The 58,178-nt window shown below is 36.8% G+C and overlaps 1 protein-coding gene, 1 non-coding gene and 2 pseudogenes across 4 annotated transcripts; 1 reads left to right on the top strand and 3 right to left on the bottom strand.

Moving 5' to 3' along the window:
- The first annotated feature begins 285 nt into the window (after positions 1-285).
- Positions 286-57,779, top strand: SEC23A (SEC23 homolog A, COPII coat complex component). 3 transcript variants are annotated; one of them, XM_059659614.1, is made up of 19 exons: positions 286-506; positions 3,207-3,264; positions 3,477-3,563; positions 4,482-4,718; positions 8,619-8,698; positions 9,611-9,755; positions 11,963-12,121; positions 14,842-14,957; positions 20,075-20,198; positions 21,508-21,588; positions 22,876-22,965; positions 25,655-25,764; positions 31,197-31,350; positions 40,001-40,078; positions 43,559-43,720; positions 46,557-46,643; positions 48,243-48,398; positions 50,324-50,389; positions 56,404-57,779. In XM_059659614.1, the coding sequence occupies exons 1-19, from the start codon at positions 286-288 to the stop codon at positions 56,491-56,493; spliced, it is 2,301 nt and encodes a 766-aa protein (XP_059515597.1). In that variant the 3' UTR covers positions 56,494-57,779. The 3 variants fall into 3 exon arrangements, with proteins under 3 accessions (XP_059515597.1, XP_059515603.1, XP_059515614.1); XM_059659620.1 differs by having other exon boundaries at positions 25,658-25,764; XM_059659631.1 differs by lacking the exons at positions 8,619-8,698; positions 9,611-9,755.
- On the bottom strand, positions 7,896-8,466 carry LOC132213294 (large ribosomal subunit protein uL22-like; annotated as a pseudogene).
- Positions 24,582-24,687, bottom strand: LOC132224175 (U6 spliceosomal RNA). Its single transcript, XR_009450616.1, has one exon. It is a non-coding gene; the product is annotated as a U6 spliceosomal RNA (small nuclear RNA).
- LOC132228269 (ras-related protein Rab-2B-like) lies at positions 40,792-42,516 on the bottom strand (annotated as a pseudogene).
- Positions 57,780-58,178: the final 399 nt, after the last annotated feature.

Genomic DNA, 58,178 nt, shown 5'->3' on the forward strand with positions numbered 1-58,178 from the left:
TTGATGTTGTCCCCTAACCAGAATGGCATTCTCCTCCCCCTCGTAGTAAATTTACTACTTTTTGGGCCTGATGGGCATTGGGTTCAGTAGAGTCATTTATTATTTTGTTATAAGTGGGATTATTGTTGCTTGCTAATTTTTTCCAAGATAAATGTTTCCTTTGGTCATGATTTCTAATGGGTTAATATTGTTGAAAGTAGGGAAAACATACTTATTTTGAATTTTCTTAAGAGAGTTTGAGAATATTTTTTAATTCTTTTACAGAAATAAAACTCAAGCTCCACAATGACAACCTATTTGGAATTCATACAACAAAATGAAGAACGAGATGGAGTACGATTTAGTTGGAATGTTTGGCCATCAAGTCGGCTAGAAGCTACAAGAATGGTTGTTCCAGTAGCAGCCCTATTTACACCACTAAAGGAGAGACTCGATTTACCACCAATTCAATATGAACCTGTTTTGTGTAGTAGGACCACTTGCCGTGCAGTTTTGAATCCTTTATGGTAATTAATATATATGGAAAAACGAATATGGCAGTATGATTTAGAAATGTAGTTTTTGACTCATTTATATAAAATAGTCTTTCTTTTTGTTTATAGTTATTTTTATTCAAATGAGGATAGTCAAATCCAAAGAGCTATAAGATTTTATTTTTTAAATATATTTTTATTTATTTCAGAGAGGAAGGAACAGGGAGAGAGAGAAATATCAATGATGAGAGAGAATCATTGATCAGCTGCCTCGTGCACGCCTCCTACTGGGGATTGAGCCCGCAACCTGGGCATGTGCCCTTGACCGGAATCGAACCCCGGACCCTTCAGTCCGCAGGCCGACGCTCTATTAACTGAGCCAAACCAGCTAGGGAGATTTTAGGAGTAGTAAGGTAATTAGAGACCAAATGTTAAATTGTTCTTATATAAATCACTAGGTCCTATCAGTATTTTCTAGATACGTGTACTGGCTGTTTATCAACACATCTCATGTCAATTAGAAAAGTCATAATTGAATTGCATGGTGTTTGAAAATGTTATGATTTCTTGTTGTGTAAGCAGAAAATCAGGAATCATTTTTATTCTCCTATCCACTCCCTCTTTCCTACCCAGTCCCCTAGCATATCTGATCAATCCTATCTCCAGAACATTATTGATTCTGTTTCATACTCAGTCTCTGCTAATACACTCTACTTGAAGATATACTATCTTTTTACTGGTCAATTTCATTATCTTCCTAATTGGTCTCTCTATTTTGGTTTGTGCCTTTCAGCAGTCTATTCTCCACCAAAAGCTAGAGTTTTACAAATGGGTATCAGGTTATGAAAATCCTCCAATAGCTTCTTATCATACTTGGAATAAAAAATCCCCATAGGAAGTCCTCTAAAGCCCTATATGATCTACCCTCTATTTAGTTCTGCCCTCATATCATGTTTATCGAATTCTAATCTACTTTATTATTTTTTAAAAAACATATTTTTATTGATTTCAGAGAGGAAGGGAGAGGGGGAGAGGTAGAAACATCAATGATGAGAGAGAATCTTTGATTGGCTGCCTCCTGCATGCCCCACACTTGGGATCGAGCCCACAACCCAGGCATGTGCCCTGACCAGGAATTGAACTGTGACCTCCTGGTTCATAGGTCATCGCTCAACCACAGAGACACACTGGCTGGGCTCATATACCTTACCCCCTTTCTGACTTAAAAAAAATTTATGTATGTATGTGTGTATTTTAGAAAGGAGGAGAGGGAGAGGGAGAGAGAAAAAGAGAGAGATGGATTTGTTGTTCCACTTATTTATGCATTCATTGGTTGATTCTTGTATGTGCTCTGACCAGGACTGAACCCGCAACCTTGGTGTATCAGACGACACTCTAACCAACTGAACTACCTGGCCAGGGCCCCTCTTTCTGATTTTTGAATATACCAAACTTATTTCTACCTTGGAACTTGTGTAATAGTATAGTTATGTATTCTGCCGGGATTGCTCTACCCCCAGATTTTCCTGTGACTGGTTCCTTTTCACTTAGGCTATATTTCAATTGTTTAAGAAGGCCTTCCTTTAAAGTAGTCTTCCCAAACACATTCTCACATCCTGCTTTGTTTTCATTAATTTTTATTATTATTATTTTTTATTTATTTTTTAAATATATTTTATTGATTTTTTACAGAGAGGAAGGGAGAGAGATAGAGAGTTAGAAACATCGATCAGCTGCCTCCTGCACATCTCCTACTGGGGATGTGCCTGCAACCCAGGTACATGCCCTTGACCGGAATCGAACCTGGGACCTTTTAGTCCGCAGGCCGACGCTCTATCCACTGAGCCAAACCGGTTTCGGCAATTTTTATTATTACTATCTAAAAGTATCTTCTGTGTTTAGCCCTGGCCAGTTGGTTGGGTGTCATTCTGTGCACGAAAGGTTGTCCACTCAATTTTCAGTCCGGGCACATGCCTGGGTTGCAGGCTCAATCCCCAGCAGGAGGCGTGGCAGAAGCAGCCTATTGATGTTTCTCTCTCACACTGATGTTTCTCTTTCTCGCTTTCTCTTTCCCCCTTCTTCTTTCTCTCAAAAACCAATTAAATATACATATTTTTAAAAAGTGCCCTGACAGCGTGGCTTAGTGATTGAGCGTTGACCTATGAACCAGGAGGTCAGGTATATGCCAGGTTGCAGCTCGATCCCCAGTGTAAGGCATGCAGGAGGCAGAAGATCAGTGATTCTCTCTCATCATTGATGTTTCTGTCTCTCCCTCTCCCTTTCTGTCCTTCCTCTTTAAAAAGAAACAAACAAACAAAAAGTATCTTCTGTGCTTATGTATCTACTTGTCTATTGTCTGTCTTTTCTAGAATATAAACTCAGTGAGACCAGGGACCTTTACTGTCTTGTTCACTATCACCAGCACTTAGAAAAATAGCTGGTACATGTTAAGCATTCAATAAATACATTTTTGAATTGTCTACATCTGAGTAGTCATCTTCATTTCACTAATATTACTGTACATTAAAAGTTATAATATATTTATTTATAAGTAAACTTGTATATGTCAAAAATATGGATTAGATGGCAGCATTTAAAAATAGATGGCTTTTGAAGATCACTTTGACTATATTTGAATACATTCATATTTTAGAAAGAAATTAATTTTATTGATATTAGGATTCTTGTAAAATAGAACTGAAATATGAGCTGTTGTATCTTTTCTTAAAACAGTCAAGTGGATTATCGAGCAAAACTCTGGGCTTGCAACTTTTGTTATCAAAGAAATCAGGTAAGAAAACCCCCATTTCAGATGTTAATGCTGTAATACTGGTCTAAATATGTATACTTAAAAAGAAAGATGAAATTGTTGTCATATGATAAAAATACTGATTTTTTTCCCTATTATTATATGATCAGGAAATATTTATTTTTAGTTTAAAATTTCATTACCCTTTCTGACAAATAATTTGTTAAATATTTTTGTTTCTTTTCTATCTGTAGTTTCCACCTACTTATGCTGGTATATCTGAACTGAATCAGCCTGCTGAACTGTTACCTCAGTTTTCTAGCATTGAATATGTAGTTCTGGTAAGAACATAAGAGTATATCTTTAATGAAGTTTTAAATATCTAATAATTTATACCAAAATAGTTATTAAATGGAGATGACTTAAAAGGCATCATTCTTGATTTTCACATTTAACTGATGGAGCATTTCAAAGATAAGTCTTCTTAGTCATTTTAAGCAAGGTAATATTCTCTTTTGTAGTTATTTCATGGGTGGCCAGGATATTGGATGGGATGGTGTGATTTGCTATACAGAGTATATCATTAAACACTAAAGTATCACTCCTGCTTTGTAGTTGGAAAGTCAGTTTACAAATACTTAGTCAATCTGATGCTGGAGCCTGATGATATATCCCCAAAGCTAGTTAATGAAATTATTCTTGTATTGGTTCTTCCTAGGAAAATCAGTTTTTCTTCCCTCTCTGAATAGCTTTACTTAGTTGTTTCTATATTTAAGAGTGAAAATGATAATATCCTTTATGAAAGTTATAGAGAAAGCAGAATATGGTTCACTTGAGCCAGTCAGTAATCTGTTCAACCTGGCTAGTGTCCAGTTCTCTCACAATCTAATTCAGATTTAGGCAATTATTTTATAAATTCACTACATGTTTTTAAGCTTTAGAGTTACTATTTTTTTATTTTAAAAGGAGTAAGTACTTTTGTTATAAGATATTAAACCTCATGCAGTTAAATAAAATTGAGAGTGAGAGTGAATGTTTCCTCTATGTAACTGTAAATAATTTTTTTTTACAGTGAATAATTTTTCACTTGATGATATGTCTTGGATGTCTCTCTGTGCATATATAACCTGTTTCATTTTTGAAATGGCTTTATTAGGGTTCCATTGTATGAATGTACTGTTGATTATCCTTATATATTGCACTGAAGTGTTAATACTTTTAAAAGAACTTTTTTTTCTGATGGTAATGTGTTTTAACAGCGTGGCCCTCAGATGCCTTTGATATTCCTCTATGTGGTTGATACTTGCATGGAAGATGAAGATTTACAAGCTCTGAAGGAATCAATGCAGATGTCATTAAGTCTTTTACCACCTACAGCCTTGGTTGGACTTATTACTTTTGGGAGAATGGTGCAAGTTCATGAACTTGGATGTGAGGGCATTTCAAAAAGTTATGTCTTCAGAGGAACAAAAGATCTGACTGCCAAACAATTGCAGGTAAACAGCAGCCTATCTGTGAGCATCATTTTAGATATGTCTGAAAAGCTTCTGGATGTAAGTTTCTAGAAAATATTTTCATTGTAATTGACTAATATAATTGTATTGTAACAAAGGCTTTACATTTGGTGTTGGCATCAGTTTTCTTTTATTTGCCTTACATTTTTATCAGACAGATCAAAGATCTTTCACTTTTAACAGTATCTTTAACATTTAGAGTAAAACAAAGTATTTTACCAGAGATTTGAAGGCCTTGTAGAAGTGACATACTGAAGACAAGCGAAGGCAACTGCAGAATATTAGCTTTTGTTTCTTGACATCTCTCACTTAGGAACTAAACACTTTTATTATGTTTGCAAAAGGAGACATGTTAAGGTGTTAGAATTTTTAATATAAGAACTATAGATATATGTATTTTTTTAAATAATAGGATGACATTTTTATCTTTGGGGCAAAATGAAACTTTCAGATCCAGGGAGTTATGTGTAGCATACTAGGATCATCTGGGATATTTTTCAAAATATATATTTTTTTGCCCAAAGATTTTGATAGACCATGAGAGAGTGAGTGAATATGTGCTTGTATTGGGAAGTGGTTGGAAGGGTAGATTGCTCATGTAAGTATTCAAAAACTTTCTAAGAGGTTCTAATAAAACCCCCAGTTGAGAATAGTTACCCTAGAACAGTGGTTCTCAACCTTCCTAATGCCACGACCCTTTAATACAGTTCCTCATGTTGTGGTGACCCCCAATTTCATGGTTACAAATTGAACATAATTAAAGCATAGTGATTAATCACAAAAACAATATGTAATTATATATGTGTTTTCTGATGGTCTTAGGCGACCCCTAAAGGGGTCGCGACACACAGGTTGAGAACCACTGCCCTAGAAGATAAGCCTGGCCTAAAGTAGACAGACCTGAAATCAGACTTTGGAGGCATCCAGGTAGCCCACAATGAAAAAGAAAATATTTTGAGGATGACTCTTATTTGGAGCTCCGCAGACCCGGGTAGTGGTGCTACAGTTAATTGAGATAGAAAATACTGGAGGAATTTAATTTGCAGCTTTGGATAGGGAGGATAGTGAACAGTGAATAAGGTAGTGAATGAGTAGTGAATAAAATTTGAGGACATGGAGAAAATTAGAGTATGTGTTCTTTCCTGAGGTTTGTTGTTGAAGGTAAGGAAGGTGATAGTGTGGAGGTTTGAGAGAAATGAGCAAAAGTGGTTTTGTATAGGAGGGACAAAGGTTTTGTTTAGGAGAGAGTTGAATGTGTTTATACACAGAAGGGAAAGAGACTAAAGAGGGTGGGTGAAAGCAGGGCGAGATGAGAGAGTGAGGTTTCAGAAGACATGGTAGGGATTCCTTCAGGAGCACAGGGAGTAGAATACCTTACATGAGACAAGAGAGAAAGTGGGCAAGTTATAACCTCTCTGTGCCTTACTTTTTTCAATTGTAAAAGGGAGATAAGAACAGTGATTACCTTATAGGGTGGTCATGAGAATGAAATGGATTGTGCCTTTCTGTATTTGTTGTTATTTTTAAATTGTTAATTTATTTAAAGTGGCTTAATGTTAGTTTTGATTATAGAGTATATTTTACTTAAGTTATATAATACATATGTAACACAAAAAATCTGCCTTTTTGCAACAGGCAGTAAATTCTTATAACATTTTTCTTTTCTCCATTAAAATGTTTTTATCTTCTATCTCTTGATAACCGTCAAGTTGAAAAGAGTCTAATCTTAGCCCTAGCCGCATAGCTCAGTTGGTTAGAGCATCCCATACACCAAGGATGTGGGTTCGATCCCCAGTCAGGGTACATACAAGAATCAACCAATGAATGCATAAATAAGTGGGAACAACAAATCCATGTTTCTTTCTCTCTCTTCCCCTTTCTCCACCCCTCTTCTCTCTCTAAAGTTAATCAATAAAAAATTTTTAAAGGAAGAATCTGGTCTTTGCTCCCCAAATAGTCCTGGATTTAAGCCTTAAACTTATCTAAGTTGTGTGCTATTGGATGGATCTCTTTGCTTTTTCTCATCCTCTATGGAAAGGTATAAACAGTAACCATTTTGCAGAGTTATTATTAGTATTAAATGAAATAATTTGTGAACACTCAGTATAGTATAACTATTATGGGGTTTTGTAGCAAAACCTGGGTTAATATCTTGGTTTGTCACTTACTAGTTGTGGAATCTTATGCGAATTACTTAGTCTTTCTGAGTGTTAGTTTTCATTTGTAAAGCAGGGACTAAGAAATCTACTTCATTATTGTTTTGTGAGGAAATAGTATATACAAAGAGTTTAGCACATAATAAGTCTTCAGTAAAAAGTTGCTGTTTCTGCTAGCAGTATAGGAAACGCTGCAAGATTAGTTTAATCATTTTTCTTTGCAAATCTTTAGATGTTCTGATTTTTTGTTATATGCTTTTACTCTCTTCATGACTAAGCATTTCCATATTCAAGAAAACTTTAGTAAAATAACATTTCCAAATGTTTAGAGAGAAATTGTGCACACTTCTAAAATTCAAAAACCAAACTAGCAGTTTGGTTAGGCATTAAGTCAGAACATTAACAAAGCACATGTACCTTATAACCCCCTTTTTATGATGCTATATATTTCTCCTGCATAACACTTATTACAATTGCAATTTTATAGTTAATGATTTGACTTAACTCTGTTTCTGTCACCAGATTTTAATTTCTGTAAGGTCAGGAACTATATATTTTTTCACCATTAGATGTCTGGCACAGAACAGGGATGAATGAATACAAGTTAAGGAATATAGTCATTCAAGTTACACAGTAACTTAATTTTACTATTAATTAGAAATAAACTATTTCTGAGCTCCCTCTTCTTTGCTCACATAGCACATTGTACTTTGCTCTCTCTTTTTAAAAAATTGATTTGAAAGAGAGAGAGAGGGAGACATCACCTTGTTCCATTTATTTATGCATCCATTGGTTGATTCTGGTATGTGCCTTGACTGGTGATCGAACCCGCAACGTTAGTGTATTGGGACAACGTTCTAACCAACTGACCTACCTGGCCAGGGCTACTTTGCTCTTTTTTGATGGTTATTTCAATGTACTGTTAATGTTTACCTGATAGTCTCCCCAACTAGACATTTTTCTTTTTCTTTTTTTACTTTTTTTAGATTTATTCTATGCTGATTTACTCCAGGGCCATAAGATTTTGTTTCTTCAGTTTCTTCTGGGATATCTTTTTCTTTTGTGCAACCTTCTCTTCTGGTTTAGGAACAATCTGCTCATTTTCTGTAAGAATCATCTCAGTGTGGCAGGGAGAGCTCATGTATGGGTTAATCCACCCATGGGCTCTGTAGGTTCTATGCCGCATCTTGGGAGCTTTGTTCACCTGAATGTGCTCAATGATCAGAGAGTCTACATCTAAACTCTTATATTCAGCATTGCTCTCAGCATTTTTAAGCATGTGCAGCAAAAATTTAGCACTCTTTTTGGGCCACTAACTCTGTGTCCAGTTCCACTGTTTCTCCTGAGCACACTTACCAACTCCATTATTGTAATGACGGAATGCCACACTGCTTCTTTAAGGTGACATCCTTCAGATACTTGGTGACTTTTGGAATATGCTTACCCTTGATGGCCTGGGCAGTTTCATAAGTGTTCTGAAAGTGAGCACGAAGATTTTGTTGATTTGCATGATTTCGTGGGGTTTTCTAGGTATAGTGAATAGCAAACCATTTTCAGAGGTCACCTATGGCCGCTTTGGGCTAGACATTTTGCTTTTTGAGGAAAGAGACTTTTTTTCTTTACTTTTGGGTTCCTAATACCTAACACAGAACCTTGTACATGGTAAATTGTTGAGACATCTTTTAGGAGTAATTATATGGATATCACAGAAGTAATCTCTTTACAGGAAATGCTGGGGCTCTCTAAAGTACCCGTTACTCAAGCAACACGTGGTCCTCAGGTACAGCAGCCACCTCCTTCTAATAGGTAATAATTAAATATGACAAAGAGAATTTGACAATTCATGCAGCTATTTTAAGCATCCCTTACCCTTAACTTGAACATAAACATTCAATGATACTATTAAATATTTTTTGGAATATAAGTAGGTTGCATTAGTATACTTTTCAATGTAAGGATTCACTATAGTTTTGATATATTCCTGAGCTTCTGTTTTTAAGTTCGGAAAAACTGAATTTTGTGGTTGAGGGCGGGCAAAAAAAAAATAGCCTCAAAAGCTTTTCATTTTGCTGTCTTACCCTTAGAGGTTGCTTTCCCCCCTAAACTCACAAATCAGAGGAGGTATTACTAAAATTGAGTTGACATCTCTTCTCATAATTATTTCAATAACCTTAATACTTACTAGATTGGTAAATGAAAGATATAGTCCTGAAGTAATATTTGGTTTGACTGTTTCATTTATAGCAGTTGTACTCAGAAGCGTGGTTCCTGGACCAGTAGTGTCAGCATCACCTGAGAACTTGTTTGAAATGCAGATTCCTGGGCCCACCCCAGATTTTCTGAAACAACTGTGTGTTAAAACAGCAATGTGTGTTAAAACAAGCCCTCCTACTGCTTCTGATGTACATAATAGTTTTGAGAACCATTGGTGTATCCTGTATTCGGATTATTTTTCTGTGTTTTTAAGAAAATGGATGGCCGTGTATGGTGTGGCTCAGTTGGTTGGAGCATTATCCCATATACCGAAAGGTCTTGGGTTTGATTCCCGAGGGCACATGCCTCGGTTGTGAGTTCAGTCCCCCTTTGGGGCACAGAGGCAACCAATAGATGTTTCTCTCTCTCTTCCTCTCTAAAATTAAAAAAGAAAGAAAGTGGATAGTTTGTTTCTTAAACACTCACCCACAAATAAATGGCTTTTTATTTAATTTTGTTTTGCAGATTCTTGCAGCCAGTACAGAAAATAGACATGAATCTCACAGATCTTCTGGGGGAATTGCAGCGAGACCCTTGGCCTGTACCACAGGGAAAGAGACCTTTGCGTTCCTCTGGGGTGGCACTTTCCATAGCTGTAGGACTACTTGAGGTAGTGACAATAGCTTCATTGTGGAATGTAAATGTGTTTGTGTGTGTATGGGATGATATGTACAAGATAATGTTGAGTGAAATAAATGAGGTCATAGTTGAGCGAGTATATGATTTTATTTAAAGTTTGATCTGCAAGGTATCCTTTTGTGTATAAAGAGGCTTCTGGAAGGATGGTCACTAAATGTTAACAGTGGTAGGGCAATTTTACTTTTTTTTTTTAAAATATATTTTATTGATTTTTTACAGAGAGGAAGGGAGAGGGATAGAAAGCTAGAAACATCGATCAGCTGCCTCCTGCACACTCCCCACTGGGGATGTGCCCACAACCAAGGTACATGCCCTTGACTGGATTCGAGCCTGGGACCCTTGAGTCTGCAGGCTGATACTCTATCCACTGAGCCAAACCAGTTCGGGCCAATTTTACTTTTAAGTAGAGTTTGAAATTTTTACGCTACACAGATCTTAAGGAAGAGTTATTTTAAGACGTTTTTTTAAAAAATTGGAAATGCTATCAAATTTATAGAAAAGTTGCAAAGAATTTCCCCCCTGAATTATTTGAGATTAAGTTGCTGATAGGATGTTCCCGATCCATTGAATACTTTGGTTGTGTTTCCTGTAAACCAGGATATTCTCCTATATAAATAACAACAGTACAGCTATTAAAATCAGAATATTAATACTGATACATTACTACCATGTAATTCTCAGACCTCATTCAAGTTTTGCTGATTATTCCAGTAATTTCTTTCATTAAAAGGATTTAGTTCAGAGGCATACATTTAGTGTGAAGTCTGTTTTGTGTCCTTCCATCTGGTACAGTTCCTTAGCTTTTCCTTGACTTTCATGACTTTGACATTTTGGAAGATTCAGACCAGTTAGTCTATGAATGTCTGTCAACTTAGGTTTGTTTTGATGTATCCTCACAATTAGATTCAGATCTTACATATATCACAGAAGTAATGCTTTATTCTTGTTGCATTCTATCAGGTGGCCCATGATTTTTATTTGTCCCATCACTGATGATAATCACTTTGATCACTCATTAAGATTGTATCTCCTAGGTTTGTCCACTATAAAATTATTTCCCTGTCTTTGTAATTAGTAATTATAAGATAGTGGGAAGCTTTGAAACCATGCAAATATTCCCTTACTCAACATACTTTCAATTTATTCATTTGTTTATTAATATCACTATGGAGTCATGGTTTCCTATTTTATATAGTGAGTTATATATTGTTACTATCATTATTCTTTTAACTTTCTACTTTGAGATAATTCTAAACATATGGAAAAGTTATGAGAAAGATTCAAAGATTAATTGAACTTTTATCAGATTCCTCAAATGTAAATATTTTATTACATTTGTTTTACCTTTCTCTCTCGATACTTATACATATGTCTCTCTCTGTATATGTCTATTTATATGTCACACACATGTAAATTTTAGAAAACTATTTGGAAGTCAGTTACAAACATGATGTCCCTTTACTTGTAAATACTTCAGTGTGTATATCTTAATTACAGACATATTTTTTTTATAACTGCAGTTCAGTTAACAAAATCAGGAAATTAACATTGATATAACATAATTTTTTAATTTATAAACTTAATTCAAATTTCACTAGTTACTCCAATAATACCCTTTATAGCAAAAGAAAATTCTGAATCATGCATTACATTCAGTTGATATGTCTCTTTAGTGTCCTTTATTCTGTAATAGTTCTTCAGTTTTTCTTGTGTTTCATGACATTGATATTTTTTAGGAGTATAGACTTATTCTGTAGAAAAAGTCTAAATTTGGGTTTATCTGAGCTTTCCTCATGAATAGATTTAGGTTATACCCCTTTCCAGGAATGTTACAGAACTGATTTGTGTTCTTAGTATAGCACATCAGGAGGCTCATAATGCTGATTTGTTTTACTACTGCTAATGGTAGTTAGCTTTGATCACTTGGTTAAGATGGTTTCTGCCAGGTTTTATTTTAAAATTAGGAAGGCACTATTATTTAGAAGAAGATTTTAAAAGAAAAGTATTCAAACAAACATCTTGTTTTTAAATTTCATTTTAAATATTTGATTATTTTAATTTCTTGAAAAATGTATGGTAGCCTGTTTTCTAGAAAGAGTATATCACAGTTTATTATCAAAAATGTACATTCATATATTTTTCTTTAAACTCTTTTGACGAGTTACTTTTATTTGATAGTGTACTTTTCCCAACACTGGTGCCCGTATCATGATGTTCATTGGTGGTCCAGCCACTCAGGGGCCAGGAATGGTGGTCGGAGATGAATTGAAGACACCTATAAGATCATGGCATGACATTGAAAAAGACAATGCCAAATATGTTAAAAAGGGAACTAAGGTAATTTTGTTTTTTATTCTTTATGACTTATTAGAAAAATGTACGAGATAAAAGAGGAAGAGTATTGGGGGGGATTTGGGGGTAAGGACACATATGTAATACCTTAATAAAAAAAAAACTAAAAAAAAGAGGAAGAGTACAAATATTTTGTGATAAATCTGATATTGTGAAATCTGATACTGTAACTACTGTTCAGAATTGGAGAAATAGTCTTTCTTTCTTGATAACTTATAATTATTCTAGTTTTAAATGTTTAAAAATTTAATAGTATGCACCACTAGGTATCTCTTTAAAGATTACTCTGGAGAGAAACTCTGTGTGTGAGGCTTTTTTTTGTTTTGTGAGAGAGAAACATCAATGTGAAAGCAAGTCATTGATAGGCTGCTTCCTGCGTGCCTCCTACCAGGGATCCAGCTCCTACCTGGGCATGTGTCCTGACCAGGAATCGAACCGGCAACCTTTTGGTGCACAGGATGACACCCAATCGACTGAGCCACACCTATGTGCCTTTTAAAATATTCATGTTAAGGAATGTCTCTCCAGGAAAAATTTCTTGCATTTTAAAATTTTTTATTTCCAAGAGGCTGTACTTTAGATATGTATATTTTTCATTGGTTGAACAGTCTATCATTTTTTTTTTGAGTTATTTTCTGTTCATGTAACTTCAGTTTTACTTGTAAATGTGCCAGTACTTTTTTCACTAATGTTGATTTTTGACTCCCTTGTATTGGTTTTGCTTGTTAATGTTCCCCTTTTATTATTATTAATTTATTTATTTTTGCTAATCCTCATCTAAGGATTTTTTTCCCCATTAATTTGTACAGAGTGTGGAAGGGGGCAGGGAGGAAGAGAGAGAGAAAGAGAGAGAGAGAGAGAGAGAGAGAGAGAGAGAGAGAGAGAGAGAGAGAGAGAGAGAGAGAGAAACATTGATGTGAAAGAGACACATCAGTTGGTTGTCTCCTGATAGGGGCTGGGGATCGAACCTGCAACCCAGGTATGTGTCCTTAATCAGAATTGATCCCTTGACTCTTCTGTGCATGGGCTGACACTCTAACCACTTAGTAACTGGCCAGGGCTAATGTCCTTCCTTTAAAAAAAATTCTCTAGAGTTTGTAATTTTAATTTAAGTTGTACTATATTGTATCATATGTCCTTTTTGGTAGTCATTATTTATCATATATATTTTTTATTACGTTTTTATTGATTTTAGAGTTAGAGGAAGAGAGAGGATAGAGAGATAGAAACATTGATGAGAGAGAAACCTCATCAATTGGCTGCCTTCTGCACCCGCCCCCCCACCCCCCACTGGGGATTAAGCCCGAAACCCAGGCATGTGCCCTCACTGGGAATTGAACCAATGACCTCTTGGTTCATGGGTCGATGCTCAACCACTGACCCACACCCGCCACGCTATTTATCATATAATTTTAAGTGTAACTAATAACAAATATTTTTTGTCACTATAAATGCTTTCCCCCCCTGCCATTTAATTTTCCTTTTGTGCTTGGAATTTTTCTTAGAACTTCAAAAAATGTTTTATGTTTGTTTATCTTACTGCTTTTTTATTGTCTATGTTGATGTTTTTGTTACTTGCGTGTGGATTTAGCCAGGAAAAAGAGTTCTGTGCTGTTCTTCTACCATTTTTATGTATAAAGAGCAAATTGTTTGGTGTGCCTTTCTTTAACTTTAGCCTAATTTAGGAGTTTACAATAGTCCTCCCTTATTCGTGGTTTCACATTCTGCAGCTTCGGTTACCTATGGTCAGCTGCAGTCCGAAAATATTAAATGGAAAATTCCAGAATAAACAATTCATAACTTTTAAATTGCTCACTGTTCTGAATTACTCTGTTGGGACAAAATCCCTGAACATGAATAATCCCTTTTCCCAGATGGTAGATGTTACCTGCCCAGGAGTCACTTAGTAACCATTTCTGTCATGGTATCCTAGTTCTTGTGTTCAAATCTGTCACTATCCTTGTACTTGTGACCTTAATAATGACCTCAAAGCGCAAGAGTAGTGATGATGGCAATTTGAATATGCCAAAGAGAAGCAATAAAATACTTCCTTTAATTGAAAAGGAATGTTTGTATGTATAGGAAAAAACATAGTACATATGAGGTTCAGCACTATCCGTGGTTTCAGGCATCCACTGGAGGTCTTGGAACATGGATAAGCGGAGACCACTGCATTTAGAAAGAATGGCTTTAAAAAATACATATGTTGTTATTGATAGTAGAGGGAGAGGTGGAATTAGGCAGGGAGGGAGGGAGAGAGAGTGTGTGTGTGTGTGTGTGAGAGAGAGAGAGAGAAACATCGATGTGAGAGAAAAACATTGATCAGTTGCTTCCCGTACATACCCTGACCCGGGATGGAATTCCCAGCCTGGGTGTATGCCCTGACCGGGAATTGAACCAGCAACCTTCTGCCCTGACTGGGAATTGAACAGGTGACCTTCTGGTGCATGGGACAGCATTCAACTGACTGAGTCAACTGGGGAGAATGGCTTTTAAAGAAGAATGTGAAAGTAGCATATTTATAGAAGTTATCATACTATTTTATAACACATTATAGAAAATTAAGTTATAACACATCGCATTAAAATTATTGTGGATTTTTCTTTTAGTATTTCTTCGGTTATTTTACTCTATTAATGGGGAAAAGAATTATAGGATGATTAGTTTATACAGTAATGTTATGTGATTAAAAAAATCTTTTGTAGCATTTTGAAGCATTGGCTAATCGAGCTGCCACGACTGGTCACGTTATTGATATTTATGCATGCGCATTAGATCAGACAGGTCTCCTGGAGATGAAATGCTGTCCCAACCTTACTGGGTATGTATTTAAATTTTTATAATTTTTGTAGTTATAAACTAATAATGAGACTTTACAAATATAAACCAGCAATGACAGTTTATGAAAAAATTCAGTCATCATCTTCTTACTCCAGGGCAATAGATGTTAACAGTTTTTGATACTTCTTTTACTTTAAATTTTTTCTAAAATATACTTATAAATGCACATTTTTAAAAATAATTCTTTATTGTTGAAAGTATTACATATGTGTGCCTCCCTTTTTAAAAAATATATTTTTATTGATTTCAGAAAGGGAGGGGGGAGAGAGATAGAAACATCAATGATGAGGGAGAATCATTGGGTGCCTCCCGCACGCCCCCCACTGGGGATCAAGCCTGCCATCCGGGCATGTGCTCTGAAGGGGACTCAAACTGTGACCTGCTGATTCATAGGTTGTTGCTCAACCACTGAACTATGCTTAGATTTTTTGAAATATAATTCACATATCATAAAATTACTCATTTAAGTATACAATTTAATGTTTTGTGTGTGTGTGTTTTTTTTACTATAGTTACACATTGAGCAACCGTTACCATAATTTAATTCTAGAATATCTGCATTACCCCAGAAAGAAACTCTGTACCCATTAGCAGTCACTCCCCATTCTTCCTTTCTTTCCCTCTTCCTTCCCTTCTCAGCCTAGACAATCACTGATTTTTCTGCCTCTTTGTATTTGCCTATTCTTGATCTTAGTGGGAAACCGTGTAATCTTTCACCATTAAGTATGATTTTAGCTATGGGTTTTTGTAAATGCTTGTATCAGGTGAAAACTTTCCCATCTAATCCTGTGTTGAAATTTCTTTTCAGGAAAGGGTGGTGGATTTTATTAAATGCTTTTTCTACATCTACGGAGATGGTCACATGTTTTTTGTTTTTATTCTATTTATATGGTGTATTACAGTGGTTTTATTTTTTTATATTAAACCAACCTTGCATTCCTAGGATAAATCTAAATTGTGAATAATTCTTTTTATGTATTGCCAGATTTGATTTGTTAGTATGTTATTGAGGATTTTTGCATCTGTTTCCATAAGGGATCTATCTTGATTTGTAGTTTCTTTCTTATGATATCTTTGTTGTTGGTATCAGCGTAATACAGGCCTTATTGAATGAGTTAGGAAGTGTTTCTCTTCTGTTTGCAGGCAGCCATTATATGGTTTTGGGATAATTTAATTAGGTGTTAAAAACTGAAGCTTGTCAACTCATTTTTCAGGTTTATTTATTTAATGCATCCATCTAATAAATATTCATGAAAACATAATGTGTGTCAAACTGTTTAAGGCACTGCAGATACAGCAGTGAACCAGACATGAAAATCTGCCCTCATGGAGCTTACCTTCTATTGCAGGACTGTTCAGCGTAATTTTTTATTGGACATATTCTCTGCATTGTTCCATTGACATGTGGCAAGTGTGACTGAGGAACTGAGTTTTTAATTTTAGTTAATTTACATTTTAATTTAATTAGTCACATGTGTGATGCACAGTTCTAGTAAGAGGAGATGAGACAAGTAAAGTAGATAGTATGTCAGATGGTGATAAATGTTAGGGAGAAAAATAAGTCAGGAAATGAGGGTAGGGGTTTGCAGTTCTAAATAGGGAAGAAGGAATGACCTAAATGAAGGTGATGGTTTAGCAAAGACTTAAGGAAGTAAGAAAGTGAGCCATGTGCATATATGAAGGAAGAGTGTTTTAAACATAGGGAATAGGAAGTGCAAAGTTGAAAACATACCTGGGGTGTTTGAGAAATAACAAGGGTAAATGAGGGGGGTCAGATTGTGAGGGTCCTTGACTATTATTAGGACTTTGGATTTTACTTTGAGATAGGAAGTCATTGGAGAGTTTTCAGCAGAGTGATGTGATCTGACTTCAGTTGCCTTCAGTAAGAGTCCAGCAGGTCCTCTGATAACATTTTGTTTCATTAAAACTAGAAATGTGGTGCACAAAATTCGTGCATGGGTAGGGTCCCTAGGCCTGGCTGGCAATCAGGGCCAATCGGGGCCTTCCTTCCCCTGGCTGCTGGCTGCCAGCTGGGGCCTTCCTTGGTTCTTCGCTGCCCCCTGCTGGTCAGCGCACGTCATAGCGAGTGGTCAGACTCCCGGTTGGTTGAACTACCGAGGGGACAATTTGCCTATTAGCCTTTTATTATATAAAGATTGGTGAGGAAAAAAAATTTGATTCCTGGCTGGGATCACTGTGGAGTTTGCATGTTCTCCCCATGTCTGCATGGCTTTTCTCCAGTGACTCCAGTGTCCTCCCATATCCCAAAGATGTTCAGTGAATTGGCATGACTAAATATCCCAGACTGAGTGAGTGTGTGTGTGTGAATGTTTGCTGCAATGGGAGGGCTTCCTGCCTAGGGGGTGTCTGCCTTATACCTTGAGCTGCTATCATATACTCCAGCCACTCTCGACCCTGAACTGGAATAAGTAGGTTGGAAAAAAATGATCTTCCTTGTTTTTATTATATTAATCTTCCTTAAATGTATGTATAACTCACATTTATTTCCATGCTTAACATTATAAGTATTTTGGGTTTTTATTTAGAAGTTTGATGATCTTTTTGTGATCAGAAGTATGCCATAGGAACTTAACTTGTGTTTATATCAATTAGCCTGTGGTAAAATTGGTTTGTTATAGGTTATTTTGCTTAAAATTTCAGTTTCCAAGGATGAGGTCTTACTGTATAGAAATACAGGAATACCAGGTGGTAGCATGACAGGTGGTGAGAAGTGGTTGGATTTTGAATATATTTAGAAGGTAGAGGATTTGCTGATAAATTGCATCTGGGGCTTGAGAAAACCAAAGGAGTTTACTGGAAGGATTGGGTTGCCCTTTATTGAAATGAATAAGACTGTGGGAGGAAGAGTATCTGGGGAAAAGTTTGGTGGTTCATTTTTGAACGTGTTTGGTTTAAGTTGCCAGTAGACATCCATGAGGGAGATGAGATGTCCAGTAGGCACTAAGATATAATGTACAACCTAGAATGCAGGAGATAGGTTTGGGCCGGAAGTTTGAATATGGGAGTTGTCAGAATATTAGTGATTTTTTTTTTAAAACTATAAAAATGGTTGAGATTGTAAAATTGTGAAATATAATACTGTAAAGGTCATGGTAACCTTCCTAAGGGTAGTGAAAGTTGACTTAGAGTGAATTAGAAAAAGAACAGGCAGAGGGGATTGGAGGCAGCTGTTATAGACCAGAACTTCCCAAACTTTCACGTGCACAGATCAGCTGGGTACCTTATTAAAATATAGATTCTGGGGTTAGTATGCCTAGTCTTGAAATTCTACTTTTCAAGCAAGATCCTCGGTGATGCCAATGTTGCTTGAGCAAGAGCCACAGTGAGTAAGTAGTAAGGGGATAGAGAGGTTTGCTGTTAAAGGAAGCAGATAACTGGGGCTGTGTAAATTGTCATTAATCTAGAATGCATTATCAAGTTTAGTGATAACACAGATTGTCATAGATTGCCATGTTTGTAAAACTAGAAAATTTGCAAGAATCTATATACAAACTATGTACAAACTTTTAAAATTAATATGTTAAGTTGTCAAGACTTCTAGGTCAAGGTCAATATACAAAATTCAACTATATTTTTATACTAGAGGCCTGATGCACAAAATTCTTGCAAGAGTAGGCCTTCCTTCCCCCAGCTTCTGGCACCGGCTTTCCTCTGGCACCCGGGACCTGGGCTTCCCTTTGGCCGCCAGCAGGCACCCAGGACCTGGGCTTCCCTTGCAGCCTCGGTTTCGTCCAGAAGGTCGTCTGGAAGGACATCTGAAGGATGTCTGGTCTAATTAGCATATTATGCTTTTATTCTTACAGATACCAGTAGCATAAGGAAAATAAAATTTAAAAAGATACAATCTATACTGGCATCAGAGCATAAGTCAAGACTTTAACATTATCAAAAGTAAAATTACTATTAATTATAGCACATCAGTTTTATTCTTTCATCTATTTAATTTTTTGTTTAAAACTACTTAAAGTATCTTTAAAATATGAGCAAATATATGTGAATATTTGTGTGCATCTGTGTATGTCAGTGTTTGTATCCCCTTTTTATATAAATAGAAAATCTACACATCTTCCCCTACTTTTCACTTATATATTAGAAATTGTTCTATAGCAGTGCATAACTCCATTGTGTGGATGTGCCATATTTTATTCAACTAGTCTCTTAATAAATGGAAATCTGGATTGTTTTTAATATTCTATTATTACAAAAAGTGCTTCAGTGAATAGCCTTATGTGTATACTTTGCTTTTTTATTTTTGCCAGAATATTTGTGGGATAGATTTCTAATAGTGGGGTGGCTGGATTAAAGAGAAACTACATATCACATGTAATTTTGTTCAATATTGTCAAGTTCTTCTGTATTGCACACTTTTTATTCCATCAGCAATGTATGAGAATGCCGGTTTTTCCACAGCATTTTCAACAAAATACCTTGTCAAACTGTGATTTTTTTTCTGATTAGAGAAGAATCTTGGAATAGTTTTTGACAGTTATTGTTTCTTAAAACTTTAAAAAGTTAAAATAGGTACATGCTTACTGAGAAAAAGGATTAACAGTACATTAGTACATAAAATGAAAATGGTTCCTCAATGTCCTTCTACTCTCATTCACCGGGTATAACACAAACTTTGATATGACACACAGACAATTTTGCATATATAGACGTACACACATATATACTTGTTTATTATTAAGAATGAGAATGCAGACTGTAAATAGTCAGGTATCTTAACCAATATGGAGAATAGAGTGGGTTGGGTGGGAGGGTTTCTGTGTACTCTTTTGCATGTTTTGAATTTTATTATGTGTGGATGTGTTGCTTCTTTAAAAAAGACTTTTTAAAAATTACTGAGGACAAATGCAAATGTTAGGGATATTCAGTTACCCTCAGGATTTAGATTATTTGTGCAGTGGGTACATTCTCAAATGTTTGAGTTTTAAAAATTAATGGTAATGTAGCATATTTTAGGAAGTATTTTAACATTTGTTAGTAGTACTAAGAGGTAATTTATATTTTTGGCTTAAACACATGTTTAGACACTTGTATCACCTACATTGTTTTTTGTTTTTTTCCATGCAGAGGATACATGGTAATGGGCGACTCTTTCAATACTTCCTTATTCAAGCAAACTTTTCAAAGAGTTTTCACCAAAGATATGCATGGGCAGTTTAAAATGGGTTTTGGTGGTACATTAGAAATAAAGGTAAGAAGCAAAACTTGACACGTGTGGTATGTTATCAAGATAAATTTGTAGGCTTGATCATAATTTTACCTTTAATCACATACAACATATGATTTAAAAATAGTGGTTATATTATATTGAAACCCAGTGTTAGAGATTTTGTTTATTAGAAAGATGGGTCATTATGAAATGTACAATGAAATTTTACTTGAGCATTTCTGCATAATTGCTAGAAAATAAGATATATAGATAAAATTTGCTTTAACTTATTTTTTCTTTATGTAGGGTTTAACTTTTTTAGTGCATTTGATCTTTTTTAGGGCTGAATTTGCTTATGCTAGTGCTAGATTTTTTTAAAATTGCAGTAATCGGTATCTAAGAGAAACCTGTTCTGTTCTACTTGAATAATCAGTAATTGTTTTATAGTTGGTAGGTTGTTGATATTATTTTCTATCATTCATTTCAAATTTTAATAATGCAAAGGCTTAGTGTTAGTAACAAGTACATGGAAAGCACATTGATACTGAATTTGCATTAAATATTTCTTGCTATTTTATTGAATGATTGCTAACTGTCCAGCATTAAGCTAAGAAATTATAGAGATCATAAGGAATATCTAAAGCACAGGTCTTCTTATAAAGAAATTTAGTTTTGATAGAAAGACAAGTTTAATATAGAATAGATTGAAATAATAGTAGATTATGAAAGTGCTATAAAGGTTTAGGAATGAAAGGTGAATGCATCCGGGATACAATTTATCCTAGAAAATTAACAATTTTATTGTGACTTACACTGGGTTTTGAAAATGGCAGAATTTAAGTTGGTTGAAGAGAATGCATTTTAGTCAGGAGCCCAGTGTGAGGAGAGACATAGAGGTGAGAATCAGCACAGTATGTTTGGGGAAACTGCCCAGGGAGAATGGATGGTTTGTATTGGAATGTAAGGAAAGTAGTTTAATTCTCTGTGTTGGTTGCAGTTTGCAGATGCACGTGTAGGCCGAAGCAGCTATTGTAGGTTAAGGAAAAATAGAAGCTGGTGTCTATGGTTTTGAGTTAGAACATATTTTGGATATGGTATGATATTTAATTGAGGGTGAGTTACCAAATGGAGACCTCCTCTGGGCAACTGAAATAGAGGATTAATGTTAGGTCAAGGCTAGATTTTAAATTTGGAAGTTAACATAGAAGTATTCATGGATTAATTATTTTAACATTAGTACATTTTCATTGAACTTTAAATGTGGAAGAAAATCTTTATTCTTATATACTTACAATTGAATGTTTGAGCTTATCTTTGAGCACACCAAACTGTACCATGTTCTTATTTGCAGACCTCAAGGGAAATAAAAGTTTCAGGAGCTATTGGACCCTGTGTGTCTCTCAATTCTAAAGGACCCTGTGTATCTGAAAATGTAAGTCACCTTTATTCTAAAAATAAAGTACAGTTTAATTCTCAGGACATAACCAACAGAGACCTAGGTGGCAGCTTATAGCATTGCTTTAAAAATATTGTGTGGACTCAGTTTTTTAGTAGAATGTGGCTCAGCTTCTATCGATATACCTCTGTTTGTAATTGCTCTGTCTGAATACCCCTTTTCCCACCCACTCCTAAATTAAAACTTTTGTACTGTCACCAGTCTTCTATTTTTTTATGCCTAAGTTATTTCTTACCCCAGTGTGCCTAAAAACAACAACTATGATTTAGAAATTTGGAGACTTCTGAAAATCAAAATTAATTCTGAATTTTTTTTGTTAGTAGAATCTACAACAAAGTAAACAAATTAGACTTACGTTTCAAATCCATCCTTATTATTCCATTTAGTGGATGTATAATGCACTTAAAAATGGTAGAATTATGTACTGTTATTATAGAGAGCATTATGGGATAAATAACACAAAGTGGGTAAACATCTTTAAAATGACTGAGTTGAAAATTAATTTTAAGTAGTTTACATGGTGAAGATTTATTTCTTAAAAATTTTTCTTGGGAGTAAGACTGCTTAGCAGTTCTGATCCAGAGAACTTGTATTCTTTTTTTTTTTTGAGAAACTGTATTCTTATGTGCATATATTATGTGTTAAATCAATATTTATTTACACATATCAAATAGTTCGATAGAAGGATGTTAGTTGTAATTACTTCATTAAATGGTATATACTTTTTTAAAGTCTTCAATATGGAGAACTTGTCAACACTTTTGTATTTACTTAGCAAAAATGTGAATTACTTTATAATTTTATTGTGTAAAAATTGCTTAATTTTATTTGATGTTATATTTCATATGATTTAACATTTTTTAAAAAAAATATATTTTATTGATTTTTTTACAGAGAGGAAGGGAGAGAGATAGATAGTCAGAAACATCGATGAGAGAGAAACATCGATAAGAGAGAAACATCGATCAGCTGCGTCCTGCACATCTCCCACTGGGGATGTGCCTGCAACCCAGGTACATGCCCTTGACCGGAATCGAACCCGGGACCCTTCGGTCCGCAGGCCGACGCTCTATCCACCAAGCCAAACCGGTCTCGGCTGATTTAACATTTTTAAGTTTTTAATATTCAATGAATTTGTTAGAGACCTGAAAGGGATGTTTTCTTACTGGAGGTTTTATTCCCCTTCTTTTCACCTTGGTATATATTATAGTAATAAATTATGTTGTCTAATTTTCAAACATATTATATATTTTATTTCTACAGGAGATAGGAACAGGTGGCACTTGTCAATGGAAGATATGTGGACTTAGTCCCACTACAACCTTAGCCATATATTTTGAGGTTGTCAATCAGGTATGACTTTTTATATTTGAATATTAAAACCTATATTTAAACAAGTACTTAATTTAGGCCATGACTTTTCGTATTTTTCTTCCAATAATAAATATAACCCAAAGCTTGTTTTATTTTGGAGTTTTTGTTATTTTCTATTTTTCAAAGCTCAACTCCTTGTGAGAGGACATACTGTAATAGAAAGATGTCAGGGACACTGGCAGATGCCCAGCCTTGGGCAACCAAATGTAGTCTCTGTTTTTTTTTGTGTTTTTTTTTCCAGAGTTTAGGATTTTTAATTTGTCCCATAGCTGCTGAAGCAAAATTATGATAAAACATTTGCTTTCCTTTATATCCCAACACACACACACACACAAAACTATTCGTAGGAAAAAAATGGTTTTGTACACGGGAAGAAACAATATAAATTCAAAACTTACAGATAAGGGTTAGCTCTACCACTCATTTCTTTAAAAAGTTTATACGAATATCCAGTCAAAACCAACAGGTTGTCTTCTTTGAAATGTTATCTAAATGGATTTCCAAGTAGACCACAGGACTGTATACTGTCTTGGAATGTCCTTAGAAGGCTCTGTCATTGATCAGGTAACAGAGTAAAAACACCAGAGTCCTTTCTTTTTCAAATGGGAGAGGGAAAGACAGGGATAGAAGAAACTATTCAAACTTTGTCTTCTTTCCTTGTGTCTTATGGTCTCCCCCTCCTTCTCTGCCTCCTCGGAAGCCTCCTCGACCTCCAAAACCTCCCCGGCCTCTGCCACCAAATCCACCTCTGCCTCCACCATGACCCCGGAAGCCACCTTAACCCTTAGGCTTGGCCCAGTCCAAACTAACTCTGTTTCCATCAATTTCACCATCTTCCATGGTCTCCTTAGCGGCTTCCTCACTGTTGAAGTCTCCAAAACCAAACCCTTTGGAAGAGCCCGTCTCCCGGTCAGTGACTATTCTTGCCCGGACAGAGCCATCAAATGACTCCTTCAATGTCTCTTCCGTAGTCTCCTCAGATAGACCTTTGACAAATAGAGTTTTGGATGGCTGGCTTCTTGCATTAGGCAATCCTTTGGGTCCTTGCAATTCCAGCCTGATTGCTCTGTCCTCAATTTCTCTTTTATTACAGTGATTTAAAGCTTCTTTAGCATCTTCAAATGAAGCAAATTCTATGAATGCATACCCTTTAGATTTGCCATTTTGGTTCTGGGGCACTTTGATAAAAGTTGCCTTTTCAAATACTTCCTGAAGAGTTTTCTTCTGTTGCACTGTAGGAAAGGTTTCTTAAAACCAGAGTTTTTGATTCACCACTCCAAGTGCTGTTCTTTCCACCTCTATGGTCTTGATTTTGACCTTTCTCTCCAGTATAGTACAGAGAAACCTTCTTCCAAGGTTTTTTCTGCATCAGCTTCTGTCTTAAATTCAATATAAGCAATCCCTTTACTTTTTCCATCCTTGCTGACTAATCTGTGTCTTTGTTTTTAAGTATAAAATGGAAGCATAAGTAAAATCTTAAATTTTGTTCTAGTTATGCAGTTTTGTAATTTGATATCTAGCTCCTAATTGTGACAAGGTACATATATGTAATATATGAGTCCAACAAGAAAGTTTCCCCCCCGTAATATATTTTTTAAAATATGGAATTCTTAACAAATTTGTGTGTCATTATTGCACTGGGGCCATGGTAATCTTCTGTGTATTATTCCGTTTTAGTCTGTGTGCTGCTGAAGTGAGCACAGAAAAGTTTAATATGTCAAAACACATAGAAAAAAATTACTAGGTAAAGATTCCAATATTACCGACTGGCGTGGCTCAGTGGTTGAGCATCAACTATGAACCAGGGCACATGCCCGAGTTGCGGGCTCCATTCCCTCGTAGAGGGTGTACAGAAGGCAGCCAATCTATAATTCTCTTTCATCGTTGATGTTTCTATCTCTCCCTCTTCCTTCCTCTCTCTCTAAAAATCAATAAAGTAAAAATTTAAAAAAGATTCCAATATTTGGAAAGATTTTTTTTTTTTTTGCTACAGAATGAAGTTATATTAAAGAATGATTTTTAATGTATAAATTACGATTTATATGCTACTAGTTATTAGGCATAAAATGAACCACAGACTATTAAGAATCAGCCTTTCTAACAGTTAAAGTTTGAGAAAAAGATAATGGCTGTTATTGACCAAAACAAACAAACAAACAAAATCAAAGCAAGAATATCTATTGTCAAAGGGCATGAAAAAAGTATTTCTTTTAACTACTTGCTATTTCTTTCTGAGCATCATTACTATAATCATTACTCTCTTTTCATTAATAGTTTTCTATTGGTCATCTGTTCATCATGTGATTATCTTCCTAAAAGTTCTGTTTTCATTTTACATACATAGGGGAGTATGACTTAGTTCAGTTTCTCTTTCCAATTACTATTAGGCAAAATTGCCTCACCCCTTTCCTTAGCCATTAATTTCTTTAAACTTCTTCCTTAATTTCTTCTTTTATATCCTTCTGAATTATGTATTACATGAAATTGATATCCTTGGACTCACTCCTATCCTTCATCATTTTTCCCCTTAGCCAAATCCAATTGTACTGTAAAAAACATCCTCCTAATTGATATAAGAATTAATTTTATTAGTGCTCGGATATACAGCCAATGACTATATGACAACAACATAATAGATTTTGCTTATTTTTACTCCTTTACTTTTAAACAGCATAATGCTCCAATTCCTCAAGGAGGGCGTGGTGCAATTCAGTTTGTGACTCAGTATCAGCATTCAAGTGGGCAGAGACGCATTCGAGTGACCACCATTGCAAGGAAGTAAGTTGTATTTATTAGTGATTTAATTTACATATCAACACTATTCTGGATTGTGCTTCCAAACTGGGTTCCTATTTTGAGTGATAGCCATGACTGGAAAATGAACATTTATGATTAATAGCATTTTATTTCTTTCTAGCATAGCTTATTTGCTAAAATATTCATTGTTAAGAATTGTAAAGCAATTTAAAAATCTATTTCTAAGACACATTTTACAAAATATTCTTTTATTTATCTTATTCCCCTGAGAGGAGGAGAAAAGCTAATATTATCCTGTTATAAACAATAATAATATATATGATGTATTATATACCTGTATAATAACTGCAGCCCCCCCCCCCTGCCGGTCCCACCCCTGATCACCCCTTATCCCAATAGGGGGCGGGGCTGGTGGCCAACTGCCTGCAGCCCCTCCCCCTGTCAGCTCCGCCCCTGATGGGCCCCCACCACCCCAATGGGCCTGCTGTCCTTCCCTCCAGCTGGCCGCGCCCATGATTACAGCACCCTACCCAAAAAGGGGCGGGGCCAGCAGCCAACCTCCAGCCCCTCCCCCCACCTGGTCCCACCCCATGTCTGCCCCCACCCCGATCAGGGGCAGGGCTGCTGGCCAACTGCCTGCGGCCCCTTCCCCCAGCCAGCTCCATCCCTGATTGTCACCCCACACCAATGTGGGTGGAGCTGGCTGGCCAACCTCCCACGGCCCCTCCTCCAGCCCTTGATCCCCATAACCCCACCCCCACCCCATTTGGGGGCAGGGCCGGCTGGCCCATCACCCACAGCCCTCTCCCTATAGCTGGTCCTGCCCCCAATTACCCCCTCCAATCAGGGGCAGGGCCCACTGGCCAATCGCCTGTGGCCCCACCCCCTAGCCAACCCGGCCCTAATTGGGCTGATCAGGGCAGGCTGGCTGGCCAACCTCCCACTGTCTCCTCCTCCCGACAGGCCCAGCCCTGATCTGCCCGGATTGGGGCCTGGCTGGCTGGACCCCACCTGTGCATGAATTCGTGCACTGGGTCTCTAGTATTAAAATAAAAAGCTTCTGCACTGCAAAAGAAGCCATGAACAACGTAACAAGAGCCCACTGTATGGGAGAACATATTTGCCAATGATACATTTGATAAGGGTTTAATCTCCAAAATATATAGGGAACTCATACAACTTAACAAAACAAAGACAAACAATCCAATTTAAAAATGGGCAAAGGGCCTAAATAGACACTTCTCCAAAGTGGACATACAGAAAGCTAAGAGATATGAAAAAATGCTCAAAATCACTAATCATCCAAGAGATGCAAATTAAAGGACAATGCGATATCATCTCACACCTGTCAGAATGGCTATTATCAACAAATCAACAAACGACAAGTGTTGGAGGGGTTGTGGAGAAAAGGGAACTCCAGTACATTGCTGGTGGAATATAGACTGGTGCAGTCATTATGGAAAACAGTATGGAGTTCCCTCAAAAAATTAATGAAACCCGCATTTGACTCAGTGATCCCACTTCTAGGAATAAATCCTAAGAAACCCGAAACACTCATCAGAAAGTATATATGTACCCCTATGTTCATAGCAGTGCAATTTACAATAGCTAAGATTAAAATCAGCCTAAGTGCCCATGGACAGATGAGTGGATAAAAAAACTATGGTATATTTACACAATGGAATACCAGGTGGCAATAAAAAAGAAAGAACTCTTACCATTTGCAACAGCATGGATGGACCTGGAGAGTATTATGCTAAGCGAAATAAACCAGTTAGAGAAAGAGAAGTATCACATGATCTCACTCATGTGGAATCTAATGAACCAAATAAACTGATGAACAAAAATAGACCCAGAGACATAGAAGCCTGAATAGGCTGCCAAACTCAGAGGGAAAGCAGGGGAGGGTGGATGGGAAGAGATCAATCAATGAACTTGTATGCGTATATGCATAACTCGTGGACACAGACAATGGGATGGTGATGACCTGGCTGGGATGGATAGGAGTAGGCTGGAAGAGGTTAATGGGAGAAAAAGGGGGACCTATATAATACTTTCAATAATAAAGATTAAAAAATATATAATAATGTCATGCTTATATATAAAAAACAACAACAATCTAACTTTACACTTAAAGGAACTAGGAAGAGAACATACAAAGCCCAAAGTGAGTAGAAGAGAGGAAATAATAAAGTTCAGAGTAGAAATAAATAAAGTCTAAAAAGCAATGAAATGATCAATGACACTAAGAGTTTTTTCTTTGAAAAGATAAATAAGATTGAGAAACCTTTAACCAGACTCATCAAGAAAAGAGAGGCTCAAATAAATAAAATAAAGAATGAAAGAGGAGAAGTAACAATTGACACTAAAGAAACTCAAAGGACTGTAAGAAAATATTATGAACAACTATATGCAAACAAAATTGGACAACGTGTGTGAAATGGGTAAATTCCTAGAAACACAGTCTTCTGAGACTGAATCTGGAAGAATCAGATAATCTGAATAGACAGAGCATAATTAGTGAAATTGAAGCAGTAATAAAATTTAACAAACAAAAATCCTGGGCCTGATGGCTTCAAAGGTACATTTTACCAAATATTCAAGAACTAACCCATCCTTCTCAAACTATTCCAAAAAATTCAAGAAGAGGAAACACAGCCAAGGTCTTTTTATGAGGCCAGCATTATGCTAATTACAAAATCAGATATAGACATTACAAAGAAAGAAAATTATTGGCCAATATCCCTGATGAACATAGATGCTAAAGTCCTCAAAAAAAATTAGTAAACCAGATCCAGCAATACATTAAAAAGATCATACACCATGCTCATGTGGGATTTATTCCAGATATGCAAGGTTGGTACAGTATCCACAAATCAATAAACTTCATATACCACATAAACAATGAAGGATAAAAAACCACATGATCATATCAATAGATGCAGAAAAGGCATTTTATAAAATCTAGCACCCGTTTATGATATAAACTCTCAGCGAAGTAGGAAAAGAGGGAACATACCTCATCATAGTAAAGACTATACACAAACCCACAGCCAACATCATACTCAGTGGGTAAAGACTACAAGCGGATGTCTACTTTCACCAATGTTATTCAACACTAGAGGCCCAGTGCACAAGATTCATGCACTGGGTGGTGGTGGGGGGTTCCCTTAGCCTAGCCTGTGCCCTCTTGCAGTCCGGGGCTCTTGCAGTCCAGGACCCCTTGCTCTTGTGTTGAGCATCTGCTCCCTGGTGGTCAGTGCATATCATAGCGACTGCTCGTTCCACTGTTCGGTCAATTTGCATATTACACTTTTATTATATAAGATGGTACTGGAAGTCCTAGCCACAGCAGTCACACAAGAAATAAAAGGCATCCAAATTGAAAAGGGAGAAAACTCATTATTTGGAGATGACATGATACTGTATAAAGAAAGCCCTAAAGATTCCACTGAAAAACTACTAAAACTGCTAAATAACTTTAGTAAAGTAGCAGGATGCAAAATAAATATCCGGAAATTAATTGCATTTATATACACCAAAGGGAAATTAACAAAATAAAACCTATTTATAAGTGCATTAAAAAAAAAATTCCCTAGGAATAAATTTAACCAAGGATGTAAAAGACCTGTCCTTGGAAATTAAGACACAGAACAAAGAAATTGAATAATATAGAAATAAGTTGAAACATATAACATGTTTATGGATAGGAAGAATTAACATCATTAAAATTCCCATACTACCCAAAACAATCTATAGTTTCAACACAATTCATATCAATATATCAATAGCATATTTCACAGAACTGGAACAAATATTCCAAAAATTTGGACCCAGAATAGCCACAGCAATCTTGAGGGGAAAAAACCCAAAAAACCAAATTTGGAGGAATCATGCCACATAACATCAAACTATATTACAAGGCCATAGTTATCAAAACAGCTTGATACTGGCATTAAAACAGACGTATAAATCAGTGGAACAGAATAGAGAGCCCAGAAATAAACTGCCTTTATGGTCAATTAATATTTGACAAAGTAGGAAAGAACATATAATGGAGTAACTGTAGTCTCAATAAATGGTGTTTGGAAAATTGGATATAAACATGCAAAAACATGAAACTAGACCATCTTCTCACACCATACACAAGAATAATCTCAAAATGGATTAAAGTCTTAAATGTTAGACTCAAAACCATAAAAATCCTAGAAAAAAAACATTGGCAGTAAAATCTTGGACATTTCTCATAGCAATATATATATATTTTTTTGATGTAGCACTACCAGCAAGGGAAACAGGAAAAAAGTAAATAAATTTGACTAGATCAAGCTAAAGTTTGCACAGCAAAGGAAATCATCAACGAAATGAAAAAACACCCCACTGATTGGGAGATCATATTCACCAATGATACATCTGGTAAGGGTCCATAGCCAAAATTTATAACAACTAATAGAACTCAACGCCAAAAAAACACATCAAAAATCCAGTAACAAATGGATAAAGGACCTGAATAGACACTTTTCCAAAGAGCACGTACAGGCCAATAGACAAATGAAAAGATACTCCATGTTACTAATTATCAGATAAATGCAAATTAAAGTACAATGAGATATCACCTCACAACTGTCAGAATGGCTGTCATCAATAAATCAGTAAACAACAACTGTTGGTGAGGATGTGAGACCCCTTGTGCACTGTTGGTAGGAATGCAGATTGGTGCAGCTATTGTAGAAAGCAGTAAGGAGTTACCTCAAAAAATTAAAAATGAAACTAATTGCCTTATGATCCAGCAATCCCACTTCTGGGAATATGAAGACTCCTGAAACACAGATTCAAAAGAATATATATGCACTACTATATTTATTGCAGCATTATTTACAATGGCCAAGATTTAGAAGCAGCCCAAGTTCCCATCAGTAGATGAGTGGGTAAAAAAGCAGTGGTACATCTACACAATGGAATACTAGTTGGCTGTAAAAAAGGAAATTTTCCCTTTTGCAACGGCATGGATGGACCTGGATAGTATTATGCTAAGTGAAATAAGCCAGTCAGAGAAAGACAAATACCATATGATTTCTTTTATATGTGGAATCTAATGAACAAAATAAACTGACAAAGAAAATAGAAACAGACTCATAGATACAGAGAACAGACTGATGGCTGTCAGAAGGGAGGGGGTTCAGGTGCTGGGTGAAAAAGGTGAAGGGATGAAACAAACAAAAAAAACACACCTCGTAGCCTGGCTGGTGTGGCTAAGTTGGTTGAGCGTCCTCCCGTACACTAAAAGGTGGTGGGTTTGATTCTTGGTTAGGGGACATCTAGATAATATTGGAATTTTAAAATATCGGAGTAATTTTATGTACCTTTTAAATTTAAATATGTGTGATAGCCCAACTACGATATTGTGAATATAATAATTTAGCAGCATTTCTGTGCTTTCTTCTTGTCTTTAGCTGGGCAGATGCTCAAACTCAAATCCAAAGCATTGCTGCATCTTTTGACCAGGAGGCTGCTGCCATTCTTATGGCCAGGCTGGCCATATATAGAGCAGAAACAGAGGAAGGGCCAGATGTGCTTAGATGGCTAGACAGACAGCTCATTCGGCTGGTACGTAGTGAACATCGTGCTTTTCTAAATCTGTATGTCTTTATCTGTAGTAAATATTTGTTGCGGATAATCTTTTTTAAAGTTTTTAACAGTGTAACTAAAAGACTGTATGAGGGTCTCCTGTTCAAGTTGCTGTAAAAGGCATATTGATGAACAGTAGAATTCACTTACCTCTTCCAATAACTAAAATGCCTTTTTTCCTTAAAATGAAAGTTATAATTATGGAACATCTTATTTCTATTTTGGTTGATACCACATTATTTTAAGACATAATACTAATTTACTATAACTGTTTTTACTGCTTTTTTGCATATTTTTCTTCATTGCTATGGTTTTAGTTCTCTATTTTCATTTTAATGGAAATCTTTAAGAGAACTTAATTGGTATATAAAAATTATACATTATACAACTAATTATAGAAAAATATAGATGTCTTGATTATCTTGATCTAGATCACCAAAGTGTGTGTTAGTAAAGTTATTGATAATGATGGGTTTTTAACATGTCAGGAACCTATTGCTTACATTATGACCTAGAGTTTAATTAAGCTCTTTTCCTAATGTTCCATTGTTACTCAACAGACTTTGGCTTATTATTTCCTTCTCAAACACCCTGGTGAGAACTCTCTGCGAAGCTATCTGATTTCTATTTGTAAGGAGGCTTTTGTGCTCTTTGTCTCAGCTTTTCATGTAGTTTAAAAAACATTCTTGAGTGAACTAATCTTGGTTTAATAAAGTTAGCCATTTTTGTGGCATCATTTGGAACTTTTCCCCCATTTCATTTCAAAGTGTTTGTATACTAGTACCTTTATGTGAAGAAGGCAGTATTATGACAACATCAGCATGTCCTTTTTTTTTCTCCTAGTTGGATATATTTTATTTTTATTTGGAAAGCAAAGGCTTTTCCCAGAACTCTAGCAGAGACTTCTACTTACACCTCATTAGCTATGACTTTCACATGATCACAAGGATTCTATAGGGAAAAAAAGGCTTTATGTGGATTTAATATTTATAGTTGGTACTAGGACATGCCATGAAATATAAGTCATTTGAAACCTTTATTAGCACAATAATTCTTTCTTTTGAAAAATCTTTAAATATACATATTTAAAGTGCATAATTTGATAAGTTCTGATACATATCTGTGTGTACTCATGAAAACATCACCACAGTCAAGATAATAAACATAGCTATCATAACCCAAAGTTTCTCCTGTCCCTACATAACCCCTCTCCCTTTGTACTTAACCCTTTGAGTGCCAACCAATATCCTAGGAACTATGCTAAAATTGCCAAGGCATTTTTGCTGATTTTACAGCAGTTTAGGGAAAAAATTATGAAAATTAGGCAGATAGATGCCAGTGGTCAATTTTAGAACTACAAACATTTGGCATCATAAGTAAACATTCTGCATTTAGGTGCCATCTGTCAATAAAGAGTGAACTACTAGCATCTAATAGTGACACTGCAGGAGGAGCGCAATAGCACTCTCGGCACTTTTGGCGAAAGACAGGAGGAGTGCGATTGCGCTCCCCGGCACTCAAGGGGTTACAAATAGCATGTCCTTCTTTTTAAACAAGAGACAAAACCTCTCATAGATCATACATCATCAGTACAAAAGCCAACACAATTCTTCCAAGACAGACCTTTTGTTTCAGATAGGAAGATAAAACATTCAGTATATTTTTACCTTTGCTTATTTATGGCAGCAGTAAAGTTTTCTTGAATTTGACTATTATTTAGTTATTTGACATGAAATTGGTAAAACCTGTTGATTCTTTGACCTGAATAGAGAAGCTGTTATTTTTTAGCTAATTACACACACCTCTCAGCATCATGTATCGTGTTATCCATGTGTTTATTATATTGTTTTAACATTATGTTGTTTCAGTTTCTCAGATTGCATCCCAGCATTTTACTTACGGTAATTCTACATGTCAGCCTTATTAGATTCTCACCAACTGTTTGACTTTCCCTTGTCTGGGTAATAAGCTATGCTCTGAAATAGTTTGTTTCCTGAGCCTTTTGACTGAATGTGACTTTAGCAAACACTTGATTGATTTGAGGTTCTAAAAGTTGTTTAAGGAATCAGCACCTTTATTTGGCAAATGACTGTGATTCATAGTAAAGTGCTTTTTCCCTTTTGCTGGAGCTATTACTGCCTTTGTAGGTTATAAGCTATGACATAAAATTGAATAGTACAACTTGTTACCAGTTTATGCAAAAACCCACTGATAAGCAGTTTTCATTGTGAAGATGGACTTTTTGTGTGTCCCTTCTTGCATAAGTTAGTGAAATGACTCAGAAAGATTATAATTTTTCAGAATTCTCTGTAGGATTATGTCTAGAATCTTTCTCTACTGTCTCACACCTCAGGTTCAAAAATTGCCATATTGGCCTTGGTGGTTGTGGCTCTGTTGGTTGGGTGTCATCTGGTGCACTGAAAGGTTGTTGCTTCAGTTCCCAGTCAGGGCACATGCCTGGGTTGCTGGCTCAATCCCCAGTATGGGGCGTGCAGGAGGTTGCCCATCGATGTCCACTTTTACTTGGATATTTCTCTCTCTCCCTCTTCCTTCCTCTCTCTCTAAAAGTCAATTTAAAAAATTACTCTGTGCCCAGCCAGTGTGGCTCAGTAGTTGAGCATCAACCTATGAACCAGGAGGTCACGGTTCAGTTTCCAGTCAGGGCATATGCCCGAGTTGTGCGCTCGATTCCCATTATGGGGTGTTTAAGAGGCAGCCGATCAGTGATTCTCTCTCATCATTGACATTTCTATCTCTCTGTTTCTCTCCCTTCCTCTCTGAAATCAATAAAATATATATTAAAAAGTTGCCCTATTATTTGACATGCTTGTAAAACACAAATACTAATCTATACTAATAAAAGGGTAATATGCTAATTAGACCGGGCATCTTCCGGATGTCCTTCCAGACAGAGCCCTGTGGCGGGGGCTGAGGCAGAGGTGGTTAGGGGTAATCAGGCTGGCAGGGAAGAGCAGTTAGGGGCAATCAGGTTTGCAGGGGAGAGCAGTTAGGGGGCGATCAGGCCAGCAGGCAGGCGAGCAGTTAGGAGCCAGCAGTCCCAGAGTCGGACATCCTCCTAGGGATTCCTGGATTGGAGAGGATGCAGACCAGAATGAGGGACCCCCCGTTCTCCCGCCAACCCCTGTACACAAATTTTATGCACCAGGGCACTAGTCCTATCTAATAAAAGAGAAACATGGTAATTGGCGTACAACCGCTACCCTTCCCATTGGCTAATCAGGGCAATATGCAAATTAACTGCCAGCCAAGATGGCGCCGGCAGCCAGGCAGCTTGAAACTAACATGAGGCTTGCTTACTTCAGTGACGGAGGACTCCAACGTTCCCCGCCTGCCGCTGCAGGCCTCTGAGCTGCAACTCTAAGCAACTATGTAACAAATATAGAAGCTAAACAAAACCCCAGAAACCTACTTTAGTCCTCCGGGCTTCAGCCAGCAGGATCGCAACATTGTAAGCAGAATGGCCTTGTAAATAACTAAATGTGTCATTTGCAAAAACCACAAAATTACAAAACCTTGACTATATAATTCACTTCTAATCTACACATTCTGCAGTTTGTATCAGTCACAACAGCAGCAAGGCTGTTGGGACTAGAGGACAGGTGAGTCATGGCACAATGAAAAATGTACCCAGACCTTCTGTCACAACAGTATAACTTGTCTGTTCTCATAACTCAGTTGGCAGCTGTGTGTAAGAGGAAGTTGGTGGAGGGAATTTGAGAGGGAGAGGCTGATGTTAGACTGCTCCTCTGCTTTTTGTGCAAACAACTTTCACCAGTTATCTGTTGTCTCCCTGTGTCAAATACTGAGAAAGGAGTTATCCAGATGAACATAGTCTTACTGCATACTGCCACATGGGAATGAAATATCTATACTAATAAAAGGGTAATATGCTAATTAGACTGGATAGACCGGACGTCATTCCAGATGTCCTTCCTAACAAAGCCGGGGCCCGGTTGTGCTGCCCGGGGTCCCGGGTTCCTGCCCAGGTGAAACTGCCCAGGGTCCCAGGTACCGTCCCAAGCAGATGGGTTCTGGGTGCCTGCAGCCAGCCAAAGGGAGGGAAGCCCGGGTCCCGGTTGGCTACAGCCAGCCAGAGGGAGGGAAGCCCGGGTCCTAGTTGCTTGCGGCTGGCCGGAGGAGGGAAGCCTGGGTCCTGGGTGTGGGGGCTGAGGCAGAGGTGGTTAGGGGCTATCAGGCAGGCAGGCAAGCAGTTAGGGTGATCAGGCAGGCAGGCGAGTGGTTAGGGGTGATCAGGCAGGCAGGCAGAGGGTGTTAGGGGCAATCAGGCAGGCAGGCAGAGGCAGTTAGGGATGATCAGGCAGGCAGGCAGAGGGGTTAGGGGCAATCAGGCAGGCAGGCAGAGGCAGTTAGGGGTGATCAGGCAGGCAAACGAGCTGTTAGGGACGATCAGGCAGGCAGGCAGGCAAGTGGTTGGGGGTGATCAGGCAGGCAGGCAGGCAGGCAGAGGGGTTAGGGGCGATCAGGCAGGCAGGTGAGTGGTTAGGGGTGATCAGGCAGGCAAGCAGGCGAGCGGTTAGGAGTCAGCAGTCCCAGATTGCGAGAGGGATGTCCGACTGCTGGTTTAGGCCCAATCCCTAGGTGTCCCAGATTGCGAGAGGGCGCAGGTCAGGCTAAGAGACCCTCCCCCCCATGCACGAATTTTGTGCACTAGGCCTCTAGTCTCTAAATAAATTGATAAAATACCCTGGCCAATTTGGCTCAGTGGTTGGAGTGTGCACCCACAGACTGAAGGGTTGTGGGCTCTATTTCTGATCAAGGGCAAAGTACCTTGGTTGCAGGTTTGATCCCTGGCCCTGGTCGGGGCTCATGCAGGAGGCACCAATCGCTATCTCTCTCTCACTCCAACTCTCTTTCTTTCTTTCTCTTTCTCCCTTCCTTTCCACTCTCTAAGGATCAATGGAAACAATGTCCTCAAGTGAGGATTAAAAAAAGAAATTGCTAACAGGATAACTTGGAAACTGTCCATCACTGTGGCTGGCATGCTATGATGTGAAACGTTTAAAAAAATAATTTAAAAAAAATCACAAAACCCTTAGTGACTAAGAACCCCTCATATATGATAAAAGTGGTGAGAATATGATCTTTACATTTTTTTCTTTAGTTGATTGAATCAAATTTAGTGTACAATTGAAGTGAAGCTTAAGGTGATGACAAATGAACCTTAGTTACAGAAACTATTCTAAATAGCTAAAATAGTGTAGCCTCATTTTTTGTACTGAATCCATGCTGTTAAATTTTCAGCTATAACAGTGATAGCTACACAAATAGAGAAAGGGTTAATATTTTTCTAGTGAAAAATCTATGAAATTATACTAACAAACTTCTTTGCCTTAATTTAGCATAGTGAATATAATTTTTTTCTTAATTATTCGGAGTAATGTTAATTAAAAATAAACATCTATTTAAAAACTATTTTTAGATAGTGGGCATTATATGGCCAAGTTGGTGCTGGTACCACATTTGCTTCTGACATCTTTAATACAGGGTGTTCCCCCAAAATGTATATACACTTTGAATAATTATTAATTCCAATGGGTTAAATCTGAAAAGAAACATCAATTGAGCTATCAGCTGATAAGTGTGTATACATTTTGGGGGGCACCCTACATACACTCTTGCTCCCCTTGGTCAGCATCACTTAAGGTACTGGCATCAACACATGATTTGCCACCTCCATTCTCAGTCTCTTGTTGATCACTTTGTGTACAGCTTCATGGATCTGTTTCTTACCTTTTCTACTGAATGACATTCTCTTACAATTCAAAATCAATATTTGATTTTTTTTCAGTATTGACCTTTAGTTTACCCACTAACCACTAATTGTGTTCTCCCTTTAGCTGTGCTGCTAGTCCAATGGATAAACACTTTATCTGATTAGTCTTGGCCCAGGAAATTTCTCTTGTTTAAGACACTTGGGGCTTTCCTTAAAAATTTTATCCAAGCCAGGTTTTTTCTTGCTATACCAGTGAGACCAAGCCCTTTTTAAAGATGACCACTTTTGCCCTAACCGGTTTGGCTCAGTGGATAGAGCGTCAGCCTGCGGACTCAAGTGTCCCAGGTTCGATTCCAGTCAAGGGCATGTACCTTGGTTGCGGGCACATCCCCAGTAGGGAGTGTGCAGGAGGCAGCTGGTCGATATATCTCTCTCATTGATGTTTCTAACTCTCTATTCCTCTCCCTTTCTCTATGTAAAAGAAATCAATAAAATATATATTTAAAAAAAAGATGACCACTTTAGTCATTATCATATTCATAGGGAATTTAGGCTTTGACCTATTTTTTTTAATGTGGCTGCTTTGATGCATAAATAATACTGAATTAAGGATAGGACAAGCCTTCTTGCAGGTGTTATTTTTCTCAAGAACACTATTGTCATTGCTTTATTTGCTCAATCATATTACTTCTGAATAATTCAAACAGTGGATCTTTGATGTAACTTCTTTATGCTTCAATCTTTTTTTTCTCATATGATTAGTGTTTTGGTTGGGTTGTAAATAAGGCTGACTCCTCATGGTAAGTGAATACTAGGGCATTTGACTAGTGTTCAGAATTTTTTTTTAAGAAGTAACCCCAAAATTAGAAATTCATGTTTGTGTATGTTATACAAAGTTTACATTGCTATCTGTGGTAAAGTACAGACAATATCATTTGTTGTATGTATGATAGAATGTGAAAATTTTCATTTGTAAGAGCTCTTACAAATCAGTTAGGTTTAGGCAAAAAATGAGCAAAGATCATGAACTAGGAATTAGCAAAAGAAGAAATGTGAAGTGACTAGTAAATAAGAAAAACTTACCAAATCTTACTTATAATCAAAGTTCTAAAATAGAATAAGACAAAAATTATCATCTGTCAAACTGATAAGAATTAGAATAGCTTGTAGGTGTATGAATCTGTACAACTTTTGTAAATATCTGTATAACCTTATATAAAGAAGGCTGCTGGTGCCCTAGCCGGTTTGACTCAGTGGATAAAGTGTCGGCCCACAGACTAAAGAGTCCTGGTTGCATGCTCGATCCCTGGCCCTGATCAGGGCTTATGCGGGAGGCAACCAATTGTTGTGTCTCTGACATCATCTTTCTCTGTCTCTTCCACTCTCTCTAAAAATCAATGGAAAAATATCCTCACGTGAGGATTAACAAAAAAAGAACAGCAACAAAAAAAGAAGGCAGTTGGTGACATATATCAAAAACTTAAAAACTACCTTTTATCTGAAATTCTACTTCTAGGAATTTATCCTAAAGATATAACAGGACAAATGTAAATGCTAATGATGAATGATTGGTTAAAATAGTTATATTATATCGATGTCAATATCAGTATAGTGGAATGCTAGTGAGCCATTAAAAATGAAGTAATAGAGTATTTAATGACATGAAAAAATGTTCATAATAAAAGCAAAAATTTTGGACATAGCTATTAGATACATCCCATCCTGGAAATTGTCCTTTTGGACATCCTCAGTTACCCAAGCATAAAAGTGAATAATCTTTTCATTACCCTCACTATCCATAATATCAGATTTGCCTAATGTTTTAATAGACTCCTAGGTACAATAGAAAATATGCATTTAATATAATGTGATTTGTATTTCTGAATAATGCCTTACATATTGGCTTTTTCAGATCTTTTCAAGGTATAAGATATTCTAGGTCAGCACCATCCAAGAGATCGGTGGTGAAAATACCTATAGTTTGCACTGTTCATATGGAACTATTACCCGTATGTGGCCATTGAGCTCTTCCAATATAGAGGTGGGCAAAAGTGGGTTTATAGTTGTGAATATACAAAACAGTATATCCTTGTATTACTTATTAATTAATGTGTTATTTATTTGTATTATAACTATAAACCTACTTTTGCCTACCCCGGTATGGCTAGTGCAACTGAGGAACTGGATTTTTAAAAATTTTTAATAATTTTAAATTACCACATATAGCTAGTGGCTATCGTATTGGACAGTGAAGATTATTATCTTAATCTATAAGTTTCACCAGTGAAGTATGATTAGGAAACATTGACGACTGCCGAACTCTTATTCCCAGATAGCAAGATTTGTTTTCTAAGGATTGGCTCTACAACTATAGCATTTCTATTATTTGGATAACAGTAGGTCTGAATTGATTTTTCATGGAAGCCAAAAATGTGATAAAATTAATTATGCCTTTTTTATATGCTCTACTAGAGGCCCGATGTACAAAAATTCATGCAAGAGTAGGCCTTCCTTCCCCCGGCTGCTGGCACTGGCTTCCCTCTGGCACCCGGGACCCGGATTGGCTTCCCTCCAGCCCTGGCTTCGTCAGGAAGGATGTCTGGAATGACAACCAGTCTAATTAACATATTACCCTTTTATTATTATAGATAAGGCATAGATAAACACATAAATGATATAGTACTTCTGAAATTCAAATATATTTCATTGGTTATAGTAAGTCTTTTAGTAAGTCTATAAGCAATATTCCAATTTTAGCCTATATCAAATATCTGCCTCCTAAAGGATAATAGCTTTTTAAAATAGAATATGTATAGGCCACAGTCTTAATTCTCTGCCAGGAATTATATTACTAACATGTCTTATTTGATTTAGTGTCAGAAATTTGGAGAGTATCACAAAGATGATCCAAGTTCCTTCAGATTTTCAGAAACTTTCTCCCTTTATCCACAGGTGAGTAGATAAAAGGTCTGTGTTCTTTGTGTTGATAATAGTGTTGGGTCTCACTTTCCTTATTGACTTTTATTTCTCAACTTACAAAGCCTATTTATTCTTTTGGTTAGGTAAGTTTTGGGATAGCTAAGAAATTAATATTATGCTGTGAGTCGTCAGTGAAAAAAGTATATAGTATTTTTATGTTGCCCTTGCAAATAGTCATTTATTTGTGGTGAATAGAAATCTACATAAGAACCCTGTTATGGAATAGAATTAGAAGTAGATCAGACTAGTTTTCCCTCTGATATAAGGGGTCTAATTACAGTGGTACCAAAAGAACTTCACCTGAAGTGGTTCGACCAATCAACTAGTCTTACAGCATGGTATCAGCACCCAAGAACAGTTTTATGGAGATATACCAGATAAATAGATAAGAAGCTAATTTGATATATCTTACAGAAGCTTTTCATTTGGGCAGTGGAATCTATCCCTCTATCGTTTTGATAGATATTTTTAAAATCTAGATTATTTATATGAGTAACAGGTAACATTTATTCAACAAAGTACTATGTGCAAGGAACTTTAGGAGAATAAAGATGACTGATATGGATCCCATTTTTTTTATACTTCTAAAATAATTTATTTTTTCATTGCTGTGACAATCAACTTTGATACTAACATTTTAGTAATTAAAGTAGGAGTATAAGAAGAGCCCTAATCTATAAGGAATGCTCACGTCCCTGAAGAAGGGGCAGGTCAGTAAGGGCCCAAATTTTCGCCGGTCTTTAAGTGGAAAGGCAAAACATCACACCTTGAAAAGAGGCTTTACTCAGCCAAAGTTAATAAGACCTCTTTAAGCCTATTGATCTGAAGCTGTTCCAGGAAGGGAAAAAAAAAAGCGTCCAGGCCAGACGTTCAGCAGCAGCCAGAGTTGGACTCTATGTCACCAGAGTTCTGCTGGGAGGCGATGGGTGCCACCGATGTTGAAATACACTGTTGAGGACCAATCTTGATGCCATTTGCCACATTGTGGACATCAAATAAACCCTGCTGGATCTTCCTATATATTTCTTTGGCTGTGTTAATGAAGGCCTCTTCAACATTGCAGGCTGTTTGGGCTGAAGTTTCCATGAATATAAGTCCATGCTCCTGAGTAAAGGCCCCCCCCCCCCCCCCCACACACACACACAAACACACACACATACACACATTTTTTCTTCCCATCCCTTCAGGACTCTAAGTCACTGTTATTCCCAATCAGCATGATAACCATGTTGGAACTAGAGTGCTGCCGGGCATCCTCCAGCCATGAGGTCAGGTGGTTGAAGTTTTCACGCCTTGTGATGTCATACACCAGCAGTGCTCCAGCTGCTCCCCTGTAGTAGGAATGGGTGATAGAACAGAAAAATTCTTGCCCAGCTCTATCCCAGATTTGCAGTTTGATTTGTTTCCCATCAATGTTGACTATACGGGCCCCAAACTCCACACCTATGGTGAGGTTGTGGACAGGCTGGAACCGCTTGTCTGTAAACTGCTGGAGGAGACATGACTTCCCCACACCTAAAAGAGGAGGATGCACATTCTAGCCTTCATGTGGCCGGGAACAGTCGTGGATCCCATTTTTAAGGAGCTTTCAATCTGAAGGGTGAGATGGCAGAACTGAAAATGAGAAATGGGATGAGAGATACATAGAATTTAAAGGAAACTGGAAGGAATCCTTCCAAATGGGCGGTTAGTTATATATTTATGTTTTTGTTATTTTTAAATCCTAACCTGAGGATATTTTTCCATTGATTTTCAGAGAGAGTGGAAGAGAGAGGGAAAGAGAGAGAAATAAAGATGTGAGAGAAACACATTGATTGGTTGCCTCCTGCATTGTGCCCTGACCAGGGTCTAGGCCGGTGAGGAGCCTGCAACTGAGGTATGTGCCCCTGACCGGAATGGGGAACCCAGGACTCTTTGGTCTGCAGGCTGATGCTCTATCCACTGAGCCAAACCAGCTAGGGCAGTTAGTTACATATTTATAGAAGAGGTGGCTTTTTAGCTCAGCCTGGAATGATGATTAATATTAATAAGTAGAAATTCAAATTTTTGCTCATGAAAACTTTGTTTAAAGCCTCAACTTTTCAGAGCTCCTCTAACATTGTTTGGAAAATGTTTTATTGATTTGTAACATAGAAACTCCATGTTTACAGGGGGTGACTTCCCTAAATTTCTGGTGAAGTTTTAAGGAACTGGGAAAAGGCAGAGTCCACTTGTCTTAAGGCAGGCAAAAACCCTTGCTGTGTTGGGAATTTTCAGGCCTCATCTTCATAGAAGAAACTAATGGAAAAGGAAATGAGAGTATTAGCTTAAGCATTTGGCTGAATTCTCCACACTTTCTTTGCTTTCTCTTCTCTCCCTACTTTACACCTTCTCTTTAGGCTTTTAGATTCTGAGAAGTCTGGGCATCCCATCTTTTCCCCTTTGTGGGAAATATGGACCAGAAGACCCAGAAAGACTTTTCTACTTTGGGTTTTCAAAGCTGATCATCTTCTGAAAGGTGACATAGACTGAATTTAATGGAGGTCTTCATCTTCAGAATATTTAACTCCAAATTTAGCATTTACTCATTCCTCTGAATAAACAGGAGTGGCTGAAGTGGTAAGGGATGAGAGAACTGCTCAGTACATTAGGAAAAGGAATGAGAATTTCAGTGAGTGGCCTGTGTTGGGAGAGAGAAATGTGGAGTGAGTTTTTTTCAGGAGCAACCTGTAGACACTTGAGACCTGAGGGCCGAAGGAAGGTGAGAGAAGTAACTGAAAGACAAATGGGTGGGAGCACTTGGGAGCTGATCCTATTGATTGTATCAAAGACCTTTGATTGTGTCACAGGACAGTGGAGCTCCTTCATTCAGGTTTAACTCTCCCTCTTTCTGATATTTTTCATATGAGGAGTGGAAGGGGAAAGAATAAATGAAACCCTGTAGGGAATGTTACCTAGAGATAAGGAAGACCTTAAATATTAAGAAACAAGTGGGTGTATGTAAGTCTTTTTAAAAACCAGTGCAGACCCTTTCCAGTGCAATTTGTGGGAGTTACACAAAAAGCAGAAAATCTGTTAATCTATTTTTAAGTTCTCTTAGAGTATTTGGTGGTGTTAATGAATAAGAATAAAAAAGTGCAGAGATGTGGTCAGAGAAATGAGGGATAAAAACAAAGAATGTTGATGTGCACCACCTGGCATCAGCCTCTGAAAAACTTAAATCTGAGCTAGGGATTTTTGTCTCTAATTTTGTTTTTATTTTGAGTCACCCCTTTTACTTTACTCTTTTAATTGTTGAATTACATTTTCAAGTAACTGGTAAATATCATAAATAAGATTCTTAGAAATATAATTTTCAATGCCATTTGTTTTATTGTGGTTTTAGTAGTTGTAATCAAATGCTTTTTGTAATAGTAGACTCCTATTGCAATATTAAAGTCATTAAAAAGCTGTCTCACATGTTTTATCTTGTAGTTTATGTTTCACTTAAGAAGGTCTCCTTTCTTGCAAGTTTTTAACAACAGCCCTGATGAGAGTTCATACTATCGTCACCATTTTATGCGTCAAGACTTGACCCAGTCTCTAATCATGATTCAACCTATTCTGTATGCGTATTCTTTTAGTGGACCACCAGAGGTAAGAGGGGCATAAAAATTGTTTTTGTTACGGTGATGTGGGCCATTAGAAAGTGAAAAACAACAAATTTTTTCTTTCTTTTTTTTAATATGAAAGATTTTATTTTATTTATTTATTTAAAAATATATATATATTATTGATTTCAGAGAGGAAGGGAGAAGAAGAGAGAGATAGAAACATCAATGATGAGAGGGAATCATTGATTGGCTGCCTCCTGCACGTTGGACCGAGCCCGCAACCTAGGCATGTGCCCTTGACTGGAATCGAACCTGGGACCCTTTTGGTCTGCAGGCTGACACTCTATCCACTGAGCCAAACCAGCAAGGGCAACAAACTTTTTCTTGAAATGCAGTACTAAATATAAGAATTTAATTCAAGAATAATTATCTTAAATTATTAATTTGTTTATTTAAAGTATATATGAGTACTTACCATGTGCTAGACTCCATGCTAGGTCATATTAGGAAATCATTAAACAAATAATGAGACAGTGAGATAGAAGAGACTTTTTTTTTTGTATTTTTTTATTTATTAAATCTTTATTGTTCAGATTATTACATTTGTTCCTCATTTTTCCCCCCCATAGCTCCCCTCCACCCAGTTCCCACCCCACCCTCTGCCCTTACCCCGCCCCCCCACTGTCCTCATCCATAGGTACACAATTTTTGTCCAGTCTCTTCCCGCATCTCCCACACCCCTTTCCCCCCCATGAATAGTCAGTCCATTCCCTTTCTATGTCCCTGATTCTATTATAATCACGTTCATTCTGTTCATCAGATTATTTATTCACTTGATTCTTAGATTCACTTGTTGATAGATGCATATTTGTTGTTCATAATTAGTATCTTTACCTTTTTCTTCTTCTTCCTAGAAGAGACTTTTAAGATCATTTTTTCCAGTCATTTGGTTGATCAAATCCTCAGGGCTTATGATTCTTATATTTTTAACAATGCCTAGTGGTGATTATGATTCTAGAATCTGTAGTTTATTCCAGAGTTTAGTGTCTGAATAAAACCTCTTGCTTTAATATCTCATTTTCCTCTAGTCTTTTTTGAATATAAGCTACAGTTGATTATATAGACATGTACTTAGAAAAGGGATAAAGTCATCCATTTAGTTTCCTTAACAAACTGTCCCACTTATTTTAACTTATCAAGTAAACAGTTTTTTCATCTTGTAGTTAAAATTGTCTATTTTATCAGGTAAATGTATGTTATGACCATATTTGAAAATAATACTTTAGGAAAGGTCAGTATAAAGAGAATACTTATAATACTGATTGATTAATGATCCCTCATGAGGCCTTTATTTACTATTTTGTAAAAAATAAGTGGATAAAATGTTTTATTTTGTTACAATAATTTAGTATTTATCTCATATTTTCTACTTTTTTATGAAAATAGATATTTTTAACATGTTTACCTAACTATGTATTTGCTCTTGTAGTTCTTTGAATCAAGAAAGAAAGTTTAGAAATAACTTAAAAATTTCAGAGTAATATATGTAAATTGTAGACATCTGGAAAAAGTAGAATAGTGTTTAGAAGAAAATTGGAATCCTATCATGTCTAGTACCTGTTTCTCTCAAGTTCCAGCCTTTCCATTTAGTCCATGAGTCCTATTAGCTTCATTTTCTTAGGCTTTGCTTTTGAGTTTCCTCTATTCTTTCCTGCATTATCGTCATTTTCTCTCTATCTGGATTATTCTTATTAACATATAAACCTTAAAAGCACTCATAGTTGTCAACCAATGTCATTCCAATAAATTTAATTAAAAATATGTTTTTATTGATTTCAGAGAGGAAGGGAAAGGGAGAGAGAGAGAGAGAGAGAGAGAGATGGAAACATTAAAGATGAGAGAATCATTGATGAGCTGCCTTCTACACGTCCTTCCTCCCTCCCACCCACCCTGCCTTGGGGATCAAGCCAGCAACCCAGGTGGGAGTGGAAGTGTGACCTCTTGGTTCATAGGTTGAGGCTCAATCACTGACCCATGCCGGCCAGGAATAAATTTAATTTTTTAAAAAAGGCATTCATGTTAAAACAAACAAAAAACCCTGACTTGACATTTTTTTCTAATTGACACCCCATCTCTCTGGTTCTGGTCACAGCCAAATTCACAATCTACTTGTCTATACTTTCTCACCTCATATTCTCTTCTCAACCTGTATCAGTCAGACTCTTATCCCTAACATCATACTGAAACAACTCATAACATTACCCTACATCTTGCCAGAACTCTCAACAGTATTCTCCTAGTGAGGACTCCTTGCAAACCTTTTGCTCTAGGCTTCTCTGACACCTATAGTACCTTCCAGGTTTCCTCCTACTCACGCCTGTTCCTTCTCAGGTTCCTTTTGTTGTTGGCTTCTCCCTTTCAGACCTCTAAGTTATGCTCCAGGAATCTGACTTCTTCTCTGTCTTTCCTTTCTCTATGTGATGCAGTCTAATCTCATAGGTTTAATTACCATCTTCATGCATGTGATATTTAAATTTATGTCATTAGTTCAGGCCACTCCCTTTCATTTCATAACCCCTACTTCCAGCCTGCTCCAAATTTGCTCTATCCCAAGCTTTTCCCCTCTTACTCAATGATTCCACCATCAAGCTTGAGTCATCCTTGATTTCTTTTTCACTCATTTCTCAATTGTTAAACTCAGCTTAGAGATTTCTGAGAAAATAAAGTTAAAATATGCCATGAGAATTCATAATAGCAAAAGGTTTTAAGTAATATGATACAAATTTAAAACTTAAAAAATTTAAATTGTTCCTGGAAAGATCTTGTGTATCTTTAATTTATTTTTCCTTCTTCCTCCTTTCTCATTTTGTTCACGTTAGCCGGTTCTTCTTGATAGCAGCAGCATTCTTGCAGATCGTATTCTTCTGATGGACACATTCTTCCAGATTTTGATTTATCATGGTGAGGTAAGATCCCATAGCATTTAAAGCTGTGTCACTATGTACCTCGTGTTTTCCACTATGATAAACTTTTATTTCCATTTCTATAAAATATGTATAAAATGTGGTCCTTCCTACTTCATTTGCAATTGACTCACCTGTGATAATTTTATCTTTTTGTCCACACATGATTAGACAAATAGGTTTATAAAAAGCATAGTGTTGTGAAAATAAAAGCATTGATATATACATAGGCAGATCATATTTTTGGGTTTTACCAAAAGGCATTAAGAGGGGAAGAATCAGCCTTTGTCAGTGGGCAGACTTTCTTTTTTATTATTTCATGTAATCATTTAAAATGTTCCTTTTTTAAAACATATTTTTAATTTTTGTTTTTTTAAATTTCTTTTTATTGATTTCCGAGAGGAAGGGAGAGGGAGAGAGAGATAGAAACATCAATGCTGAAGAGTATCCTTGATCTGCTGCCTCCTTCGAGCTCCCTACTGGGGATCAAGCCTGCAACCCAGGCATGTGCCCTTGACTGGAATCGAACCTGGGACCTTTCGGTCTGCAGGCCGACACTATCCACTGAGCCAAATTGACCAGGGCACAAACAGTTCTTAGTGCCTGCCTCCTGTCACTGGTTGGTCTAATAGTTCACTGAGCAAAATTATTATTTATAATGTTCTTTACTTTTTAAGAATAATGCCTGTAATGTGATAGAGCTAGGTTTTTGCATATTTCTTTGTGTGTTTTACTTATAATGTGTGTGTCTTCAAATTGCTCGTTAATGTGCTTAAAGAAAAAAATCATAAATGCAGATAATATAAAACTATAGAGTGTGTTGACTGATTCAGTTAACTTAGAAGCCAAGCCAGGTTTAAATTTTTGGATGATTTAATTTGGAGCCATTTACTTTAATAAAAGAATTGATTGAAATACTCTTCTACAGGTATATTATCTTGATAATAGTATTGCTATTATTATTAAAGTTTTTTTTTTAAATATATTTTATTGATATTTTACAGAGAGGAAGGGAGAGGGATAGAGAGTTAGAAATATCGATGAGAGAGAAACATCGATTAGCTGCCTCCTGCACACCCCCCACTGGGGATGTGCCCGCAACCAAGGTACATGCCCTTGACCAGAATCGAACCTGGGACCCTTCAGTCCGCAGGCCGACGCTCTATCCACTGAGCCAAATGGGTCAGGGCATATTAAAGTTTTTATGTTTACTTATCTTGCCAGAATGTAACTTCATTGGTAAAGACTTCATAATAGTAGGTAATTTAGAAGTCTCTGGGAAATCTTCTGTAATAAAAACTTACCTCATTTATCATAAGCTTAGGTAGATAGCTTTTAGGAACATTAATTTGATAAATATATTGTTTAGTAACATTAATTTGGTAAGTGTATTATTTTAAAGGAGAAGAAATATCATAATTATGTATCTATTTACTCAAGGACACTGAAATTCATATTCTTAACTTTAAAAATTGAGATAAATGGAATAATCTATAATTTTCTTATTATCTGAAGATTGTTTCTGTTAGAAAAAATGCCTTTAAAATTTTTGGATACACAAGAACTTAAAAGTAATAATTCCAATAATTTTTTTAAAATAAGACCATAGCCCAGTGGCGCAAGTCAGGATACCAGGACATGCCAGAATATGAAAATTTCCGCCACCTTCTGCAAGCCCCAGTGGATGACGCCCAGGAGATTCTTCACTCCAGATTTCCAATGCCGAGATACATCGATACTGAACATGGGGGCAGCCAGGTAAGTACTGTTGCTCTGTTTGTGTGTTTGTTTGTTGCTGCTTTTGTAATGAGTTGTTCCTATTTGCCTTCTGACTTTAATTTGAATAGACTGCTCTACCAGGCAAATAGGAAGGAGATGGCAGGAGAAGGTATCTAGGAGTACGTATAGTTACTTTTTGCCATAGTTTTGAGAGCAGAGCTGTACGATTACTGACTAGTGGACTAATGCTGGCAGTTTCTCCCATTCCTGCATACAGCCCAGCTCCAATAACAGGGCCAGGATAGTGTTATGGTGGTATGCCAGCTCCAGTTGAGCAAGAAGACATGGACAGTGAGGGAAATAACTTAGTGTACTTTTCTTAAAGCTGTTATTTACTGATTAAGTCTGTGAATATGAAGTTTGTGGACACATAGTTTTTTCTGTTTTCCTCATTCTATCATTCTATTTTTCTAGAAAATGTCATGTAAAGGAAAGCATTATGGTATTAAAAAAGGTTTTGTGGTTTTTACAATTACATGAGGATTAAATAAGATAACATGTACACATACACATGGCCCTTTTGATCCTTTCAGAAGTCTAAGCTAGGACCCCTTAACTTACATTATAAAATACATTTTACTGTACTTATTTCAGTTATAATAAATTAGTTATAAATTGTTTTAAAGTCTGTTTCATTTTCTTGTTAAAGGCAGAGATCACACTTTTTTTTTGCTTTTTTTTTTTTTGCTGCATTTCTAGGCCTAGTATAATAAAGTAGGTAGTAAATACCAATAACTATTCTTCAGAAATAATAGCAATTATTATTAGCATTTTATATAATAGCTACTGTGTATTGAGAATTTGCAAAGCTAATAGTTAGAATTTTACACACTATCTCTCATTTGATCCTCCTAATAGTCCTTTTGTTATCTTTGTTATACAGATAATAAAATTGGGACTTAGGTTACTTGTGGCCGAGGCAACATAATAAATGTAGGAGTTGGGATTTGAATCCAGATGTTCTGACTGTAGAGGCAGTTAGTTGTCTTGTGTTAAACTGTTTACTTATGGAGTAGAAAAAAAGATTTTGTATGGTACTGAGTTTCAAAAAATGTGACAGCCTGTGATCTTCCAATATAAAATAGTAATTTATGATGGTTCTCTCATTGATGTTTCACCGTGGCATTGCTGTTTTCCTCTTTTATTCTGGCTTTTTCACGATGATAAGGCACGTGGATAGATGGATAAAATGTTGGGTAGTTTGTCTCATAGAATAGCCTACAGTTTAAAAAAGTTTGAGAGTTATTTATTTATTTTTTAAAAAATATATTTTATTGATTTTTTACAGAGAGGAAGGGAGAGGGATAGAGAGTCAGAAACATCGATGAGAGAGAAACATCGATCAGCTGCCTTTTGCACACCTCCCACTGGAGATGTGCCCGCAGCCAAAGTACATGCCCTTGACCGGAATCGAACCCGGGACCTTTCAGTCCGCAGGCCGACGCTCTATCCACTGAGCCAAACCGGTTAGGGCAGTTTGAGAGTTATTGTTTAAATTAACAATATGTAAGTTTTCACAATTTTTATTTTTATTAATATTTCTTTTTATGATTTTTTTTATCATATTTTGGAATGTCAAACCTCTGATGATGTTTCAGACAAAGTGTTTAGTAAATTTCACACTGATCTTGTCATAATTGTTGCAGACGTAATTTTTATATGCTGAGTTTTAGACTCAGCAATTTATTATTTGCTATTAATGTTATGAATGTATGATTTGGAAAGAAGAGGGTACATTTATTATTTATTTGTAATGTATAGTGGCCTACATATTTCAAAATGTTCATTTTTTAAAAAGTTATATTTTAATAAAATTGATTTTAGATGGCATAATATATTTGTTCAACTTAATATTGACTAAACCTATTTTTGATGGATAATGTTATGTCTTCTTTGCTTTCAAGGCCCGTTTTCTGCTTTCAAAAGTCAACCCTTCACAGACCCATAATAATATGTATGCCTGGGGACAGGTAAGTATAAATAGCAGACCTTGGAAGTTATTTCATTGTGTATTTATAGTTTGTTATTTTCGTGAGAACTGCATTTTCCCTATGTATTTGATAACAATTTCTGTTGGAAAAGTAATGAAAAAATAAGAGTAGAAAATGAAAGTATTTGGTGATACCATAGAAAATAAAAAAGTGATCATATCAAATAGATAGAACCCTTTCATATTCCAAATTTAGCACCACACCCTTGAGAAAAAAAGCAATAGAGTGTATAACATAAGATAGAAGTGATGATTTATTTATTTTAATTTTTTAATATATTTTTATTGATTTCAAAGAGGAAGGGAGAGGGAGTGAGAAAGAGAAACATCATTGATGAGAGAGAATCATTGATTGGCTGCCTCCTGCACGCCCCGCACTCGGGATGAGCCCTCAATCCGGGTATGTGCCCCAACCCGGAACCGAACCATGACCTCCTGGTTCATAGGTTGACGTTCTAACACTGAGCCACACCAGCTGGGCAGAAGTGATGATTTAAACTTAATGCTACCATGACCACAAAAGGTCACACACAGTAAGCCAGGAGAGGTCAGGGATTATAGCTGAGCAGGAGAGGCTGGAGGCCTGGAAATCATTATTAATATATTTTAATTTGGTAGAAGTTTAACCTCTTGGTACAGTGTATCAAATTTATTTAGTATACAATAGGCAGGACTCGATATTTGTACTTGAGGGTACACAGCAGACATTGCTGCCTTTAAAGAGCTTATAATCTAGAGGCCCGGTGCACGAAATTCGTGCACTGGGGGTGGTGGGCGGGGGAGGGTCCCTCAGCCCAGCCTGTGCCCTCTCACAGCCTGGGAGCCCTGCGATCAATCACCCCACAGAGGAAGGCCCTGCCCACCCACAGTAGCGCTGCCGGCCAGGTAGCCTGGGCCTTTCTCTGCGGGGCTATTGATCACGGGGCTCCACAATAGATCTTCCCAAAGAGATAGGCCCTGCCCACCCAGCTGGGGCTCCACAATGGATCGCCCCCGCAGAGGGATGCCCCACCCACCCGCACAGTGCCACCACCACCTGCAGGAGAAGGGTGTGTGATCAGAAAAGGGGACATTTCCTTTTAGAATGGTTATTATTTCAATACGTGGAAATTACCTAAGGAAGGGAATTCTAGGTAGAGGGTAGTATGGGCTAAGGTACAGAGTACATGTAGGGACAAATGGTAGGACATAAAAACTAGAAATGCATCGTACATCAAAATTGTGGAGGACCTTGAATGCCAGGCTGAGGAGAGAGGAGATGAGTCTTTGTTTGTTAAGCAACAAAATGCTATTAGAGGTTTTAGACAGAGGGGTGAATTTGAGCCTTAGATGATATAGTCGCATGATAAGATTTATTGGGAGCAGCTTGTAGCTTGAAACTATTATCTGCTGCCCTATCTGGTTTTTCTCAGTGGTTAGAGCATCAGCCCGCGGACTTCATGAAGGGTCTCCGGTTTGATTCTGGTCAAGGGCATGTTCCTTGGTTGCAGGCTCAATCCCTAGCCGGATGGGGTGCATGCGGGAGGCAACTAATCGATGTGTCTCTCTCACATTGATATTTCTCTCTCTGTCTTTCCTCCTCCCTTCCACTCTCTCTAAAAATCAATGGGAAAAAAATATTCTTGGGTGAGGATTAACAAAATAAACAAACAAAAAAAAGAAACTGTATCTACTGAAGGAATCCAAGTGAGAGGGAATGAAGGCAAGATGGTGAAAAGGAATCGGTTTGGGAGATAACTCCAAAGTAGACACCATGAGACTTCGTTAGAAGTTGCAGGAATGTAAAAATTATTCCAGGGCAGGACAGCTATACACAAAATCTGAATTCTGATTGGGTCCTGGATTAGAGGGAGAGATATGAGGGAAAGAACATAATTGGGATGATTTGTGAAATTTGAGTATAGAATATATGTCAGATACTAGTATGTGGTCAGATTTCTTGAGTGTGATAATGGTGTCGTGGTTATGTAGGAGATTGTCCTTGGTCTTAAGAGATACATCCTTAAGGGTTTGGGGTAAAATGCTATGATGTCTTCAACTTGTAGAAATAATTCAAGAAGAAGAAAACGAAAAGGAAAATTATATAGAAACATAAAGCAGATGTGGCAAAATATTAATCAGTGAATTTATAGAGTATGTGGCTGTTCATTGTACTTTTTTTAAAAAAACTTTTCTGTAGGTTTGAATTTTTAGAAAATAAATAGCTGAGGGAAAACAAAGTAATTTGGGGTTTTGGCCTAGGTAACTAGGAGAACATGTGTCAGTGAGTGGGAGAGCAGAACTTTCGATTTTAGACACGTTGAGTTTGGGGTACCATTTAGATGTCCATAGTAAGCCTGCTGTTGGAAATTTGGGTTTGGTGATCAGGGCAAGGATGTGAAAGTTGATTGTGGAAACATGATACTTAAAGTGGATGCTTGTCCAAGGAGAGAGTAAAGAGGCAAATGAGGTTTGAGATAAAACCTTGAGGAAGCATGAGTGGTAGGAATATTTTATAAGTAATCAAAAAGGTGAACAGAAAATGAAAAGAATACCATGTTATAATAGGTGAGGGAGGACCTTGTAAAAGGAAGAAGACGGGGTAACACACACTGAGATGCTGCAGACATTTAAAGGAGGGTAAAGACTGAAAGAAGTCAGATGGACTTGGTGACGAGAAGGTCATTTGTCGCCTTTGATAAGCAGGTTTAATATAGCGATTGAGTAGAAGTTTGTAAGGAATTAGTGGGTGGTAAAGAAATGGAGGTTGTAAGTAAAAATGATTTTTTTCTAAAAATACCCTGAGTTTAAATAGTAGGATAGAAAGGATGATGATTAGAATTAGGGCACAGAAGTTATTTGTAGACCAAGTTAAAGAAGCTAATATTGGGGACACACAAAAGAACAGCTTATAGATGTTTAAGATCCTCAAAAGGAGACAGTGTGATCACCAGCACTACATACATGGGAGTGAAGTATTGGTAAGGAGCAGGACATTTATTTCTCCATAAGCAAAGGATGAGAAGGCTGAAGACAGAGTTTGAGGAGGAGAGAAAGCTCACGTTGGATAATGGCCTGTTTCTTTTCAGTAATAGAAAATTACTAAGAGAAATGCTGGAGTTAAAGCTAGAAAATAAAAAAAGATTAAAAATAACTACAAGAAGTATAGGATATCAGCAGATGGTGAATAAGAGGCTTTTACAGCAGTGGTGAGGGCCCTTTTTATATACTAACAATTTCTAGAGAATGCTTCCATAATGCTTGTCAACTATGCTTTGTAGTTCAGGCATTGCATGAAAGATTAAAGACTTTGGGTATAATTTGGAACTGGAGATAAGAAAGATGGACACATTAAAGAATAATTTAGAGCAAAGGTAAACAACTGCCCGTTATGTTTTGGTTACTATGCTGAGCTTTTTATGCACTCCTATTTAATTATTAAAACACTTCTGTGAGGTGGGTACTATTAACCCTATTTTTTAGAAAAGGAAATTGAAGCTTTCCAAGATCACGTAGTTAAATTGTGGCAGGGTCCAGATTTGAACCTAGGACAGTCTGACTCTAGAATCTGAATTTTTAAAATATATATTTCTTTATTGATTTCAGAGAGGAAGGGACAGGGAGAGAGATAGAAACATTAATGATGAGAGAGAATCATTGATTAGCTGCCTCCTCCATGCCCCCCTACTGGGGATCGAGCCCACAACCCGGGCATGTGCCCTTGGCCAGAATCGAACCTGAGACCCTTCAGTCCGCAGGCTGACGCCCTATTCACTGAGCCAAACTGGCTAGGGCTAGAATCTGAATTTTTAATCCCTAACCTAAATTGTTTACTGCAATTTATGTAATTAACTTGGTAGCCAGGCATTTTACTAAAAAATATGGAATCTAATACCTTAGTTTTCTTTTTGCCGGAAATCAAGTACCCAGTATCTATGAGTGGCCTGAAGAGGGCACCACTGCAACACTGCTTCTGTGACAAGATGCTGAGGCCTTGCTGTAGTGCTTCTTATGCTAAATCACATAAAGCTTGGCCTTTCTGCCTAATCTTGGATGTATTTTAAAGAGAAAAAGGGTGCACTTGAAAGATTGAGATCAACCTGCTTCAAATTTTTGATAAGATTTAGTTGAACATTTATATTTATAATTTCAAATAAGATCTTCTAGAATATAATTTAGAAAATCCATATATATATATTTTTTGTCTTGACTAGGAAAAATAGGTCAGAGTGTGAGTGAATTGAGGTGGGGGAAAATATGTATGAAATGAAAAAAAAAATCAAATCCTATATAATAAAAGGCTAATATGCAAATTGACCAAATGGCGGAATGACCAGTTGCTATGACATGCACTGACCACTGGGGGCAGACGCTCAATGCAGGAGCTGCCCCCTGTTGGTCAGTGTGCTCCCACGGGGGGAGCGCTGCTCAGCCAGAAACTGGGCTCACGGCTGACAAGCACAGTGGCAGTGGCGGGAGCCTCTCCTGCCTCTGTGGCAGCGCTAAGGGTGTCCAACTGCCGGCTAAAAATTAATATAGAAAATCTTTTTCTTTTTTTCTTTTTTTTTTTTAATATATTTTATTGATTTTTTACAGAGAGGAAGGGAGAGAGATAGAGAGTTAGAAACATCAATGAGAGAGAAACATCGATCAGCTGCCTCCTGCACATCTCCCACTGAAGATGCGTCTGCAACCCAGGTATATGCCCTTGACCGGAATCGAACCTGGGACCCTTCAGTCCGCAGGCCGACGCTCTATCCACTGAGCCAAACCGGTTTCGGTGAAAATCTTTTTCTTGCAGTAATAAAAATTCATTATTAATGTGTTTGGTTGCCAGGGTCATTCTGTCAATATCATTTTCATTAAAATAGAAATTAGGAATGTTCCCTAACTCTTGTGAATTACTTATAATCTACAAAATAAATTAAAATGACTTGGACACTTGTAAGTATAGTTTATTTAAAAATGTTTGCTTCCTTACAGCTGGCATTTCTGTTAAAATACATACAATTTTAATAAACAGGCAGCAATAAGGAGACTTATTCTTTAAACAAGATAAAAGCACCAGTTCATTAAAAAAAATAACACTGTTTTAACTTGGATATGGAGCTATTTTTAACACCAGTAGAATGGAATATGGAGCTATTGTAACACCAGATATGATGCTGACCACTTGGAGTCAATTCAGACCCCACAAGTTAAAGGATATGGTCCATACCAGACTGCCTGCACTTTAGATGCCAGCTGCAAGTAGGATTCCAGGCTACCCACACTTTCAACCAACTAGCTAAGTGTGTGTGTAGGGGGGGTTTCCATGACTCCCCTCAGGTTCAATAATTTGATAGAACAACTCATAGAACCTAGGAAAGTGCCTTATTTATGATTATAAAGATTACAAACTAGGACCAGCTAAATGAAGAGACAGAGTAAGGTCTGGAAGGGTCCCAGATACAGAGGTCTGCCACTTCTCCATGGAATCCTGTGGGACTTCCTCCCAGCACATTGTTGGGTTTGTCAGACAGGAAACTCGGCTGAGCTTTGGTATCCAGAGGTTTTTTTGGGTACTTCCTTTCCATAGGTGTGATTGATTGAATCATTGGTGCCTCACTGAACCCAATCTTCAACTCTCCGCAACCCCCGGTTCCCCTTCCTTCCCCTCCTTCCCCCTCCTTGGAGCACTGCCTGTCTTAAAGCCCCAACACTCCAATCACGTGGTTGATCTTTCTAATGACTGGCCTCCATCCTGAGTCTTCTCATCTCATAGCATAAACTCAGGTGTGATCTGAGGGGTTCATGAAGAACAAAGACACTGCTGTTCGGAAATTCCAGAAATACAGAATCCCCTCTCAGGAACCCAGGGACAAAGGCCAGTCTCATTCTTTATTACACAGCAGGAAAGAGTCATTATTGTGCTTAAAATGATTTACTTGTTTGTTTAAAACATTTGCTTATACACTGCTTATAGATTTGATGGTATCACACTATTTAAATCATAGCAAATATCTTTTTTTCTAGGAGTCTGGAGCACCTATTCTCACAGATGATGTTAGTTTACAAGTGTTCATGGATCATTTGAAGAAACTTGCCGTGTCAAGTGCTGCTTGAAGTGCTAAACATGTTAAAGACATTTAAGAAGATGAAATAATATTTCAGTTTTTTTTCTTTTCAATTAATCTGTGGAAATCAACAGATATCTCTACACGCTTTGTATTAGTATTTGAGACAACATATGCTAAAATGTTCACGTTTGTAGATTAAGCTGGAATATAAGAGCAATACGAACAAACTGACTTTGCTTGCCACAGTATTGTAACTGGTTTTGGAATATTGAGGTCTTTATAACTTAATTATGTTAAAGAGTAAGAATAGAGAATAGACATAACTCATTTGTATATTGCAGACCAAGTGGCACTGAATGTCTATACTGACTTTTGAAAACTTGTTTCTTAATTTTAGCTAGAAGGTAAACAAAATCATCAACAGTAATAAATGTGGACATTTTTGCCTGTTCATTGAATATTTTTCTGTGATTTTCATCACTTATGTATACAGTATTTCTGTACTTAATCTGTGAAGGCAAATTATTTTTATGATGATTTGTTTAGAAATTATTTGACTATATATGATAATTTTCATGAAGATAATTTGATGTTTTTGGTCATTTGGAAAAATAGTTTAGAGATGAAAAATTTTTTTGGTAACAATCCCCAGTCTAACAATAAATATGAAATTCCTACTCATACCCAACTTATGTGATTAAACATGGTTTTTTTTAAAGGGAGATAGAAAATAAACCATTTTGTGAGAGTACATTTTAGAAAGCCTTTGCACTAAGAAATGACTTGTAATTATTAAAACAATTTTGGTTTTCTCTGCATGGCTATGTTTTTTCCCTTTGTGTTTCTGAGGTAAATTTTACACTAAATCCTTCAGTACTTTAACACTATTTTGGAAGTTTACACATTACTTTTTGTTTCTGCTTCCATTTTGTGAAATTTGTTAAGTTGTAGTTCTTATTGAAACAGTATTATATAATATTTTGTTGAATTATCTCATGTGATACTCAGTTCTATTTGATTTATTCATTAGTATCATTTACCTTTATCTTTTGAAGTTTACTTGTAGCAAATGTTTACATTGCTAAAGTCAGATATATTTAACAATGAAACCTACATCAAGTACTGCAAAAATCAGGTGGTGCTATGATACATGCTTAGGGCAGTTTTGATGTTTGTGCTTGCATGAACACAATTATATGGTGGTAAAAGAGACAGAAACTTTAAAAAATTGTTTATATGTTATACTTAATTAAATTAAGTTAATCTGTTCTATTTTATTTGAATTGAATTGTGCTAGGCATAAATACCAATAAAATATACTTTTTCTCTGTTTTCCTGCTTATTTGAAATCTAGTAAAGACTGAGTTGTCTAATGTAAAAGTAGAGCATTTAAAATCTGCTATTAATTAGTAGATGAAAGTCATTCATTTTTTCAGATGACAGCTGTATCAAGATGTAATTCACACACTATACCACTTACCCATTTAAAGTGTACAGTCCAGTGGGCTTGAGAATATTCAGACTTGTGTTACCATCACCACAATCAATTTTAGAGCATTTTCATCACGCCCCAAATAGTTATTCGTTTTTGCTATAAGGAATTGTGTTTTGAAGTTAACATGTTTTGACTTGAGGAAAGACTCTGTGATGATAATAGATATTTAATTTGCCAGAATATATTATTTTTTCTCAAGTGATATTGGTACCCCTAAATTATCCTCTACTTCTCAG

The sequence above is a fragment of the Myotis daubentonii genome, chromosome 1, assembly GCF_963259705.1.
Source record: "Myotis daubentonii chromosome 1, mMyoDau2.1, whole genome shotgun sequence".
Lineage (NCBI taxonomy): Eukaryota > Metazoa > Chordata > Mammalia > Chiroptera > Vespertilionidae > Myotis > Myotis daubentonii.

Bases quoted from the DNA above. Each gene is read 5' to 3' on its own strand.
- SEC23A (XM_059659614.1), top strand. From the start codon at position 286: ATGACAACCTATTTGGAATTCATACAACAAAATGAAGAACGAGATGGA. The intron at 12,122-14,841 runs GTAATTTTGTTT...AATCTTTTGTAG, and splicing joins ATGTTAAAAAGGGAACTAAG to CATTTTGAAGCATTGGCTAA. The intron at 31,351-40,000 runs GTACGTAGTGAA...TATTTGATTTAG, and splicing joins ACAGACAGCTCATTCGGCTG to TGTCAGAAATTTGGAGAGTA.